Source organism: Cervus elaphus, chromosome 32, assembly GCF_910594005.1.
Source record: "Cervus elaphus chromosome 32, mCerEla1.1, whole genome shotgun sequence".
In the NCBI taxonomy this organism is placed as follows: Eukaryota; Metazoa; Chordata; class Mammalia; order Artiodactyla; family Cervidae; genus Cervus; species Cervus elaphus.
The window spans coordinates 33,531,651-33,587,339 of record NC_057846.1 but is presented as its reverse complement, the minus strand read 5'-3'; the positions used below and the strand labels follow the sequence as shown (position 1 = coordinate 33,587,339).

General features: G+C 41.6%; 2 protein-coding genes across 2 annotated transcripts; one reads left to right on the top strand and one right to left on the bottom strand.

The window, feature by feature from the left end:
• Positions 1-12,159: 12,159 nt before the first annotated feature.
• Positions 12,160-21,986, bottom strand: LEPROTL1 (leptin receptor overlapping transcript like 1). The gene is made up of 4 exons (XM_043893485.1): positions 21,594-21,986; positions 15,878-15,953; positions 13,456-13,642; positions 12,160-12,471 (listed from the first exon to the last, which is right to left on the bottom strand). The coding sequence occupies exons 1-4, from the start codon at positions 21,607-21,609 to the stop codon at positions 12,355-12,357; spliced, it is 396 nt and encodes a 131-aa protein (XP_043749420.1). The 5' UTR covers positions 21,610-21,986; the 3' UTR covers positions 12,160-12,354.
• A 50-nt stretch (positions 21,987-22,036) lies between these two features.
• Positions 22,037-46,167, top strand: SARAF (store-operated calcium entry associated regulatory factor). The gene is made up of 7 exons (XM_043893484.1): positions 22,037-22,182; positions 26,896-27,316; positions 36,723-36,901; positions 40,547-40,964; positions 42,824-42,953; positions 43,975-44,126; positions 45,364-46,167. Exons 2-7 carry the CDS (start codon positions 27,214-27,216, stop codon positions 45,387-45,389), a joined length of 1,008 nt encoding a protein of 335 aa, XP_043749419.1. The 5' UTR covers positions 22,037-22,182; positions 26,896-27,213; the 3' UTR covers positions 45,390-46,167.
• The last annotated feature ends 9,522 nt before the right edge of the window (positions 46,168-55,689 follow it).

Below are 55,689 nucleotides of genomic sequence, written 5' to 3'. Positions count from 1 at the left end.
TGATTGCAGCATTATTTATTACAGAGAAAAATGTTTAGCATGAGGAAAATGGTTAAGCAAATTATGATGGCCTCTTTCAGAGCTATTAAAAATAAATGCTTTTTCTAGAGGTATCCCTGGGGAGTTGGTTACGTGGATGTATGTGTTCCCCAGTTTATGAAAATCCTTCAAGCTATACACCTAATATCCATGCAACACACACACACACACACACACACACACACACACACACAAACCAAAGATACACACCAAAAATAGATCCGTGCAAGTTTCTGTATATATGCTACACTTCAACAATTTTGAGTGCTTTTAATAATTAGAGAAATGTATATGAGAGAATGTTCAGTTTTAAAAGGAGTTGGTTAATGAAGTATTTTAAAGTGCAACTTGGTCTTTCCAAATCTATCTCCCTTTCTCCCAGGGGTCATTTCTGCTCCTCTGATTGGTTAAAACCAGGACATCTGCTTCCTTCTTTCTCTATTTGCATCTACCAGAAAGGGTTTCATTTAGCTTGAGAGTATAAAGAAAAAAAGAAAGAAAGAAAAAAGACATTAAAAAAAGAACAATGCAATTTGAGAGAATTACTCTAAGGAGACATGGACTCTGGAACTGTCTGTCTACAGGGGAGATCCTTGGGATCCCCAGAAGGGCAGAGAAAAGAGACTGTGTCTTCTCTCCCATCCTTGTTTCCTTTGTTAGGACTCAGCTCTTTCAGTACTGGATCTTTGGCAACTTTAGTTTCTCTTTCCTTGAGTTGCTGATTGTCACTCCCAAGACCCAGCTCACAGACTCCCAAATGCCCTTGACACGTGACTGGTAGCACCTGCTCACTCTCCTCTCTTGTTATTAACCTCATGGCTCTGACCTTGCTGCCAGAACTGGATTTGATTTTTTTTTTCCCTCTTGTTTGATCTAGAAGTGGCCCCCAGGCCACCCCTACTTTCTATCTCCTTCTGGCGTGTATGTTGACAAACCATGCTTACCCTTTAAAAATGCAAGGAAATGGCCAGTAGCCTCTGCCCTGTGGGCAGTAGCCCTGGTCAAGTGAATTAGATTCTGTGGGACAAATGTTAGAGTCAGCCCCTAGAGGGCATACACTTCACTGGCCTCCCACCCTCTGTGTGTGTGTTAGTCAATCAGTTGTGTCTGACACTTTGCGACCCCATGGACTGTAGCCAGACAGATTCCTCTGACCATGGGATTCACCAAGCAAGAATACTGGAGTGGGTTGCCATTCCCTTCTCCAGGGGATCTTCTTGACCCAGGGATCAAACCCAGGTTTCTGCATTGGCAGGCGGATTCTTTACTGTCTGAGCTTTACCAGGGAAGCTTTGGCCGCCTACCTTGGTAACCGCCAAATTACTCTGAAGGGCCTGGGAGGAGCCCTGAGAGATCCTCCCCACAGCCCTCCACAGGGGACCTCATCTTGTTTGAAAGCATCATCCTGTGAGATTCTGGTGGTTAAGAAATCCCTAAAAAGGGGATAAGCCATAACTGAAAAGCTCTGAATGCTCGTGTTGACACAGTCAATAAACAGTCTGTAACAATGAGTAGGAGAGGGTTTTATTTGAACCAGATTGAGGACTAGCTCAGGAGGGCAGTCTCCAGTAAGGAAGAAAGTGCTCTGGAGAAGCATGGTTTTCACTATAGTTTTATATCTTGTCAAAACGTAGAGCCTACATCAAACATGACACTTCTTCAAGGTTTCAACAGATGGTTACAGATTAGCACCTACACAGTGAGTCAGCAGGACCCTGGCTCTGTGAAGGCAAGCTTATCTTCAAAGGCGTGGAATGTTGGCATCACAGGAAGGGGAGTTTATAAGGGCAAAACCCACAAGGTTACAGTTAGATGAACTTTTTATTAAGAATTACAATTGGAACTGGCAAAAATTAAGGATACTTGTTGAGTAAGAACTGATTGGGGCCATTTAGGGTTCCATAGTTACAAGGGGGAGGACTCGAGATCACAATGTTGCAGCCGGCAGGTGTTGTTCTGAAGACAGCTGGTGGTGTCCTTGGGTTGAAACAGTTTAAAGAAGGTTCATCTTCTCAGAGAGGCGGAGAGGTGTCCGAGATCAGATCCTCAGTGGCCACCATTTTTATACACCCAAACTGTGATTACTCAATTATAATTTCAATTTGTCAAATTTGTCATCCAAGTTGAAATCTTAATTAAGAAAATATTTAACAAAAATAAGCTACGAACTTTGCCTTCCTAAGAGGACCAAGGAACTATAGATGCCATTATTTGTCTATTGAAATAACACTGCCTTAGTAAATATTCCATGAAAACTTGCGGTCACCTCTCGCCCTATTGTTTTGGATCCACTAGGCTCACGGGGCAGTCCTGTCCCCCTGATGCATGTGTGGCCATGCACCCGTGCTGGCATTCTTTTAATCTGCTGGCAGATGCCATGACCAGAAGGCAGCCAGTGGCTCTAAACGGGCAACCAGGTTGAGTGATCCACCTCAATTGTTCAATGTCTCCAAAGGTGATGATCCCGATCTTGCTTTTTTCTATCCATGTAGTTTTATAAAGCAAATTGTAGGATTCACACATACATGTCCAGCCTGTTGATCCGTCAATCTTTGATTCATCAGTTCTGTGAGAATTATCGAAAAGGAAGCCCAGATGGAAAGTGTTGAGGAGTATGTCCTGGCAAGAATTTGGAGATCTTGAAAGTCGAGTTCTACCTCTGCCCAAAGGATGCAACTCAGCCCAGGTGACTGACATCTTGCAGGCGATGAGCTCTTTTCTTGGTTACCTGAGAGACCCTGGCAGCCAACCTGCCAACTCTGGGTGAAGGGGAGGGGATCAAACAGTGAGGAACAGGTTGATGGTGAAGCAGGTTCAGTGGCTGGGAAAGAACAGATTTGACGATCGTATTCATGGGAGCAAGGTAGAGAGCAGCAGATTATGGGCATGGGCATTGCAATGACCAGTTGCTAGAAAAGAATAAATGGCAATCATGAGTAATTATCCTGAATAAAATGTCAACTATTAGACTAATTCTAATTAGATTCAAGTCACTTCCAACAGATTCTTCTTTACATGTTTTTATAAATTAGCAGACGGTACAGAAAACTTGGTCTCCTCTAATCTCTGGGTTCAGCACTGATGGGTTAAGGGGCAGTGATTATTTTTGATATGACCTTTCTCAACTGTCCCTATTTCCAAAACAATAAAAGTATGCAAAAAATTTGAACACAGGCTTCACCAAAGAACAGACACTTCATTTTTGGCTATTAGGTATCATGCTGTTATTCATAATAACACCAGATCCAGAGTGCTTAAATCAAAAAAGAAATTAAAGTACAGGATAAGAGGTTTAGGGACAGAAGAGATATAAGGGAAGAGTGGTCAGAAGACGGGTGCTGGTCTGTGCTTCTGAATTTTACTTCCCAACTCTTTAGATTGGGCTTCCCTGGTAGCTCAGATGGTAAAGAATCCACCTGCAATGTGGGAGATGGGTTTGATGCCTGGGTTGGGAAGATCCCCTGGAGAAGGGAATGACTATCCACTCCATTCCGGTCTGGAGAATTCCATGGACAGAAAAGCCTGGCAGGCTACAGTCCACAGGGTCACGAAGAGTCGGACACGACTAAGTGAAATTCACCCACGCTCAAGATCAGGCTTGGACGCCCACTCCAGGCTCTGGTCAGTGGGTGGGTGGAGCAGGTGTGCCCCCAGGCATAAATTCTAAGAACCCCCACGTGGGTCTCCATGTTTGGTCTCTTCTATCAAGAGCTGTCAGCTCAGGCTCCCAAGAGAAAATGCCAGAGGAGAGCCAGCTGTGATGGACATGTGTGTGTGAAAGTTGCTCAGTCATATCCAGCTCTTTGCAACCCCATGGACTGTAGCCCGCCAGGCTCCTCTGTCCATGGAATTCTCCAGGCAAGAATACTGGAGTAGGTAGCTGTTCCCTTTGCCAGCGGATCTTTCCAACCCAGGAATCAAACCTGGGTCTCTTGAATTGCAGGCAGATTCTTTACCATCTGAGCCACCAGGGAAGCCCAAGAATACTGGAGTGGGTAGGTTATCCCTTTTCCAGAGTATCTTTCTGACCCAGGAATCAAAATGGGTTCTTCATGCATTGAGGCAGATTCTTTACCAGCTGAGCTACCAGGGAAGCCTGTTATGGACATGTAGTGAGTAAGAAATAAACCTCTGTTGTGTTTCACCCTGAGATTTGGGCAATTGTTTCTTCTTATAGCAAGTTGAACCTACCCTGACTGGTACAGGAGTATTTCCCAACACCTCTGGTCCCAGTTTGATGATCAACTATTAGTTTCCCTAGTGGCCCAGATGGTAAAGAATCTGTCTGCAATGCATGAGACCTGGGTTCAATCCCTGGGTTGGGAAGATCCCCTGGAGAAGGGAATGGCAACCCACTCCAGTATTCTTGCCTGGAGAAATCCATGGACAGAGGAGCCTGGCAGGCTACAGTCCATAGGGTCACAAAGAGTCGGACTCGACTGAGTGACTAACAACCTGACCACATAACATTAATGAATACGCCAATAGGCAAATCAAGGTTTTTCTGATACAGAATGCATGATGTTCTGATGATACCAAATCCTGACATTTTAGTACCTTCATGGATAGAAGTAGCGGAAACTGGTGTTTGACATTATCAATAAATTTTTAATTCATTTTAACAGCACTTGTTCAGGGCAGTGGAAGAAGCAACATTTTGATGAGCTTCTTGGCCACATGAAACAAAATCTTCCTTCTTGGATTAAAAGGATTGAAAGGATCATGTGCTTAATGATGAGTAACCCTATCTTCTCTAGGGGCCAAGTTGCATTTGTGCTGTTTGTGGTGTTTTGGAGGTGGGGTCTGGACCCAGGCAAGGGGACCTTGTCCAAGAATCCCTCCCATCTAGGGGAGGTAAGATGGTGCCAGCAACTTGGGACAGGTCAGCACCAGGGAGGTAGGACTCGGGGCAGCCTCCAAACAAGCCCATGGCCAATAGACTCTAGAAGCCAGAGTCCAGTGCCCAGTAGTATGGTTGGTTTCTTTTTGTGGGGGGTGGGAGTGGGGGAGGGGAGGGTATATAGTAATCCTCTCTTCCTCAGGCCTTCAGTAAAAAATAATGTAAAGTTACAGCTGGGCTTTTGATGTGCTTTGCAGGATCCTATCCATGGTTGTGAAAGTGAAAGTGAGACTCGCTCAGTCATGTGCAGCTCTTTGCAAACCCATGGACTACACAGTCCATGGAACTCTCCAGGCCAGAATACTGGAGTGGGCAGCCGTTCTCTTCTCTGGGGGATCTTCCCAACCCAGGGATAGAACCCAGGTCTCCTGCATTGCAGGTGGATTCTTCACCAGCTGAGCCACAAGAGAAGGGGACAAAAATCCATGGTTGGGGTATAGGATTTAGGGAGAAATTTGCAGATTGTAAAGCAATTAGAAGATGGTAAAAGGTGGCTGCAGAGAAGTGGAAGCCAGCCCAGGGCTAGAGATTGGCTGAGGTACGAGTGACAACCAAAACTAGTTTATGCAACATGGAAGAATTCCTAGGATTTCCAGGAATACTTTGGAAAAAGAAAAACATAAAAGTAAGAATGTTAACTGTCACACAGGTTGGAGGCTTGAATGGCTACTTAATGAGCTCTGTTTAAGATTCTCTAGCCCCTATTAGTCTCTGCCTACTTCCTCTATAATCACAGTCACTTTACATAGTAGAGAACTTCAAGATATTTACCTGTTTGTTGTCACTTCACCTTCCTTTTTTAAGGGAGGATATATTTCTTAGGGCTTCCCTGGTTGCTCAGTGATAAAGAACTCACTTGCCAATGCAGGAGACGTGAGTTCAACCGCTGGATCAGGAAGATCCACTTGGAAAAGAAATGGCAACCAACTCCAGTACTCTTGCCTGGGAAATCTCATGCACAGAGGAACCTGGCAGGCTACAGTCCACGGGGTTGCAAAAGAGTGACTAACCAACAACAATTTCTAAAAATTTATTTTTAAAAATTGAAGTACGGTTGATTTATAGTGTTGTATTAATTAGTTTCAGGTGTACTGCAAACTGGCTTACATATACATACTTTTTCAGACGCTTTTCCCACATAGGTTATTAAAAAATACTGAGTACTGTTCCCCGTGCTATACAGTAGGACCATGTTGTTTATCTTACATATAGTAGTGTATATATGTTATTTCCAGTTTCCTATTCACCTTTCATTTACTTTGTGGTTTTGATGTCTGGTTCTAAACATCTGTGGAATGAATAAATGTTGACCGTGGCCATGTATTGTTCCAGGTGGGAATTTAAGCAAGAGATGGGGTATGCTTCTCCCCTTCTTTCCACCCAAGCAGATGGCAGGTTCTAGGTTCAGTCTCAGGACAGGATGCCACAGGGAGAGAACACATTGTAGAAAAAAGTTTATCAATAATAAGTTTACTGTATTCATCGTATCTTTGAGTCAAATCTATTGTTATAGGAAGAAGAGCCTTGAGGAAAAAGTGTTTTCTCCAGGGTTCAGTCCTGGGGAATTCTAATTGGGTTTGGGTGCAAGAAATGTAAAATGTTCTGTGACTTGACTTCATCCCGATTTTGTATGATACTTGGCAAGATGTTCTGGGCCAATGGATGGCTCCAGTACTTGGAACTGTAAGCATGGTCTTTTTGTTCTGTCGACTCTTCCCCTGGAGGTAAATTCTGTGAACTTGTCTTCTTCTATTGGGCTCCCCTCAACTGTTTGGTTATCCCTGCCTGGAAGCTCCCCTTTGAGACCTCCTGGGTGGAGCGTCTGCGCTCTGGTGTGAGCAGCCTGCCTAAGGGTAGGTGCAGTGTGTTCACTGCCAAAAAAGACGTGTCGCCAAGCAGGGCCTCTTGGTGGCTGGTCTCCTGGACTTGGATGTTCCCATTCTCCCTACTGCAGGATACAGGTTCTCCCCACCCTAGAGGGTGTGAGACGGGCATGGGTGTGTGTCTGGTGTAGGTGGACCGGCTGGCCTGGCTGCTTCTACTGCAGCACCCCATGTAATCCCCTTGTGACTCTCCTCTCTGTACGTTGCCCAAGCCTGTCCTGGCCCCCAGTTCCACCACTTGTGGGGCCTCCCCAGCAGGACTGCCACCTATTAGGGTAGTGTTCACCCACGCACCTGCCACTGGTGTTTCAGGCGGCAGCTTCTCTCTTCAACTCAGTCCTCGATGGTTTCATTTTCTCAGGGATCTCTTAGCTTCACATCCACCATGACTTCCCCTTCTTGCTTTAAAAACATTGGCAATGTATTTCTCTATTCTTTTTTTAAAAAAATGTGTACCACATCTCAGTTCCAAGACAGGAGTGGAGGGGGGGGGGTAGGATCACATGTCCTTATCCCCGGGAAGCACGTGTCACAGCAGCTGGCAGGGTCTATTAGAGTCAAAAGATCTCCTGATCTCCCTGAAGTACTGTGACACAGTATATATAGGGAACAAGGAGGTTAACAGTATTTCCAAGAGGTACTAGGAGGCTGACAGTGAGGTGTCTGCAAATATATAATCTAAAGAGACTGGATTTTTAGTTTGTCTCCTTGTGTGAGAAGAAGGAACTGCTGAGCAGTACAGAGAACTGCAATGAGAAACAGTAATAATGGCTAACGATGAATAAGCACAACCGCTGTGAGCCCTCTGCATGTCATCCTTGAACCCCACAAGTAACTACTTGTAGTTACTTGTACTAGTATTACTCGAAGTAACTACTACGATCACCCTCCGTTTACGGATGTGGATGAGACCCAGAAAGGAGAAAAACCACACTGGTGTGACACATCTAGTGTAATGAAGAGCTTAGAGCCAGGCAGTCTGACTCCAGAGCCCAGTGTAACCCCGAGGACAAGACATGTGCTACCACGTCACCCCTCAAGAAACTGACAAAGCAGTTACAAGGTCAAAGGGTCAATAGTACTGTCTTGTCTGGTAAAGGTTTTAAACAAGGCAAATGATGATATTCCTAGGTTACACATGAATGTAACGAACCAGTGGTTGGGACACGGTGTCCACCTCTGCTGTTTACTTTTCAAACCCTACCTCATTACATCTTCTTCACCCCCAAGCCCCTGACACGCACAACTGACAATTTGGTAGTCACCCTTGACTCTTCGTTCCCCCGCACAAATTCATCAGCGGATCTGCTTGATCATTTAAAATATACCCTAAGGCTCACCACCTCTCACATGGCCGTTGTATCTGGGACCCAGAGATCAGGGTCGGAATCAAGAAGCCCCTGTGGTCACTGCTGCTACTGTGCCTGCCACCTCCTGCACCCCAGGGAACTGAAGAACCACGACCAGGACGCTGCCCTGGAGACCCGCCCCACAACCCTGCCTGCCCCAGCAGACCGGCCAGAGCAGGGTAGGAAACTCCCGCCACCTCAGTTTTGCTTCCCTAATCGTTTCTTCCGGTGAACCCACATACTTCTCCTTTGGCATGCGCAGGATCAGCTTCCTGTGGTCCACTCTTGTGTCTTAGCCCACTAGACTTCTAGCTCCAAGAGGGACCCCGTGCCCTCATCTTTTCATGTTCCCCAATAGTATCTAGAATGCAGTTCTGTAGTACATAGGTTTCACAGGGAACAAAGAACTTTTCCAGGATGGATTTTTTTTTGGGGGGGTGGGGCACACAAATTGTCTTGTTGGATCTTAGTTCCCTGATCAGGGATTGAACTTGAACCCAGGCCCTGCACTGAAAGCGCAGAGTCCTAATCGCTGGACTGCCAGGGAATTCTCAAACCAAGCTTTTCTTAATCATTAGAAGACTAAATCCTTCTTCACTGCCATACTCATAACTTGGTTTTAGAGCTGATTCTTACCTGTTTTGGAACGTGATGAAAATAAGGAAAAATCTATCCAACTTAGTTTAATTCTAAGAAATTGTTCGGCTGTGAACAGTTTTAGAAACAATCTTCAAATGTTCAAAGTATACCTAGCTTTCAGGAAAACATCTGCCCTTTTGAAGTTCATAAGTCTACACAAGTTCATTGACACTTATTCGACACTATAGTTACATAATATTAAACATTAAATTGATTTGACAAGAGAAAAAGACGTTTCTGATATTAAATGCCAAACCATAAATCTAAATTATAAAGTACTGTTGTTTAGTTGCGAAGTAGTGTATGACTCTTTGTGACCCCATGGACTGTAGCCCACCACACTCCTCTGTCCATGGGATTTCCAAGGCAAGAATACTGGAGTGGGGTGCCATTTCCTATTCCAGGGGATCTTGCTGACCGAGGCTTCAAACCCATGTCTCCTGCCTTGCAGGTGGATTCTTTACTGATGAGCCACTGGGGAAGCCCTATAAAGTATTGGGTTGGCCCAAAAGTTCATTTATTTTTTTGGTAACATCTTACGGAAAACCCAGAACGAAACTTTTTGGCCAACCTAATATTAATGCTCTTACAAATACATACGGGAACACTTGTTTGTTCTATAAAATTTTATTCTATTTGATGGTTCCTATGGTTGTAAACTGCGACAGTTTTTCTTTTATAGTATTAGCCATTCTACTGAAATAAAAAAATTCATGAGTTCTCCTTTTAGTATTGCCTCTAAATACACAAAAGAAAACAGAACTATAATTGAAAAAGGAATGTTTTATGGTCTTCATTATTTGATTTCCCCAAAATCATATTAAAGCAGACTCTAAGACCCTGTGATTTGAATTTTTTTAAACACATAATGAGATTATAAGTAGGACAATTTGGGACATGATTCTTTTTAAGATTCATTTTTGATAAAAGAGAACACTACTTTTCTCTGTTCACATTGTACGACACAGATCAATATTTTTTTTTAACATTTACCTGTTTGAAATGTTTGCAAAAAGCAAAATGCTCTAATGATGAATAATAAATTATAATAATACATGAAGTCATAAAAAAGAGTTCTGAAAATTAAGAACAAGTACAACCTTGACATTACATGGTTAGGAGCCTTGTTATGTCAACAAAACCTCTTTTTAAAAGGTTAGGTCAAAGTTCTCCTCCTTCAAATTACTAGTCCTTTGACTATAGCTCAATATCATATGGCTTCACTGTAGCATTTATTACTACAGTTTCACTTTTATTTTGGAAGTGAAACTTCTGCAAGATTAACTACTAATGTCCTCCCTGCTTTATATCACATTCTTAAAATGGATAATGCACTTCAGCAACTGAAGTGTGTTGTACATTTTCATTTCAAAAACACCCACAAACTAAAGCAGATATTTAAAATCTTTATTGTTTCATCATCAAAAGTTCTCTTTCCATAGAAGAATGGCAATGCAGGGTCAGTGCATATTCTATGGAAAATTCAGCCCTCAAGTAATTTTAGCCTAGAAATCAGAGACAGCACTATGTCAAGCTAGTGTGCAAGGTCAAAGACACAATGCTGCCAGGGCGATTATTATACAGAAGAGATCCGCAGCTGCGAGAAAGAGTCTACGGCCAAGTAAATAAGACAGTAGCAGTGCACCGCACTGGCATTCTAGAACAGAAAACAGGGAAGGACCAGAGACTGTACTTTTGGCAAAAAGAAAAACTGAGTAGATCACAGGCACTGAGTCCCCAACTCTACCCCCAGCTGCCTGCTCTGTGAGTAGCTGTCCCTTCGTCCTCAGGCCTACCTCGTGACACCGCAAGCCGCCTTTGGCTTGTGGGTAGACGTGACAGCCACACGTGGGTGTTTCATCCTGCTGTCCATCTCACGGCTCAAAGTAACAACTTGGGTTGGGTAAAGAAGCCTTGAGGCATCTCTAGTAGAAAGCTGAACAAACCCACAATCTATTCCCGTGTTTTGGGAGAAATCAACTTTACAGAATGAGATAGTTGTCGTGATTACTGTTTCATCTGAAGGCGAAACAGATTTTTAAGTAAGTATACTGAAGAAACACACAAACCAATGTCCATAGCAAAACACTGTCAGACCTGGACGATTTTCAAAACTCCTGAAACAAACATTGATCACTGTGGGAGAGGCGAATGACCATGATAACTTGATCATGACTGGTTACTGGGAATCTGGGGGTCAGGTTTGTGTCTGAAGCTGCCACATAGCTGGATTTGGCTGCTTTGCATGAATTCACATATCAAGGCCATTTATAAAAGGAAACAGAGTATATCTGAGGGTGAAAGAAAAAAAATGTTGAGAAGTACACCCGGAAACTCGTCTTTAGTATTTTAAAATCACGTGTGATATAACCTGAGGGAATAAGTACTACCATTCCCATGTTCTAGATCTTGAGTTGTTAATATATGACTGGCAAGACTAAGAAGTCACTCGTTAATCACCTCAAGGCCTTCTGTGTGGGGCAGGGACACTCTGAATGTATGGCAGAGCACTCAGCTCTAATTTAAGGTGTCACTAAACTGTATGGGAAAATTTATTTCACTGAATATATACAGTGTATAAACTAGGCCACAAGGAGGAGGCAGGCAGAGGTACTCCAGTGTGTAGGTGCGAGCATCCACGTTCCCGTGTCAGCCACAGCTCCACGTGTGTCCCTCTACCCATGCAAAACATGAGAGCCTCAAAGATCAAAAATTTCACTTATAAATAGAAACAAAATTTAAAAAAATGGAATTTCAACCTCCTTTCTTCCTGCCATGCAACTCACTCTAACTATAATAAACATAAATAAAAACCATGTCTCAAAAATCTGTTTTTACACTCTTACCTTTAACCATAAGTCCTTCGAGCAACTGAGAATAAAAGCACTCCTTTGCAACAATTCCATGAAACAATTTTCAATTCACAAAACACCTGCTTTCTGGCAAAACCAGCAACTATTATGGAGGGCACGGCATTAATACTTGGCCCCTCTGAGGTATAAATGCAGCTAGATTTGCACTGAGTACATAGTCTATAAGGTATACTAATGGTATGCATGTTTGCATAAAATGGGGAGTGTCATCCTGACTGACTGAAAAATTTATTTTTATAACTATGTGTAATAATGGAGGTTAAACAATTTTAAGGAAAAAAAAATGTATTTAGCCCAGTAATAGCTAGCAGAACTCTAATGCCTAACCAATGTAAATGGTTATTACATTTAAAAAATGTTTAACATTGCATATTGATTAAAAAAAAAACCGAACAGGAAAAACACATAAATATTTTAAATTCAGCAGGACACCACAAAAAGCATACTAGAGATAAGTGTGAAATCAGTCAAGCTCCTCCAAAAGAGAAAATCCGTTTAATCCTTCAGCAAGTCTCTGTGAAAATAGTATGCTTACAATACAGTGAGAAGGGAGCACCCGGGACACCCCGAGAGGCCTGCTCCACCGCTCAGCATCACTGCCCTGTCTCCTGTGTGCGCGGACGGCTGAGAAATGACAAGAAGTCCATGTGACAAGAGTTCAGTGATTCCTTTCACCACTGCTGCCAGCTGAAGTCATCATTGCTTCCAAAGACCAAGAAAAAGCCCAGGATAGTTGCAAAGATGACAGTGTTTCCCGTGAGGACGAGTGCACAAGCTCCCCACTCGATCTACGGATGTAAGACAGAAATGCTCAGTTAACAGACATGAAAGACACAAGGAGACGAAAAGCGATCAAGGCTCCAGTTGTACGCCAACCACGATCCCAAACAAAGACATGTAATAATGACTCTGACCCTACTGAACATGTAATGGCTCTTCCTGTAGACCTGGCTGTTCTTGTAGACCTGTGATTCCTTTAAAGAGACAGAAAGGCATGGAAGACGATCATTTTTGAAAAGCAAGCTTGACTTCTGGGTTATGAAGAGGCAGCATGGAATTCTACGATTTTCTGGTTTTCAGAGAAGTTTGCTTCAAATCTTCCTTAGTGAATCTAAACATTTTACCTAGAGAGCAGATTATATTAGAGCATCAGAGATGCAAATGTACCCGTGTATGGTCTACTAAAGGGGCAGGGGGAGTCACTGCCCTCTCTGTGTGGAAGGGTGGCCAGCCTGTCTTCTTTGCCGTCTCGATCTTCCCAGACACAGAGGAGCGAATCTGACTGGTGAGTCAGGGAGGTCTCTTCTCCTCTTTGGTTCCTTTCCACCTGCAGAGATTTCCTCGGGTCTTCAGTGTTTTAAGCTGTAACAGGGTAGGCCTGCGGTTGTGCAGCATGGGGCAAGTCCATCCATGTCCCCAGTTGTTACCTATCTACGTTCTTGACCGCACCACGTGCTATGTGGGATCCTAGTTCCCTGAACAGGCGCTGGACCTGGGCCCCTGTATCGGGAGCATGGAGTCTTAACCACTGGACCACCAGGGAAGTCCCCAGGTACCCAGTTCTGAGAGTGAAGTACTGACATGCCAACCGCTGCTGCCAATGCATTCCAGTATTTTTGCCAATTAACAACAAAAGTAAGATTCTTCTCTCTGACCGTTTGGTTCCTATGTTCCTCATCTCTTTTTCATGTCATTTAACAGACTTTTTTTTTCTGCGAAAAACTGAACATAGTGTACTGCAAAATCGTGAGTAGGAGAATGCTGTCACTTACCAGATGTGCTCTGGCAAATACGATAGGAAGGCCAAAAGCTGAGACCACAATGCCTGTTGTCAGAAATATGGCGAGTTCCTTACAGGCGTTACTCATAGCATCCGTGTCGTCTACTAGTCTTCTTGCTATGCAGTATGGAATAGGTGAGAGGATATAGAAGAACAGAACGAAGAGGGGCCAGTATTGGCTAGAAAAGGAAAAATAAGTTAATGTAGTTTTTGCTTTGTCATTTTCCTACATACAGAATATACTCTTTTTAAAAAAAAGGACCAAAATATACTGCAAGGTACAAATATGATACAGTTTAAATATAAGCTGAACACCGAAAAAGAGAAACATTTTGAGTCACAGTATTCCTAAAGTCAGCTATGATACAATGATTAAATATTCCTTAAATGAAAAGAAAATGCTTCATGATTTGTAACAGTTGGGAATTAAGGCCCAAAATTAAAAATATTTTATTTTAGGTTATGAATAAAAAGGCATATGAAAAATGGGACTGTTAACACAGTAATTTTTAAAATTCAAGATTCATGCCCTTGACTTCTAAAATCCTGCTTTGGCATGAAGCTGGAACATCCCCAAACCTTCCTTGGGTCACCAGGAACTCCCAAAATGCTGCATACAGAAAATGAACTGAAAGTAATACTGAAGACTTTCAATCAGAATGTCAACTTTATCACAATAAAAATCATCTAGGTATTGTATTGTGCCATGTCCTTTCCTGGTCTGGATAATATAAAACACTTATGTAAGATATTACCACTGGGAGAAGATGTGTGAAGGGTGCCGGGAACTTCTTTGTGCTATTTTTGCAACTTCTTGACAGTCCATCACCATTTCAAAATAAAATGTTAAAATGAAATAGATGGCTTTTAAAACTGCCATAAAATACATATCATAATGCAGATTTGCTTGTACTTAAAGGCTCATGATAAGCAAAGATTTATCTATGCGTTTCTTCTAAAAATATTTTGCTGAATATTTTGAGGACAACAAAAAATTAAAAATGGGCGTAAGTTTAAGGGAAAACACATGCAAAAAATACAAAAGGACAAAAAGTGAAAAATCAAGGTTGCCCAAGTCTTCCCTGTCTTCTCTTTCCCATTCCTACTGGTGTGGGTCCTTTCAGATTTCCACATTGATAAACTTCAGAGATACAAATGAATCACTGCACTTTTAAATTTAACAAGATTGCCTGTTTAACAGATTAGCAACCACAGCTCTTTCTCGTCTCTTATAAGACGACCCAGTATTTCCATCAGTGGTTGTACTAATTTATCATTTTTCTTTTGCTAGACCTTTAGGATGCTTCCAGTTTTCTTGCTGTTGTTGGTATTATAAACAAGGCCATCATGAACATCCATACTCTCCCCTGACTACACATATCTTTGTAAACATCTGCAAGTAGATTTGTATGAGTAATTTCTAAGAAGTGGAAGGATACATTTTGAGAGCTACAGGCAAACTGGTCCCCCAGGAGACCTGCACCTGTTTGAACTTCCACCCAGAGTACATGACAATGCTTATCTGTCGTATCTTTTACCTTTGCCAATTGATTCCATGTGATTAAAAAAAAATTATTTATTTATGGCTGTGCTGGGTCTTCCTTGCGGCGCACAGGCTTTCTCCAGTCGTGACAGCTGGGGACCACTCTCGAGCGCCATGGCTTCTCTTGCTGCAGGGCACAGGCTCAATAGCCGTGGCACGTGGGCTTAGCTGCTCTGCAGCATGTGGGGTCTTCCTGGATCAGGCACTGATCTCCTGCATTGGCAGGAGGATTCTTTATCACTGAGCCACTAGCGAAGTCCTAATTTTGAGTGAGGTTGAGTATCTTTTCATGTTCTTTCTTATTAGCAAACGGCAGTCCTTTTTACATATTTGTTGTTTGTTTTTCTATTGTGCTGTCTATATTTTTCTTACTAATTTATCCTATTGATTTAAAAAATTCTCTCTGTCCTATAGAGTAATTGTTTACGTAACTTTTTTGTCAGTTGGTCTTGACTCTGCTTACAGTTTTTTTTTTTGTTTACAGTTTTTTGTTTGTGTTGAAAAAGACATTTTACATTTTTGTGTCTGTAACTTAATCAATTGGTTCTCCAGATGAAGCAGTAGTGATGAGTTACCATTTCACTATCTGGCCATTAAAAACTTAGCAGTAGTCAAGGAATAACAACCAAAGTCTTTTCTACATGCTGCTGTCCTAAGATACTTTCAAACAAATTTTAAGTGAGGACTTAAAAGTTTATCCTTAGCAAATGACCATTTCTCAGTTTTACTTCTATTGCAGTAAAAAAAAAAAAAAGAAGTGTTTTAACTTTAAAAGCAGAAAAATTTTACACTTAGGGCTTCCCTGGTGGCTCAGTGGGTAAAAGTAGAAAAATTTTACACTTAAACACAAAAAAACAAAAATGTTACATACTTGTATATTGGGAGGGCACATCCAAGCATTAAAAACATCAGTCCAATTGCTCCTCCAAAGGACAAGCTAATCAAAGCTGCAGAGTAAATAAAAAGTCAAACAGAAACAGCAATTAAATCAGCATTTATTTTTATTAACATTACTATTAGCAGTCAGAATATTCCCTGAAATCCCAGAAACAAAAAGCAAGACAAAACACACCAAAAAAGCAAATGTATTAGTGACTCATCTTCAAAAGCTGGAGTTATCTTGTCTCAGAATAAGCTATTTGAGGCATCTTCAAAGCAAAATACAGTGATTCTGATTTTCAAAGCCCTGACAGATGCCCAGCACATTACCACATTCCCAAATTAATGGTCCCATTTCAAAGGAGTCCCATCCCAGCCTGGAAGATCAATGCTCCTCCAGCCTTTAGTATGGTATTTGTTGTAGTTTAGTCACTAAGTCGTGTCCAACTCTTTGTGACCCCATGGACTGTAGCCTGCCAGGCTCCTCTGTCTGTGGGATTCTCCAGCAAGAAAACTGGAGTGGGTTGCCATTCTCTTCTCCAGGGGATCTTCCCCACCCAGGGATTGAACCTGAGTCTCCTGCATTGCAGGCGGATCCTTTACTGCTGAGGCATGGGGGAAGCCCAGTGTGATATGACATTTACTCCACAGATCTCTATAGTTTTCAAAAGCAGTCTGTGGAGAAACTCTGCAGTCAGCTTTATTGGACTTTAGAGGTCTCATCTATGGGAAAACCTCTCCTGATCAGCGCCTGCTTCTTGCATATACGCCCCTGGCGTGTACAGATGAAAGTGTTCAAGGGTACCTATGGTCAATAATCTCAATTAATTTTGCTACAGATCTTTAAATAGCTTGCAAAACTACAGTCAGATTTCTTCCCCTAAGCTGCTACACATCAGAAAATGTTCAGGATCATAGGTACAATCCTTCAGTTGTATTACCATTTTAAGACATTATCACAAGCCATAGATGCATTCTGTAGGCGAAATACAGTTTCTGAGGTCACACACACACAACATACACACCCCCCTATACAAAGCATATATTTTATAGTGTTTTCACATATATCAGTGAGTAGAAACAATGTTCTTGAAAAAGTATACTTAATCAATAGTCTAGAATTAAGCAAAGAAATAAATGATCAATTTGAGCTCCACATAATCTCTATTTCTGCAACTAATAGTGGCTAAGAAAATAACTTTCTTTTTTGGTCCAAGGATGCAGTCTATTAACCTTAACAGAAACATTAAAATTCAAAAGAGCTGTCAAAAGTCTACAAGTTAGCAAGACAAGACCCAACATATACAAACCAAAATTAACACTCAAGGGGTTAAATGCTGCTCAGAAATAGATATACTTCTCTGAATTAAAATGGTCATAATCAACGACACCCACAGACATGGGAGCTGAGCAGATTTAGTTTTCATTCTGATCACTGATGTAGGTCATGTCAACCCTGAACACATTTATGTCCTTAATGCCATTAGATTTTCAGTTGCATGAGGAAAAGAAAAACAAAAATATCTGCACTTTAATTTGTGGCAAAGGAGGAGCTTTAAGTTTCCAAGGGAATGCGACGTCAACAGTGAGGTAAATACCGAGTTTACCATGTTTTGTTCAGTTTAAGACAGGTCCTCAGAAGCTGGTCTTACCTGCTTGTGAGGACATGCATTCACCCCAGGTTGCACCCCTTGGCCTCTGCGTCTGTACTGGCTTTCTTTCCTCCCCTGGAAGTCAGCGGCTCTCTCAACCACAGGCCCTTTGCACATGCTGTCCTTTCTATCTCAGATACTTTTTCATTCACTCATTTCATTCAAGAAATGTCTACAGAGAGTCAAATACCTAACAGGTGCTGGGATGGTGTTAACGAACAAGGCAAGGCTGTGAACAACTAAGGAGCTTGCATTCTTATCCCAGCTCTGGCCTCTTTCTGGCACATGAGCTCCTGCTTTTCCTTTAGATCTCAGCCCAGTTACCTCTTCCTCGGTGAAGTTTTCACAAAGCCCCTGACTAGACCTATTCCCCCTATTATGTTTATTTATCCCTTCACTCTGCAAATATCTACGGAGTGCCTCCTGAGTGCTGCACACTGTTCTTGACACTGGAGATAGGGCAATGAAGAGAAATGAAAACTCTTGCTCTCATGCTTACATTCTGGTGGGAGAATAAAGTGATTTTTTTTTTAAGTAAACAAATGTCAAATGTTATTAAAAAAAAAACAAAAAACTAAGGGCATAGGAGTGCTATTCTAGATATATCGGTCTTGAAGCCGTCTTTGATGAGGAGACATCTGGGCAGAGATCTACGTGAAGTGAAGAAGCAAATCAACCTTGTGGCTATGTGGGGGGACATTTCCGGCTGGGGCACACATGTGGAGGCTCTCTTTGCTCTGGGGTGCCTCCCCTGTGCTCATTTATCATAGCAGCCAGGTTTTTTGTTTGTTCTCAGAAAAAATATAATTTTATGTGTCATTATCAATTAACAATTTCCTTAAACTGAAGTGTAAATAAAATACACGCTTGGTAAACAAAGATTAGTAGAGTAACCGATTTTGAATACATTTAAGCTATCAAGTTACCATGACATTTGGACAACCAGACATGAAAAGGGTTCAGTATAAATGTTTATGCAATGCTATACAGATTTGTTTGTCTTTCCTTCTAAGCTGTTCACACCACAAGAGCAGAGAACAGAGGTTTTCTACTGATTCTCAGGCCTCAGCTCTTAACACTCCATAATAATTATGTGTGGAATGAATGAAAGTAGGCTGAAGGAAAAGAGAAAGGGTGGGGAGATGGAAAAAAGAAGACATGAGAAGAGAGCCCAGTGCAGCTGGGCAGAAAGAGTTGCAAGTGAGAGTCAAGAGGCACTGGGGCCCAGCTCCTACCAGCCACTTACTATCTGACTGTGTAAGTCATCTGAGCATCAGTTCTTTCTTCTATAAAATAAGGGGTGTACTAGATCTAAAATGCAAATAATTCTCTGAACACTAAGATACTTGTTACAAGACATGCTGAAGAAGTAAAAAAACAAACAAAAAAACCCAACTCTGCTTTTTGCAAGGTAATTGCCTAACAGCTCAGTTCGTCACTATAGTAACACCTTATTTATACAAAAGCCACTTATGCAGACTATAGCTTATAAACCTGGAGGAAACAGAGAGACCACAGAAGATGTCACAAAGCCCACAGGTTAAAGCTAACATTCTTTATCCTTTTTTTTTTTCTTTACTCTCTTATTCGGAAGTTGTTTATTTGATTTTTGTGACAACTGTTGTATGTTGGAATGAAACCTTTTTACTTTAAAGAATCACCTACGCTCACTTATACATATATATTTCAATAGGCAATTCATGTACCCAGAACAAAGTTAAGTGAAAAGTAACCTTCCTTTCCTGGAAGCAACTACTGTTATCTGTATCGTGTGAGCACAAAATTTTGTAAGCTTATTTTGCTTTCCATATTGAAAATGATGAGAAACAGGTGGGAGAGCTGCAGACAAGAACTGCCCTCTGATTGGAGGGAAGAAACTGGAAAAAAAAAAATCCAGTTAAATCAGGCATAAAAATCTCAAAAAGCATACCAGATTTGTGATAATCTTGGCCAAGACGTTAGTAACCTTAGAACTTGGTTGCTGTGGTTAACACTGTTCTATGACAGAGAAAAATTACTTACATTCTTATCATCAAAAAAGAGTCTAAATTCTTTTTAGTATGCTCTTAAAAAGTTAATGATGACCTATTAGAAAAAACAAACAAGGAACTGAAAAGAGATAAGATTCAGGTATCAAAAGATTACTTTGTGTGACATCTCACCTCTGGGTCATATTGGATAAGATAAATACCAATGGGGTTAGATAAACTGCTCAAAAAGAGTTCTCCAAAGTGTAAAGTTCCTCCAGTCTTATGAATCAACAACCAGGCTGAGGTATATACAAATCTTGCCATCTATGTATAAACGGATGTCCCAGATGACAGATCAACACGGCAAAATTTTACACTGTAATTAAGTGATGCAACATTCAGAAGGCAGAGCTTAGATGAGTCTGGTTTCTACTCCCAAAGCCTCCAGGTTAGGGGTGGAACAGGCCAATTATCTAAACTCTCAAGACACTGGGTTTTGTTTCTGTGATTACAAAAAGACTCCAGTAGGAGAAGGGACCTAAGCTGGGAGTTACCAGAAAAATCCAATATGTAACAAAGTAATAGACAAATGACTTGAGAAGTCAGTCCAGGATTCAGTTATATCAACCTAATATAAAGACAGGTCAACAGGAAGAAAACATCCTGATAACAATCACAACAATCAGAAAACTGTACTGAAACCAAAAGTGTAAGTACAATTCCGTCTGAGATATTTTCTGCTGATTAATACTCACCCAGCACATAATTACAGAGTTATTTTCCTGGGAGAGAGACTCCTATATTAACTGACAGTACAGAAATGGGGAAGAACTGGGAAACTGGCAACATCTTAAAAAACACATTTCTACCATGACTACCTTTCACACAGGTATTTGAAAAGGTGTGTTATAGTTCAAAAGGAGACTGGAAAGTTATCCCAACTGCTCAACTAACAAAGTTTTCTACCGGAAATGTTTCCAGACATTATAAATAAACAAGAAACAGTAAACAAGTGACTCTGGGGAAGAAGCTCAGCAAAAGCTGTCCTTAAAGGAAAAAAAAAAACAGAAAAAACACTGTTATTGAAGTTCTTCACTTCCTGCCTGCCTGCCCTTCAAACAAAGCCGCAGGTCAGGAAATCAATGTAATTCGTTGTCAAGAATTAAGTTGAAAACGTTGTTGATGGTTATTTGCTTCTAACCTTTCTAACAAAACTACCAAACACCTAGAGAAAAAAAAAATGCAACATTTCTTTTTTTTTAAAGGAAATAGACAAATAAAACGAGAACTTTTTCATTGAGTTTTAATAAAAAAAACTTTAACCTTAAAAAAAAAACCTAACTTAATAAAAACATTGAAATGTGAAAAAGCCTCAAGGTGCAACTGTGGAGGGAGGAGGGAAAAGGAGCCCTTTGGGGTCGCTCACGGGCTTTACCTAGTCAGAGCAACACCACAAATCAAAACGCATCCGTTTTAGGAGCGTGAAGCTCAAGAGTCCGGGTCCTGCCGCGGACGTGATCGCCGACGTCTGGGAAAGAACCATCCCTAAAGCCCTTCTTCCAGCGCACTCCTGGGGGCTCGGTTCGGCTCAGCTTCCGAAAAGATCGCAGTTGTGCCTTTAAATGGGAAATGACACCGATTTTCCATAACTGGCATCTCTCGCGGCCTCCTCAACCCCCTCAAAACCACACCGTGCCGCCTCGCCCTCGGATGCAAACTCCTGCAAAACGCGTGTGTGTGGAGCCGAGCGGCTGCGGGACTCCGAACGCCCGGCGGGGCCACTTCAATTCTTCACACCGGGGGGCGACGGGCGAGAGGTAGGCGGCAGAGCTCAGCACCGGGCGGGGGCTGACGCGGGAGCCGCCAACCCTGCCCAGTCCTTTCCGGGAGGCCGCCGCGCCCACCGCAGCCCGGAGACCGTAGGCGGGGGTCGCGGTCGGGGGGAGCCGGGAGTCAGCCGCCAACGCAGGGAGCCCCGCGGCGCGCGCCCGGTCCCGGGAGACGGCGTGCGGGCCCCGCGTGGGCCCCCCGTCCCCTCTCTTGGGGCGGCGGCCCAGCCCGCCCGGGCTCAGCGCCCCAGGCCCACCTTTGATGCCGGCCATGGTGGTGACGTCGCTCCTGCCTCCGGGACCCGAGGCGGCGGCGGCGGCGGCCTGGAGACCGTAGACGCGCGGCGGCGGCGGCCAGACAACACCCGGAAGTGCGCGACGCAGCACTTCCGCCGGCGGCTCGCGCTCGCGCGGGGGCGACGGGGGCGCGGGGGACGCGGGGGGCGCGCCGGGCTGGGCACCGTGGCTCCAAGCCCCTTCCTCCTCAGCTGCGCTGCTGTGGGATCAGTGCTCTCCGAGGCTTTCCGCCCCTATCCGGGTTCGGGGGCGGTGGAAACACCAGCTTCGTCCCGAAGCCCCGAAAGGGCAATCCCGCAACCTCCCACATCCTTTGAGGAGAAGGAACGCGACTGGAAACCGTCCCCTTGGGACGCGTGGTGTGATGCCTTTGGGGGCATTCTTTAGCTTTCTTCAGAGCGCACCCACTTCTCTCTCCGCTCCATCTGGTAATAAAGGAGCTGGAAGGCCAGTTGGGTGGCCTGCACTTGGCTTCTCACTTTCTGACACGGAACCGGGGTTCTGGTGAGACCCACCTCCCGAAGTAGGAGCGGCGGAACCCAGTAACAGGTGGGATTTAATACAAATACAAACGGGATTTAATACAAATTCGAGCTCTTGGGAGTCTGTGAGAGTCGGTTTTGACTAGGGCTAGGAAAAAAGGAGAAAGCAGAGGTACAAATACATTTAGTTAAGTCGTCCTGCAAATCGATTGAACATTTACCAAGTATGAAGTGATTAAAAACTAGATACAGTTTCTGTCCTCAAGGAACTTGCAGTTTAGTGAGACAAACACGAAAAGGTGTAAAATAACAACAAGGACAATTGCTAGGAAAGTGGATAACTAGTCCAATGAAAGTATGATTTAGATCCGTCAGATAACTATTTCCCTGAGGGACAACAGCAGGATGGACAGGTGCATAAGTAGGAGAGAAAAGGGAAAAGCCATCCTGGGGAGAAGATAGTGTTTGCAGGGGTGGGGAAGGGAAAGAGCACATTTAGGAATCCTTTTGGGGCACAAGCCCTGGTGGCTGAGTAAAGTGCATCTTCCCTAATTTGCTTTTGTGAATACAAAAGGGTTGGGCATTGCAGACATTTGTTCTCCATGACATTAGTGGGCAACTGGGATTATTCTTCAGATTAGAGGGGTCTATATTCTTTTGCATCCGTGGTCATGAGGAAATCCTAAGTGAATATGCTCTGATTTTTTCCATGAGATCCAGTGTTTCCAGCTTAAAAAAAAAAAAAAAGCGCTACCCTAAGGACTATTTTTTTGGACAACAGATGTTGTTTAGAGTCAGTTGAGACCTTAAAAACAGTATTTCCAAATGTATTTCAAAGACCACTTAAAACAGAATTCTTTGGGATGCTTCTTAAAAATGCACATTCCTAAGTTCCACTCCAGACATTCTGGCTCAGAACTTTTGTGGACAGAGCCCAGAAATCTGAAATTTTAACCAGCTTCCCAAAGATTTCCTATGCAAAGCTTGAAAATAATTGTCTGAAGAAGGTGGAATGTCAGGAGTTTTCTTCTCATCAGTTTTCCAAGTGAATCCTAAGCATTAATAGGGCTTCCCTGGTGGCTCAGATGGTAAAGAATCTGCCTGCAATGCCGAGGCCTGGGTTCGATCCCTGGGTGGGAAGATCCCCTGGAGGAGAGAACGGCTACCCTCTCCAGTATTCTTGCCTGGAGAATTACATGGACAGAGGAGCCTGGCATGCTACAGTCCATGGGGTCACAAAGAGTTGGACACGACCGAGTGACTTCCACACTTCATTTCACTTCAGGCATTAATATTACATCCTTTAAATGTCCTTTAAATATTCTTACATAAATTTATAGTTTCAAAAACTTTTCATTCAGATAGTTTCCTATCTTCCAAAATCAACTTGCGAAGATGGGGATGAGAGGAAGAGAGCTATTTTTTATCGAGCAGCTGCTATAAACACTTATCTGTTGCTTTAAACACTGATCTAATTTAATCCTCTCTACACTTTTGTAAGCTTGGAATTCTTAACTCTTACAGATCAAGTCAGAGACATCTCAGAGAAGTTTTAAAAAAATATTTTGTTGTAGAAAAAATTTAATATATAAAAAAGTAATAAAATAATAAGTAATCAGAAGTGTCTAATGAACTCCCATGTACCATCAGCTACCTTCAACAGTTAACACACAATGTTGTTTTATCTATATTCACATTCACTTTCCTTTACCTCCCATAGTATTTTTCCCAACGTTATTTTGGTTATTTTGAAGAAAATTCCAGATATGATTTTAATAGCTCAGTATGTTTTGAAAATGATTCTTAACAAAACTACAGAACATTTATCACACCTAAACAATAATTCTTTAATATTGTTATATATCTAGTCAGTGCTTACATTTCCACTTATGAGCATAAGTGTCTCTTATAGTTTATTTGAATCAAGGTCCAAATTGATTTCATATATTGCTATTGCTATGAATCAGAGATGTTTTTAAAAACTGCCTTTTATCATATAGCTCTCAGCTTGAATGAAAACTCTTCAGAACCTTTCCTGGACATCCTCTTTATTTTAGCATTTCACGTCATATTACCTTGTTTCCTTCTTGAAGGCACTTATTATTTATCTGAACTATATTATTTGTTGGCTGTCTCTCCCACTAGAATGTAAATTAGGTCAGTCCTTTATGTTTTGTTTACTACTGTCTAAAAGTGTATGTGGCCAATGATGGGACCTCAAATAACAGAAATTCTTTTAGGGTAATTAGTGGCCTCTACATTGCAAAATCCAAAGGTCACTTTTTGATCCAGCCTTTCAACAACAGTGGACACTGGTGACCATTCTTTTTCTCAACTACCATACCACTACTCTCCTGTTTGTTTCTTATACCTCACCAGAGATCGCTTTTCAGATTCTTTCCAGGATCTTATGCTAGAAGTTCAAATGTTCGTATTCTCTTAATTTGGTCCTGGGCCTGTGTCTTTGTTGGGCTTCCCTGGTGGCTCACAGAGGAAGTAATCTGCCTGAAATGTAGGGGACCCCGGTTCAATCCCTGGGCTGGGAAGATTCCCCTGGACAAGGGAATGGCACTGCACTGCAGTATTCTTGCCTGGACAATTCCATGGATAGAGGAGCCTGGCAGACTACAGTCCATGGGATGGCAAAGAGTTGTGTGGAGACTAACACACTTTCGCTCTGTCTTTGCTATATCGAAATTCTCTCCCTATGAATTGTATCTCTTCCTATGACATTAAATACTGTTTTCATTTTGGTAATATAAATACAAAGTTCACCTTAGCTTGGAAATTTAGACTTGTCTGTCCAAGTGTCTATTTAACATGTCTATCTGGGTTCCTAACAGTCACCTCAAAGCTACCATGTGGAGAGACAGATGATTCTAAGGGCATGAGCTCGCTGTGTCCCCCTTTTCTGACAAAGCAATAAAGCTGTCCTTTTCTACTTCACCCCCATCCCCCCAAAAAAAGCCTAATATGTGGAGACTAGAATTCTCTGTTATCTTTATTCCAGTCCTGCTTGGTCCTACGCCATGCTACCATTGTTATGCCTCCTCTCGTTCCTTTCTTTCCCAAACCTACTTTCCTTCAGTTGCACTGCCTTTGTTTGCCTCTCCCAACCTCCAAGTTTTGTTTTATTCACTGTATATCCCCAGTGCCTAGAACGCTGCCTTGCAGGTACTGTTAGATACTAGTAGGTGCTAAATATAGAAAGGTACTCATCAAATTAGTGAAGGATGTGCCTCAAAACACAAAGCTAGGGCTTTTGCATCTGCCATTCCCCATATGGTAAAGGCTGTTCCCTGATATTTGCATTTTCTCATCATTCCCGTCTCAAAGCTTCAAAATCACTTCCTCAGCAAGGCTCTCCCTGAAGTTGCCTCCTAGGTCTCTATTGCTGTTGTTAAGTGTCCGACTCTTTTGTGACCCCATGGACTGTAGCCTGCCATGCTCCTCTGTCCATGGGATTTCCCAGGCAAGAATACTGGAGTGGGTTGCCATGTCCTCCTCCAGGGGATCTTCCTGACCTAGGGAGTGAACCTGGGGCTCCTGTATTGGCAGGCAGATTCTTTACTGCTGAGCCACCAGAGAAGCCCCAGTCTCTATTGCATTACTGTTTTATTTTCATCAATGCACTATCACTGTTATCTTTGTTTATTAATTTATTATTTCCTTTTGTCCTGTTTCTTATCAGTGTAAACTCTATGAGAACAGGGACCTTGTCTGTATCCTCTAAGCCTAAAACAGCACCAGATACATATTAGGCACTCAACCTATGTTTGTTGAAGGAATGAATGAATGGAGAGAAACCCAGGCCTCTCAAACCTCAAAGATAACGCCTATGCACATAACTGTTTTCTCTGGCTGGTTCTTTATTTAGGTGGTAGTTTCTCCTCCAAATATCTTGTAAATTGCCACTGCCTCTACGTAGAAGGAAATATGTAAAAGTTCTGAGCTTCGGAAACCAAACTATATTTCCACGCCACCTCTGTCTCAAATCCACTCTGTATTTAGCAAACAGTAATGGGGTCGCACTCACTGTAAAAGACCCTGATTCTGGGAAAGATTGAAGGCAGGAGGAGAAAGGGATGACGGAGGATTGAATGGTTAGATGGCATCACCGACTTGATAGACATGAGGTTGAGCAAGCTCTGGGAGTTGGTGGTGGACAGATAAGCATGGTGTGCTGAAGTCCATGGGGTCGCAAAGAGTTGGACACGACTGAGCCACTGAATGATGTCTTAGAGTCGGACTGTGCGACTAACACTTAATGGAACACAAATCTTGCGCCAGATACCATGCTAGGGGCTGAAGATATAAAGTTGAGTAAGACACAGTAACGTCTGTCGGGAAGGTTATTGAGGTTTTATAAATACATAATTGACTACAGTTAGACTTTGCCTGGGGCTTCCCTAGTAGCTCAGCTGGTAAAAGAATCCGCCTGCCATGCAGGAGACCCGGGTTCCATTCCCAGATAGGGAAGATCTCCTGGAGAAGGGATGAGCTACCCACTCCCGTATTCTTGGGCTTCCCTGGTGGCTCAGACGGTAAAGAATCCGCCTGTAATGCGGGAGACCTGGGTTTGATCCCTGGATTGGGAAGATCCCCTGGAGGAGGGCATGACAACCCACTCCAGTATTCTTGCTTGAAGAATCCCCACGGACAGAGAAACCTCGCAGGCTACAGTCAAAAGAGACTCGAAAAGAGTCGGACACGACTGAGCGATTAAGCATAGCAGAGCACAAAGACTTTGCCTAATAATGGTTTCATTCTTCAACCACAGCACCTTCGCGTTGAACCCTCAGGTGGCCGGCCCTCAGCCCAGCTCACAGCCTGTGCGGCCGCCCTTGGCTCCGCCCCAATGACGGCGCCCCGCCCACGCCCCGCCCACAACGGTGACCACTCTGGTCCCCACACGCGGCGCAGCGGTAGTGACGTCAGAGTGGCGCACGGACCGTCTTGCGGCAGCGGCTCTGCGGCAGACCTTCGTTTGTCGGCGGCCCGAGCCACCGGCGTCAGTGCGTAGCGGCGGGTGGACACCTGCAGCCCCGGCTCTGGCCCGCGAGTGCCCGGCTGCCGCGCGCCATCTTCGCTCAGCGCCATGGCGGCGGCCGGCGGGCTGGCAACGACCGGGCGCTGCGCTCCGTCCAGCCTCCTTTTGCTCCTGCTGGTCGTGGGCACAGCCCGGTGCTGGGACGAGCGCGGTGAGTGCCGCCCACACTCCCCCCTTCCCGCTGCCTTCAGCCAGTGGAGGATCATCTCCGCTCGCCGCCCTTTGAGCCCTTCTGCCGTAGTTTCTCGTTTCCGTCCTCCTGCCTGTCGCGCGTGCGCTTCCCCGACGTCCTCCCGGACGGGTGGACTATGGGGAGTGGGCGGGGCGGGTCGATCCTGGCTTGGTTACCATTTCCTTCTCCCCTCCCTGGACGCCCGGAATTGGCCCACCCTCTCCTTTCTCGGGCGACAGCCCCTGTCCCCCGAGTCTGGGTGGCAAGCTCGACCCTCGCCTGCGCGTCCTGCTTTGTTGTCAAGACTCCCTGACGTCATCGTCGCTGGCATTTGTCTTGGCTGCCTGTTGCTATACCTGGCGGTTGCCACAGCACCCGCAGTGTCTGAGTCACATTTAGCGGACAGGCTGCAGACATTGGAGGTAGATTGTTGTTGTTGTTGTTGTTGTTTAGTCGCCCAGTCGTGTCTGACTCTTTGTGACCCCATGGACTGCAGCACGCCAGGCTTCCCTGTTCTTCCATCTCCCTGAGTTTGCTCAAGCTCATGTCCATTGAGTCGATGTTGCATCCGACCATCTTATCCTCTGTTGCCCCTTCTCCTTCTGCCTTCAGTCTTTCCCAGCATCAGGGTCTTTTTCAATGAGTCGGCTCTTTGCATCAGGTGGCCAGAGTATTGGAGCTTCAGCTTCAGCTTCAGCATCAGTCCTTCCAGTGAATAATCAGGGTTGATTTCTTTTAGGATGGATTGATTTGATATCCTTGCTGTCCAGGGGGCTCTCAAGGTTAGCAGAGACATAGACTGTGCTGTTTATGTGAGCGCAACTCATGCTGCTGCTTCTGACTATTACAGTGAAGTCCATTGCGTTACATCAGCTTTTCTCACTGAATTAAAAAATATATATATTATATTTTGGTGATGGTACATAATAAGTGATTTTTAAGAAAATTATTTTATATCACTGTGTTATTTGAATTTTCTAATGACGTTTTATGGGAACCGTAATATTCCATATAATTAATAATGTATGTGTGTATATATACACACAGTCTTTCCTATTAGTGGTGCATGCTGTTAAATTGGAGTGATGTAAAAAGTGATTTTCAAACAATGAAAACATCATTTTTGCTTTGCGGAGTATTAAAGCATGGGAAGTGTACCAGTATTGCTGTAGTGATTTGCTGATAGGAAATGACTGTGTTTTGAACTTCAGGGACAGATTTATTTTCTTAGCTTCTTATTACTATTTTTAAATGCTAAAAAGAGGAGGTGTTATTGTAAATACTTGACTTTGACTACTCTTTTGATGTTGATGTTTTACTAAAAAGTCAAGTTGGATTTAAATGTCTATACATTTTACATATGTATTTCTAGAAAGTTTTATATAGATAGGAGACTTTGATCAGATTTATAATTTATAAACTGGATTAAAACATTAATTAGTTGAACCTTCAACCTTTCTTAAATAAAGAAGTGAGGTTTACAGATGAGTCAAGGGAATGAAAAACAGGAACCACATTTAAATCAATGGTGAACTGCTTCCTGGTAGCTCTTAGTCTGCCTGCTCTATAAAACTATTGTTCTGGAACAAAAGGCACTGAAATATTTTCAGAGTAAACACAGTCTTAACTACTTGGCCTTAACTTTCTTTTGAGGAACTGTTTATCTTTTGTTTGACTTTGAATGTACTTACTTTGTCCTTAGCTAAAACAAAGCAATAATATGCCCAGAAAAGAAAAATTGTACCAGTTCTAAAGAGAGTACCTAAAATTTTTCAAAATTATTTATTGAGCTACTTTGTATTTGTTATTCTTCTGGGTGTTGGATACATAGCAGTGAACAAACAGTGTTTTGCCCTGAAGGAGTTTACATCTGTTGAGAAATAGACAATAAACAAATCAGGTAAAAAATCGTGTTGTATTGTAAATAGTGGTACTATTTAAATATGTGTACTCAGTTGCTCAGTCGTGTCTGACTCTGCAACCCCATGGACTGTAGACCCCCAGGCTCCTCTGTCTGTGGAATTTTCCAGGCAAGAATACTGGAGTGGGTTGCCACTTCCTTCTCCTGGGATCTTCCTGACCCAAGGCATCGAACTTGCATCACCTGCATTGGCAGGCAAGTTCTTTACCACTAGCACCACTGGGGAAGCCTCAATAGTGGTGTGGACATTGATAAAAATAGGATACGGAGAACAGAGTGTGTAGGTAGAAGCAGGGAGTTTCAAAATATACATTAGTCAGGGAAGAAGTCACATTTAAGGTGATAATTAATGAGAAATCTGAATGGACAGATGTGCTGTGACCTGTATTTTATTTTATCCTACTCTATTCTATCTGGTTGTGTCAGGAGGATCCCCCGGAGAAGGGTTAGGCTACCCACTCCATTCTTCATGGGCTTCCTGGTGTCTCAGAGGATAAAGAATCTTCCTGCAATGTGGAAGACCTAGGTTCCATCCCTGGGTTGGGAAGATCCCCTGGAGGAGGGCATGGCAATCCACTTAAGTATTCTTGCCTGGAGAATCCCCATGAACAGTGGAGCCTGGTGGGCTACAATCCATGGGGTCACAAAGAACAGGACACACAACACACATATGTGCGTGTATATGTGTGAATGTGTATTTATATATATATTTAATATGACCAGTATTTTAGAGGCTCATTCTGTCTGCTCCTTGGAAAACAGACCATAGTGGGTGAGGGTCGGGGGGAAGCTGGGAGGCCAGTGAAGTTTCAAGAGAGGTGATGGTTTGGGCCACGGGAGAAGCCGTAGAGTTGATGAGAATGGTTGGCTTCTCACTTGTTTTGAATGTAGAAATGACAAGATAATTCTGCTGGATTAGACATAGGGGTGGAAGGAAGAGAAAAGACAAAGATGACTAAAAGGTTTTTGGTCTGAGTGGCTAGAAGGATGGAATTACCATTTCCTGAGATGTGGGATTGTGGGAGAATCAGGTTTGGGGTTTTATTCACCTTAAGCTTGAGACCTCCTGTGAGTAAATTTCGATTTGTGAGTCTGGATTTCAGGGAACTCTGTGTGACCCTTGACTGATGTGGAGTAAGGTTGTGAGCATTTTGTTCTTAGACCTTGTCTTAGTTGAAACTTCTGTAACAAAATACCATAGACTGGGTGGTAAGCAGCTTTTATTCCTCAAATTCTGGAGGCTGAGAAGTCCAAGATAAATGTGCCAGCATATTTGGTGTCTGGTGAAGCCCCTCGTCCTGCTCTGCAGATGGCTGTCTTGTTAACATTCTCACATTACAGAGCGGGGGTGGGGAGATGGGAGCTCTGGTCTCTTTCTATTCTTAGAAGGGCACCGATCCCATCATTGGGGCTCAGTACTCATGACCTCATATAAAACTTATTGCCCCTCAAAGGCCCTGTCTCCAAATGCCATCTCTTGGGGATTAGGGCTTCACATACGAATTTTGGGGGACACAAAACGTAGCGGCGTTTAGGATCTCTAGGAGGAAAGATGCTGTGGAGTTTATGGTGATGAAAACCCATAGGGATGTGTGTGCGTGCTAAGTTGCTTCAGTCTTGTCCACTCTGTGCCACCCTATGGACTGCAGCCTGCCAGGCTCCTCTGTTCATGGGGATTTTCCAGGCAGGAATGCTCGAGTGGGTTGCTGTGCCCTCCTCCAGGGGATCCTCCCAACCCGAGGATCGAACCTGCTGGGTCTCTTAAGTCTCCTGCGTTGGCAGGAGAGGTTTGTTTTTTTTTTTTTTTTTTTACCACTAGTGCCACCTGGGAACGCTAATATTTTTTATACTTGATCTCCTATTATGTGTCAAGAACTCTGTTAGATAATTTTAGTAAATCATATCTAAGCTTCACAGCCAGTTTTTTGGTTAATCTTATCTTTCTTTACTGGTAATTTCTATACAGGTAAGTAAAGTGACATGGCCAAAGTCATATTGCAAGCTGGTGGTGGGAATTTAGTTCAGTGTTCTCTGCATTATCTCAACCCTTGTGCAACAAAGTCAAGTTTATTATTCCTATTATTTAGTTTGGTAATACTTTCTGATTTTTTAAACCATTGAACATTTTCATTGTTACAATTTTTTATTTAGTAGGAGGTAGTATGGGTTTAATATACAATAGTTTATTTTAGTGTAGCTCTGGGAAATTTAGATCTTTGGCTCACATGGAATTAAGTTTTTATATAGTCTTAGGTGGATTTTATTCTGGGGCTTCCCTGATGGCTCAAATGGTAAAGAGTCTGCCTGCAATGTAGGAGACCTGGGTTCAGTCCCTGGGTCAGGAAGATCCCCTGGAGAAGGGAATGGCAACCCACTCTGGTATCCTTGCCTGGAGAATTCCATAGACAAAGATCCTGGTGGGCTACAGTGGGATCACAAAGAGTTGGACACGACTGAGTGAAAATTTCTGTCTCTCTTTCTGTAGGTGGGTTCTATTCTAATTGTATAGTCAGTTATGACAAAACATTTATTAAAGAAGGCATCCTTTTTCTACTGAATTAAAAAGCCCACTTTATCTTGTATTGAATTTCCACGTATATCTGGATTTATTTCTAGACTTTCTTTTGTTTCACGATTCACTAGTCTGTTTCTGTTACTGTTCATACCATTTTGCTTATTTTAATTTTATAGTAAGCTTTATCACTTGGTAAAGCAATGCCTTCTTTTTTTTTAATTGATGTATTGACTGACAATGTTTGTTTTTAGGTGTCAACATATGTTTGGTATTTTTTTTAAGATTGTTTTCCATTTAAAGTTGTTACAAAATAATGGCTCTATTTCCTTGTACTGTATAGTCTATCCTTTTAGCTTATTTAAGCAATGTATTCTTTTTCAGAAAATTTTTTGACTATTTATAGACATTAATTTTCCCAAAAGCCTTTAACATAATTTCTTTCTAGTTCCAAGGAAGCCCAGTTGGGTTCTTGGTTGCAAGTGCCTTAAATTTATTTAGGTTTTATTTATATATATATTTTTCTTATATAGATCACATATTGACCTTAAGTTTGTTTCTAGATATTTTATGGATGTATATAGCAATTATACACACATATATAGTATATATATGTAATTTGTCATATAAAAATATAGTAATTTGTCAGTAATTTGAGATAGGCTTTAAATTTTCATCTGTAATTAGACATTACAGTTATAAGAAGAGCTTTGGTCTTTTGGAAACCTGACAAAATATCCAACCGTCTTGTCAAATTCTCCTAATATAACAGAGTTGTCTTTTGGAAAGTTCTCTTGGATTTTGTAGGTTCAACAGCTCTAAATAAAATGTTATTTCTTTTACTCTCTGTACAAAACATGACAGACAGTGTTTGATGATTATCAAAAGCTGTTCTCTTCTTTCTTCTCCTTGTCTTTCTCCATATACATACTGGAAAAGTCAAATACTTATTTTACTTGAATCTCTTGACACTAAGTGATCTTGTCAATCTACTGGAGGAATTCTGGGGAAAGTATCTTTAAGTTTTGATGGAAAATTATTAATCTTATTTCTCTTTTCTTTCAACCCTCTCTTTTTTAAAATGATGAAATATTTTAATATCAATTACAGGCCATAAGTAAATCCTTCAGTATAAACCTTTTTAAAATGAACTTTTCCCTATATAGTAAAAATAACATTACATCTAAGGAAATTAAGCCTAATTTCTTAATACCAGTTGATTACTTATTTCATATTTAGATACCACAGTTGTCCCTAAAATGTCTTAACTAGTTTGTTCAAACCTGGGCCCTGTCTAGGACCATGCATTGCGTGTGATTGAATTATCCCTTAAGTCTTTTGAAAATATAGAAGGGTCTCTTTTTTTCATGCCTCTGCTTTGCTGAAGGGATTGGGCCAGTTGTCCTTCAGAATATCCTACCCTCTAGATTCTGTTTTCTCATGGCATTGATTTAGCTAGTAAACTGAATGCTAGGTTCAAGGGATTGATTAGATTCGTATTAAATACTTTGGGAGGTTACATCACTGGAGATGGTGTAATACGCTCTGTTCTACCTTCGGCAGTGCTAAGTTTGACAAGTGGATTACAGTGGCTCTGTTTCTCCTTTGTGAAGTTACATTTCCCCCCTCTTGTGACTAGAAAGCACTCCTATAGTGTTACTTGGCACCATACCGATATCCATTTGCTTAATGATTTTAAAACTAATTAGTCCGAATCTGAATCTGTTCTTTAGTGGGTTGTAAAATGATGATTTTCCTATTACTTTCCTCTGCTTTTATTGACTGATATTCTTCAGTAAAGTTGAGATTATCTACTGTTTCAGATTATAGTTCTGGCTAGAGAGTCAGGATAAACATTTAATTTAAAATCCTTAATTACTCATTTTCAAAGGAGGTGATTGATTGGTAGCCACTTTAAGTATAGACAAATGAGTTTTTGGCTTTCTCTCTGAGTGTTATTATGGATTCTTGGGTTTTCATAGATTGAACATGATTTGCGAAGTACAGTCTCTGTCTTACTGGTCCGTCTTGCTTTTGGTGTCTTAAGATCTTTCTAATCCCAGGATCATAAACATATTCTGTTGGGCTTTCTTCCAGTATTTTTAATTGGTTGTATGTTTTATGGTGAGTGTTTAACCATCAGGGATTAATTTTTATACATTGTGCACAGGATGATCAATTTTCCTAATCCTGTGGTAGTGTTTTTATTACTATAGGTTTAATTGGGGCTTCCCTGATAATTCAATTGGTAAAGAATCTGCCTGCAATGCAGGAGACCCAGGTTCGATCTCTGGGTGGGGACGATCCCCTGGAGAAGGGAATGGCAGCCCACTCCAGTATTCTGGCGTGGAGAATCCCATGGACAGAGGAGCCTGGTGGGCTATAGTCCATGGGGTCACAAAGAGTCGGACACAACTTGGTGACTAAACCACCACATAAGTTTAATTACATATATATTTTGTTAGCTATGGTCCAGTTTTCCTTTCTTTTGATACTGGTTTTTGGCTGTCTTTTTACTATTGTTTTATATGTTATTATTTTATATTATTTTTAGTTTTGTTAAGAGAATATGGCCAATAATTCTCAGCTTAGTCTAATTAATTAAGCTATTTTTGGTAAATATAAATAGGATATGTATTTGCTGATGTCAGAGAATATCTATGATTAGGTGGAAAATCATGTGAAGACTCATGTGCACTGTATGATTCAATTTTATAAAAATAAACAAGAATCAAAACAGCCTCTGCATATGTATCTGTTTGTGTGAGCAAGAAGCTACTTACCAGGCTGCTAGTTTTGGTTATCATAGAAGTACCAAGTTGGAGGAAGAGTGGATCTCTTATTTTAAAGGGAAAACGAGTTACTTTTAGACTTTAAAAAACTATAAAATACATATGTATATTTCACAACTATACACGACTTGGGGAAACTATCTAGGGATGTAGCTTCGTCTCAAGGTTCCACGGGCTGCTATTCAAGAGTACTTTCCGTGGACTGCTATTCAAGAACTGCCATTTCCCGTTCCTTTTAAGGATTCCATTGTGTGTGTCGGGTTGGTTCTCAGTTTTCCCACCTGCTCGTTTGGCATTTGACTTATACTTAGGACTAACGGCTAGTCCGGGGCTTCCCTGGTAGCTCAGCTGGTAAAGAATCTACCTGCAATGCAGGAGACTCCAGTTTGATTCCTGGGTTGAGAAGATCCGCTGGAGAAGGGATAGATGACCCACTCCAGAATTCTTGGGCTTCCCTGGTGGCTCAGCTGGTAGAGAATCCGCCTGCGATGCGGGAGACCTGGGTTCGATTCCAGGGTTGGGAAGATCCCCTGAAGAAGGGAAAGGCTACCCACTCCAGTATTCATGCCTGGAGAATTCCATGGGCTATATATAGTCATGGGGTGGCAAAGAGTTGGACACGACTGAGTGACTTTCACTAGTCCGTCTGCTTTCACCTTCTAGAATTCTGTTGCCATTTCCTTTCCTGTTTTGCCTCACCTTGTTTATTCACATCATCAAGACAGTTCGTTTATTGTACTTTCAGTGGAATTTGAGAGGCAGCACATTCTGCCAATTTGACAGGTTGATATAGGGAATTGCGTGCTAACAAAATGGTAGAAAGTGATGCCTGCTTCATCTGTAGCAGTGATCAATAGGTACTTCCATCAAGCCTCCTGGCATCCACAAAGCTAATTATGGGGTAGTGGACAGTGTCAAAAAAACCCTGAGCCCCATAGCTGCCTGCTAGCCCGAGCGTGGTCTGAGTTGAGGCTCTGCCCTCTGGGTCTTGCTTGAGTCCCCCCAGTTGCCAGAACTGAGATCACTTTCGGGAACTGTAGCTTTAAGAGGTTTTAGGAGTCTTTTAGCTTTGCAAGAAGTACCACCAGTTTGAGGGAAAAATGGATGTTGAGTGAACCAATCCACAGTATCTTCCATCATAATCCAAAGATGATAAGTAGGAAGATTTTTCATTGTCTAGTAACACTTCAGAACTAATTCATGTACATCAGTGCTGGACTTAATTTCCTTGTTTTGATGTCTTCTTTTTAAACTGCTTTGTCAGTGTGGTTTTTAACTTGTAAGATAATGTAACTGTTTCTAACTTTTTAAAATTTTGAAATATTTAAAATATTTAAGCACACAGAAGTATACAGTGAAAATCCCATATCCTCACCACCCAGTTTTATTGAATCTTCACATTTTACTGTATTTGCAGCAAGTCTCTTCCCACCTGCAAAGTAATAGAACATTAGAGAGCTAAAGTCTCTTATCTCCCTCTCTCCTCAGAGATACTCTATTTAGTCAGTCCTGTGTGGTTCTCATACATTATTATATACATGTATCAACTTTAACAGTAAGGAGTGCTGTGTGGCCAGTTTTCAAGGTTCATGTAAAGCTGTCCTGCTAAACATTCTACAGCATGCATTTTGCTTGAGATGTTTTTACTGTTTCTATTGTGATACACGAATTCTAGTTCACTCATTTTAACTGCCGTAGATTTTGGGACTAGGCCAAAATTGTATTAAACCATTTACCTCTTGACAGACATTCAAGTCATTAAATATGCTCCAGGAGCATTTGTGTATATTTTTTGCTTTTTAAATTAACCATCGATGTTGTCATACAGTAGTACAGCATTTCAGGGTAATGTACTTTTGCCTCTGATTTGCAAAAATTAAGTAGAACTTACAGTATAGAAGCCGTTTAGGGGGGCATCCATCCTAAAATGAAGGGAGGCCTCAGAGGTGTGACTTTCTGAATTTTGTGCGAAAGACCTGAAGGTTGTTGTGATGGCTTTGGGATTTGGGAAACTCCTTCGTCTACTCTTCCGTGGTCATCCTCAAAAGGCAGGACTCTGACTTTTGAAAGTATTTCCTACCACAAGGGTTTGACTAGAACGATTCTTTTTTATAGGACAAAATAGTTACCGTCTGTTTATCTGTGTTCTTACTGTTTCAGACAGAATATTGTTGCGGGACATAAAAGCTCTCACCCTCTACTATGACCGCTATACCACTTCCCGGAGGTTGGATCCCATCCCGCAGCTGAAATGCGTGGGAGGTACAGCTGGATGTGACTCTTACACCCCTAAAGTCATACAGTGTCAGAACAGAGGCTGGGATGGTTACGATGTACAGGTAATATTGTTATGTCGATGCCAGTCTAAATTGAATTTTTTTCAGAAAACTGTTTATTGAGACGTTGTTCAGTATTTTGGGCAAGCACATGTAGAAAATCTAAGGTTATGCTCAACTATATAAATATAAATCAGTCATCCATTCTCTGGAAAAAAGCTTCTCCGAAAGGAAAGGATTGCTTTTAAAGCCTGGAGATATTCATTGTAATTTTTATGTTATAACTTTTTTCTAAGACATTAGTAAGTTCTTAAAACTTTTCATATACTTGGGGGGTGGGGGGAAGATTTCTTCTGGTTGTTATTTTTCTGTCATTAACCTACCCTTAGAAAATAACGATGATTATTAAGGCATTGTAGATTGTAAGTAGTGGGGTTACATGTGTCGCTATTATGCTTCAAATGTTTATTTTAAAGTTGTTTTTGAACTGAGGATGGTTCTGAATGAAAACATTTCATTGGCCTCTGTTTATTGTCTTTAAGTCTCAGGTATTTTGTTCTTAGGCTCGACCATCTCCTTGAAGTTCCAAAATTTACTATCCTTTAGAAATGGAATAGATTTTATTAACTGAATTCAGTTTAAATCAGTACTATTAGATTTCTACTTTGTATCATACCTGCTTTCAAAAAGGACCTAAGGTGGTTGGTCATCTTGCAAGAAACTTGTGTTGACAATTTACTGTTCCATCAGAGTGATAGTCTTATTTGGTATAATCTTTAACCAAGTTTATGCAATTCAGGGAGAAAGTTCTTATTTGCTTGGTGATACTTGTTTCACAATACATTTTCATAGTCTTGCTAACTGAACCATGGGATCTTCAGGTTAAAGCTGAAATTACTTTTGTATTACTTTTCAGTCTTGATGGAAAAAAGATACTATCAGCAAAATCATTCACTCAACGTATATTAAATAGTATAGTACAAAAATGAGCGATGGAGTCACAGCGCCCGAGAACCTCTCTTCCTGGTAGAAAAGATGAGCCAAGCACTCACGTTACATCTAGGTGCCAACAAAGCATTGTAAAGTTATGTGTTGTTGGGGGGATTGGGAAAGACTTCAAGAGGAAAACTGTGATGTGCTGTGTTAGTAAGGAATGATAAGATTTTTAGAGCTGAAGAGATAGAGAAGGGAGTGAATGGCAGAGCAAAGAAATCTAGATGCCATCATACATTGATTTATGTTTAGTAGCGGGAGAGAGCCTCGTTTAACTCTGAGAGTTTTTTTTTTTTTTTTAACTCTGAGAGTTTAAATATAATAATTAAAAGCCACTTCTAGTATATACTATTAAGGAAGTGACAGTTAACATGAAATACCAATAGAGATTGAGTTTGTCTTATTTACCTAAATCACTTCTAGTATATACTATTAAGGAAATGACAGTTAACATGAAATACCAATAGAGATTGAGTTTGTCTTATTTACCTAAATCACTTCTAGTATATACTATTAAGGAAATGACAGTTAACATGAAATACCAATAGAGATTGAGTTTGTCTTATTTACCTAAATCAACAAGCTTTTAAATCTTCCTTCAAATGAAATTATTTAAAAAATGGAGTAGTGGTAGCAACTGCACAATAGAAAAATTACATATTATATTATCCAAATTAAAAACTTTTAGTCTTCCAGAAAGTGAAAAGGATGTACACAAAAGGAGAAAGCTTTTGCAGTCATACATCTGATTAGGAACTTGTGTCCAGAGTATGTGAAGAGCTGTTACAACTCAGAAGATAGATAACCAGATTTAAAAGTGGATAAGGCATTTAACTAGACATTTCTCTAAAGAAGATATACAGATGGTCAATAAACATGTGGAAAAAAAATGTTCCACATCATTAGCTCTCAAGGAAATAGAAGTTAAAACCTCAGTAAAATACCAGTTCATACCCAACAGGATGCCTGCCATCAAAAAGACGCAATAACAAATGTCAGTGAGGATGTGAGAAGCTCATACACTGCTGTTGGGAATGTGAACTGGAATAGCCACTTAGAAAAACTGGCAGTTTCTCAAAAGTTTAAAACATGTATGCCCCAGTCATTCCACTCGTAGGTGTTCACCCAAGAGAACCGGAAACGTGTGTCCACACGTTTGTGTCCACATACTAAATGTTTGCAGCAGCGTTTTTCACAGAAAAGCCAAGAAGCAGGAGCAGCCCAGCGTCCCTCGGTGATGAACGAATAAACAAAATGGGGTGTTTCCATACGAGGGAAGATTTCTGAGCCACAAAAAGGAATGAAGTGCTGATTCATGCTACATGTGTGAACCTTAAAAACATTCTGCCAATGAAAGAAGCTAGTCACATAGGACCACATACTGTATATTTCCATTTATGTGATATGTTCAGAATAGGGGAATCCTTGCAGACAGATTGGTGGTTGCCTAAAGTTGGGAGACTGGCAGGGAAATGGAGTGACTGCTCGTGGAGATGAGGTTTCTCTTGGGGGTGATGAGAACATTCCAGAATCGGTTGTGGTGATGGCTGCACAGCTCTGGGAACAGACCACAGACCAATGAGACGGGTGAATGTCTAGTATGTGAATTGTATATGAATAAAGCTGTTACAGTGTACCTGAAGTCTGAGAGAGGAAGATATTGTCCAAAAAAGAGAAAAGCAACAGAACCAAGCAGATCTATTTTAGCTTCTGTTTTTAAAAAAGTTGTTAGAGAAGCATTCAGCTGAAAATAGTTAGAAAATTCAAACTACGCCTGGACTTTTTTTTTAAGCTGGAAAATTTGAGGCTAACATAGATTCTTTTTGTGTTTTTCTAAGTATCTTTAGAAAAAGCTTTAAGCACATTGCTTCTTGGATTGGACCTTGGGAATGGTAGTTCATGGTTTTTGTAGAATTTGTATGGAAAGTTTTTCTCAGAAGATTATATACTATCTCTAATGCTGTATGGAGCTACCAGGTACTCATATATGATGCTGATTTTTGAACCTTAAATGTTTTTAAAAAACCTCTATTTTTAAAGAAAGTTGCTTCAACAACAGTGATTAAAAAGTTGACATTTTAAAAAATTTGCTTAAAATTTGTAAATTAGGGAAGGCTTAATATGTACAAAAGAATTCTTCACATTTATATGTAAGAAATAAGGAATAGTAATAAATGAGCACTCCTGTACCCACCACCTAGCTTTAGTAGAACGTGAACATCACCAATATCTCTGAAGCTCCTAGTTTGCCCTCCCCCAGCACAGAAACACTCATTCTGAATTTTGCTTATCATTCCCTTGCTTCATTTTATTGTTTGGGCTTCCCTGATAGCTCAGTTGGTAAAGAATCTGCCTGCAATGCAGGAGACCCTGGTTTGATTCCTGGGTCGGGAAGATCTGCTGGAGAAGGAATAGGCTACCCACTCCAGTATTCTTGGGCTTCCCTTGTGACTCAACTGGTCAAGAATCCGCCTGCAATGCAGGAGACCTGGGTTTGATCCCTGGGTTGGGGCGATCCCCTGAAGAAGGGAAAGGCTGCCCACTCCAGTATTCTCTCCTGGAGAAGTCCAGGGGGTCCATGGAGAAGTCCATGGGGTCTCAAAGAGTCGGACACGACTGAGAGGCTTTCACTCACTCATACAGCCGAAATAATGTATATTGAGTGAAAAAAAAATCTTATGATTCTAATAACCTATTTCTACTTTTTTGTCACAGTGGGAATGTAAGACCGATTTAGATGTCGCATACAAATTTGGAAAAACCGTGGTGAGCTGCGAAGGCTATGAATCCTCTGAAGACCAGTATGTACTTAGAGGTTCCTGTGGCTTGGAGTATCAGTTAGATTACACGGAACTTGGCCTGAAGAAATTGAGAGAGTCTGGAAAAGAGCATGGCTTTAACTCATTCTCTAACTATTATAATAAGTTGTACTCCCCAGAGTCTTGTAACCTCAGTGGAGTGGTTACCATCGTGGTGCTGCTTGCTATTGCCTTTGGAGTTTATAAATTCTTCCTCAGTGATGGTCATGAGTCACCTCCACCATATTCTGAGTATCCTCCATATTCCGATCGTTATCAGAGATTCACCAACTCAGCCGGGCCTCCTCCTGCAGGCTTTAAGTCTGAGTTCACAGGTATGTTTTCCTAGGCAATGGCAGTGAGTAAGTCAGAAGTCAGAAACCTGTGCGGGTTTCTGAAGTAGAAAAATGCTCACATTGGGAAACCAAAGCAGATTTGTCTTCTTATTTTTTACTTTTGACTTTTTTTACTGCTTTGGTTTTCTCTTTTAAGTCAATTGTGATTACTATTTTAAGGATGTGTGATTAAATTATAAATTACCTAGTCAGACTTGTTTAGATTTGGTAATAACCTTGAACTCTGTTTCATACCATACACAAAATTTTATTCATTAAATATTACAGAGTTCAACATAAAAGGTACAACAATTAGGTTTCCAGAAGGAAACATAGGAAAATATTTGTCACAATAGGCAAAAATGTCTTTGAGTACAAAAAATACCAGCCAAAAAGAAAAGATGGGTAAGTTAGATTAAATTAAGAATGTCTAGTCATCTAAAAACAACTTTAAGAGAGTGAAAAGGCAGGCCACAGACTGGGAGAAGGTATCTGTAAAACGTATTTCCAACAGAGGACGTTTGTCTACAATAAAGAACTCCCATATAGAGAAAAGACAGACAACTGAATTTTTTTAGTGGACAGAGGATTTGAACACTTTTTTTTTTTTAATAGTAAAAGAAGATATCCAGATGTCCAGTAAAAATTTGAAAAGGTGCTTAGCATCATTCATCTTCCGGAAAATGCAGATTAAAACCCGAGCTCTTAATTAACTACCATTTAATCATAATGGCTGACATTAAAAGCGCAGACTACCAAATAATGGCAAGGATGTAGTTAACTGGAACTTGCTGGAAGAGGTTAAAATGATAAAACACTATGGAAAACTGTCAGTATCTATTGAAACTAGACACACGTCACCCAGTGACCCAGCAGTTTCATTCCGAGATGCACACCTAAGGGAAATGCACACGTGTGCACAGAAAGATGTGCACAGGCATGCTCGGGGCAGTTTATTCATAGCAGCCAAAAACTGGAAATAGAATGTCTGTATACATTAGGATGAGACAAATTTTTTTTGTTTTCCCTCACACATTAGAATACTATAGAAAAATTTAGAAAAAACGAAAACAAAACTGATACATGCAGTGGTGAAGTTCGACTCTCATGGACATAATATATAGCAGACACAGAAGAATGTCTCTGTATGATTCTGTTTATAAAAAGTTCAAGACAGGGTAAAACCAAAGTGTAGTGGGAGAAGTCAGAGTCGGCTTCTCTTTGGCGTGGGAGTTGTCATGAGGGACTCTGGGTGCTGGAAAGGTTTTACTGATGTGGGGGGTGGTTACACGCATGGGTAGAACATGCAAATGTATTACACACGGGATTATCTGTAAGAGCTGTACACGTAGGATTCGTGCCTTCTTTTATGTATATCACACAGCAGTTTAAGAAAACCTTCCTCTGAACAGATGGTATTTTTTGGGTCTCTTTAAAGACCTGACTTCCCAACTAACAAATACCCTCCACTTGGATCCTCCGCTTGACACTCAGGTGCGGCTCTCACCTGGCGCCTCTGGAGATGCTCAGGAGGTAGAAGGGAAGTAACTGACACGTGTGGTCGTCTTCCAGTAGCTGATCTGGAGCAGGGTGGATGTGACCTTTCAGGAAGAAAGCTCCTTCCACTATCCTGAAACACATCCCTCGTCCTCCATGTGTGTGGGAAAGGGAGGCACTCCTTAGTTATAAGAATGATTTTTGAGTACATTTTTTGAATATAACTTGTTTATAAGTTGAGACCAAAGTATTATTATTAAATCATACACATGAAGCAATTGAAATGTCATATTTTACCTTTAGTTTTGTAGGCGATGATTTGTTTAAGAGAGGATACATAAGAAAATCATTTTTATTTCCAGGACCACATGGTGCAACTGCTGGTTTTGGCAGTGCTTTCACCGGACAGCAAGGGCACGAACGTTCAGGACCCGGGTTCTGGACTGGCTTGGGAACCGGAGGGATATTAGGATATTTGTTTGGCAGCAACAGGTAGGCTTTGCATTCATCTTAGCTCCTCTTCAATTCAGCCTTTCTTTAGCGGCTTCTTTGTCTTGTAAATTTGACTAGATTTGTTAAGGAAGTAAATTCTGGTGACAGGACCCTGTTAAATCAGATTCTCTGGGGGTGGGGAAGGAATGCTGTCTGTGCTTCAACCAGTGTTAAATGTCTTGTTTCCTTTCATCATGCTTACAGATATGAGATAGGAGAGAGATGTTGACGTCTGAGAAGGCAGGAAAGAACACGGCATTTGGGGCACAGTTGGTATTCTTGTTAGTTGGAGAATTACAGAAGCAAGGGTTGAAACAGCTTGGGGCCCATTTTTTTAAATGTCTTCAGTGTTAACTGTAGTTTAAGTTTATATTGTATTTGAGTGTGAATTCAGAAAGGAGCCTTTGTTCATGGCATTTTCATCCTTCATAGCAATGACCATAACAAGGGCAGAAATATAAAACAATATTTATTTCATGTTAATCCTCATATGATGGGCTTCCCTGGTGGCTCAGTGGTAAGGAGTCCACCTTCCAGTGCAGGAGACGTGGGTTTGATGCTGGGTTGGGAAGATCCCCTGGAGGAGGGCATGGCAACCCACTCCAGTATTCCTGCCTGGAGAATCCCACGGACAGAGGGGCCTGGCGGACTACAGTCCATGGGGTCGCAAAGTGAAAAAGTGAGAAGTGAAAGTTGCTCAGTCGTGTCCAACTCTTTGCGACCCCATGGACTGTATAGTACATGGAATTTTCCAGGCCAGAATACTGGAGTAGCCTATCCCTTCTCCAGGGGATCTTCCCGACACAGGAATCAAACTGGACTCTGCTGCATTGCAGGCAGATTCTTTACCAAAGAGTTGAACACAACTTATCGACTAAATAACAACAACAAATCCTCATGTACCAGAAACACTATGGAAAAAAATACTCGATAAAAATTGTTTCCTGATAGTTTAGGAACAGGAAGGGATTTAAAAATCATAGTCACAAGGAAAATGCCTGCCCCGCTCTTTTCCTTCTAGAGCAGCAACCCCCTTTTCAGACTCGTGGTACCCGTCCTATCCTCCGTCATACACCAGCACGTGGAATAGCCGGGCTTACTCACCACTTCGGGGAGGCCCCGGAAGCTATTCAGCATGTTCAAGCTCAGAGCCAAAAACCAGAACAGCATCAGGTGAGAGCAAAAATCAGTAAGTTCATGTTCAGTAGAGTACAGAAGTAATTTGGACCTTACGATGATTATACATTTAGCAGTTATGGTTTAGGTGGTATACCTGCCAGAAATATTAATTGCATAATTAATTGCGATAAAAGTACAATTCAGATTCATTCTTTGCTTCCACTTCTCTTCTTTAAAACTCAAACAGGAATTTGGTTTAGAGATTCCCTTCTACTGCTAGTCAGGGTTTTAAGTTAAACCTTCCTGAACATTGGTATCCATCTATATTTAATTCTGTTAAATCTCTAGGGGTCCTTTAAGCTCTAAAGTGGGAATTTTCTAGGTAGAAGGCTGAACATTTCAGTTCAGTAAAGCTCAATAAAAATGTATTGAGCCATTCTTCCATTTACATTATTGTCAAAAATATGTTTATTGCAGTTGCTAAGAGGAAATTTTGTAAAGAAGCAGAAATGAGATATATATAAAAAAATTACTTGGGGTTAAGCATCCAGCTAATTAGCAGAATGGGGGTAGTGGATGATGAAGCAGTAATAGATTGCTGGGTTGGATTTTTCTTCTCTTCGCAGAGAGTAGAAGTTACAGAACAGTGAATAATTCTTGAAATTAGGAGAGTAGAAAACTCATTCTCCATGGAAACAAGAATTGTAAGAAACCATATATATCAATTAGAAAAGAAATTTTTCTTCTTAAATGAAGAAAATCATAAACATTAGCAAATAACTTACAGGAAAGTCTGAAAAAGAATGAGGACAGATGGAAACACTTGTGGTCTTGTAACGTGTTAGTCTGTGTGTGAGTGCTCGCATGCGTGTTGACTAGGTAACATTTACCATCAAAAGTCCATAACCGTCCCCCAGGTTACTTCTGTTTACCACTGGAGTCATGAGAGGCAGCAGTGCCTGACCTAGGCATCAGTGGCCTTTCTGCTGTTTGGCTTAGACTTTGAGAATTGCCTGTACTATGTCAGGCTGCCCCCAGAGAACACATCTTTGGTTTCTTGCTTAAAAGTTATTCACAGCAACTGTGATGCTGATGGGAGGACTGGAAGGGCTGTTGGGGGGCCGGGGCAGATGCTCTGTGTCATGCACAGCCCTGGGCCACAAGCTGCTTCTCTTCTTCCCTCGTATCTCTTACTCATTTGCTGACAGTAAATGTGTATTACTGTTGTCATTTTATAAGCAGTTCTAGTGCATTTCAGAAAACTAATATGAAATTTTCCTTCTCCTTCTAGGATATGGTGGAACCAGAAGACGATGAGAAAGTTAAAAGTTGGGGTCAAACACTGGATGCAAAAGTTCTGATGTTTCATCACTTTCTCTTATAAAACGTGCTCCCTACTAACAGCTGGGGAAAGGGAATATGCAAAAGTTCTGTGGTGTTTTGTCCTGTGTGGCTTTCTGTATTCTGTTATTTGAGGCTAAGAGTTGACATATGACAGAATGCTTATGTAGACAACTGTATGTTTGTGTAACACGCAGATGTGTATTGTATTTGAAAGTGATGACTCCTGTGGAATGCTAAGAATGTATTGTGTTATTTCTAAAACCTGTGATGCTGTAAGAATAAGAATGAAGGCTTTATACCAGTAGACACTGAATCAGAAATTTGCAGTTTTAGGTGGTTTTAGTTGTTGATTCATTATATCATAGAAATGATAATAAGCTATTTGGTATGTATCATTGAGTGTTTGCTGTTCTCCAAACATTTAAACCAAGCTTTGGACTGCTAATTATACTTACATGTATGTTTTGATCACTTCTGAGCTCAGGAGCTTTGAATCTGTCAGTGGTGGGTGGGGTTCTGGTAAATGAGAATTACCTTTTTTTAGGAAAAGGTAGAAAATAAGTATCTAGAAGGTTGTCATGAATGACTGTGCTGACAAAAATGCTTGAAACCTCCATGTTCATTTTTTAAAGAAGGAAAGTTCAAGTGCTTCAAAGTTTTCTAATAGCAGAAGCATGCAGTTTTCTGTGGAATCTCAAATGTTGTGTAGCAGTGTTTCAATCTTACATTAAAATGACGGAAAAAATAAAAACAGGGTTTTGTTCTTTCTATCAGCCTCGACACAAGTTGGTGTTACTTTTTTCCCCAAAGGAAAAGGGATTCATGCAGAAGTCCTCTATCCCTAAACAGTAGTTTCCTGTGGTAGTCTTGCTTTAGCTACCCGTCACACACAAAACCTCAGTTCAGGAATTCCCAGTTATACTCATTAAACATCATTATTTTGCTGTGGAAGACAGGAACAGATTTGTGTTGTTATTATCACTACATATGCTACTAAGTAAAAAAAATTTTTTTTTCTTTTATTGAGATAACAGTTGATATACAGTATAGTGACTCACAATTTTTAAAGGTTAAACTCCCCTTATTTTTTGTTGTTCAGTTGCTCAGTCATGTCCGACTCTTTGTGACCCCATGGACGGCAGCACGCCAGGCTTCCCTGTCCATCACCAACTCCCAGAGCTTGCTCAAACTCATGCCCATCGAGTCGGCGATGCCATCCAACCATCTCATCCTCTGTCGTCCCCTTCTCCTCCTGCCTTCAATCTTGCCCAGCATTGGGGTCTTTTCTAATGAGTCGCCTCTTTGCATCAGGTGGCCTACTACTAATTTTTGTATCTACAGTAGTCATTGTACCTTAACCAGTGGATTTCAGGATTCTTGCTTTTTTAAACTTCCTCCAGGCTTCTTGCTTCCTTGAAAATTTTGGATTGGATAACTTCGGAAAGCAATGCCAGGTTGTATTTTTTCTGACATAGAATGGCTCATGGTATCTCCTAATCAAAAACTAAGAAGTCACCTGTCATGGCACAGAGAATCTAAAACTTCAAAATGTATATTGGCAGCATTGGTTGCCACTGCCTAGCTTTTCCTAAAGTCTTTTTTTCTTTTCATCACTAGAGGGCAGTAATGCTCCACTATACAAAGTTAGTGGGCAGTGACTGAATATTTTGTGGGCTGTAAACCTGCTGTAGACCTATTAAGGAGATAAGCTTCTCCCGGCCTGCTACCAGAATATAAGGCTTGCTTATATTACAGTTTTTTCACACAAGATGTTTCTGACCTATTAGAACCCGAGACACTGGTCTCCCGTTTTCAGTCACATAGGACTTAATTCTTTTCTATACAAGAAAGTACATCCACATTCGGATGACGTCTCATCTTTCTCACTGTTGCCACTCAGGCTCAAGTCACCATCATCTGTCACTCAGTTAAGTCTACGCTGATGGCTCACATCCCTTAGGATGGACCGGTAACAAACAGTTCCCAAGTCCGACTAGCTTAAATCAAACAAGTAGGGGTTTCTGCTCATCACAGTTTCTCAGGGATTCTGGTTGATTGGAGCCTCCTCCTGGCATGTTCTGCTGTGGCTGTCACAAGGGATGGGTGTGCGGAGAATCACACACTATTCTTAAATGGCCAGATATCCTCAAATTAATGAACACCTGTTCAAGAACATCAGAAACATCTATTGACTAAGGTTTTTGAGTTCCAATAGGACAAGCTTTTTAAAAATAAGACACCTCATTTGGCTTCACTTAAAAATATATGAAAGAAAAGTGAAAGTATCAGTCACTCAGTTGTGTCCCTACTCTGCGACCCCATGGACTATAGTTAATCAGGCTCCTCTGTCCATGGAATTCTCCAGGCAACAATACTGGAGTGGGTAGCCATTCCCATCTCCAGAGGATCTTCCCAATCCAGGGATGGAACTCGAGTCTCCCTCATTAGCAGATTCTTTACCTGAGCCCTGGTCTGAGTCACTAGGGAAGCCCAAAAATATAAGCATCATCTAAAGTATGAATTCCAACCTCCATTTAAAGAAACTGAAGTATAATTGATTTATAATATTGTGTTAGTTTCAGGTATACAACAAACTGATTCAGGTATGTATATATATGTGTGTTTATTTTCCATTGTAGGTTATTACAAGGTATTGAGTATAGTCCCCGGTGTTTTACAGTAAATCCTTGTTGCTATGTGATTTCCATTTTATAAAGTTTTTATCAGTATCTTGAAACAACTGTCCTGTGTATTCTTCCCTATCTACTAGCTTTGTCTGTCTGACAGTCCTCTACCCTGCACTGACCCAGCTCACTGTACGGCCGCGGGGAAAAGGTCCAGTCATGGGACCTTCTCTCCTGTCTGTGGTGCCTTCCGTTCTGGGTCCCTCACTTCTTTCTGCCGCGGCCACTCCTCTTTCTTTTCATTCTGTGAAAGGGTGAGCCTTGGGGGAGTTTAATGAGACTGTGTCGGTAGGACAGCACAAGATGTAGTGAGAGGAAGAGGAAAGATGACGGGACAACTCTTCTGGCCGCACCTCCCCCTTCCCCACTGCCAACCGCCACTGTCAACCGCTGGACCCAGCACAGGGGAGTGGCATCCTTTTCAATCCTTCAGCCTTTTCTCAGAGTCCCTAATGTGCCCCGCTCGGGTGACGACTGACTCTGAACCGCAGCTGGGGGAGACGGGGAGCCGGCAGGAAGCCCCAGAGGCTGCATCACCAGCGCTCACAAGCCACGCCCCAGGCCAGGAATCTGACTGGTCCTCTGGTCCCATCGGGTTAGAAGGTCAGATATCCAAAGGCAAAGCCTCATTTTTTTCAAACCTTGGGTCGGGGTTTTGTTCTCTCTGATCAAAGGAAGAGAAGAGTGAACTTACAGCTGGCAAATCAACACATTATGATGCTGCTCATGAACCATAGCTAATCTTAGCTATTAAACAACATCTGGGTTCCTCTTCTTGAAAGTGTCTCAAATGTGACTTTTCTTTCTCAGATATGGTGTAGGGGAAACAGGACTGAGAATCTCTGCCTTGGTTTATACTATATCCATCTTCCTTAGTTCGATTTCCTCCCCACCCCAGGCGCTAGGCTGTTTTCTTGCAAGTGATGTCACGGAAATTTTGTGAAAAACTGTGGAACATCTGGATGCCTTGTTCTCTCTCCTGTGTCAGGCATCGGCAGAGATCAAAGCAGCAAATTCAGCCTCTGTGGTCAGTTTTAGATTTTCTCATGAATAGTTATTCATTTTAAAATGTATTACAGAATATATCAAGTATGAGAAAAGTATGGAGAAAAGTTTATCAAGTATCCTTGTATCTACCATCCAAATGACAAAATTTTGTCATATCTATTTCAGACCTCTCAATCTATCCATCTAATAGATACTATAATCTATTGTATATATATTCAATCTATATGTATATGATAACTATATACATAACTAGTATTAATATATAGGATATTATAGTATTGGTTTCACTTGCTGTGCCAAAGCTTTTAAGTTTGACAAGGTCCAATTATTTATTTTTGTTTTTTGTTTCCCTTACCTGAGGAGACAGATCCAAAAAAATATTGTTAAGACTGATGTCAAAGAGAATACAACCTATATTTTCTTCTAGTTTTATAGTTTCAGGTGTTACATTTAGGACTTTATATTGAGTTTCTTTTGTACATGGCATGAGAAAATATTCTAATTTCATTCTTCTACATGTAGTCCAGTTTTCCCAATATTATTTATGGAAGAAACTATCTTTTCCTCATTGTATATTCTTGCCTCCCTTGTAGATAAATTGACCATATATGCATGGGTTTATTTCTGGGCTCTCTATTTTATTCCTATGATTATTTATTTTTATGCTCAAAAAACTCAATCCCCTTCAAAAACCCTTCCAAGGTCTCATGCATTATGTGTTGAACTGTATGAAATTGCCATGATTGTAGGTCAAAAATCATCAAAAATTGGTAATTTCGTAAGGTTCCATCTAATACTTGCTTCAGAGTATAAGTTCTATTTTGAAATGATGAGAGGAAGAAACAGCAGAAGGATGAAATTTTGATAATAGAATACAGATGAGGGCTCCCTCTCTGGGGACAGACAGAAAAGTCCCCAGGTGTTGAATTTGTTCCCCCTTAATCCTTCAATTGCTAGGCATTTCTTCAATTTTATTGTAATTTAGTTACTTGATTTTAACTTGGCCTAGTTTAAAGTTTTATCAGAAAGTTGCAGGAAGATTATATATCGCAGTGTGTTGGATTGGCTTACGTATTCAAAATTTCAAAAATCCCGTTTTGGAAGTGAGCATTAGGAACAGGAGCTGGCCAGCTTGCTAGTTAGTTGGCCGGGACCTCATTAGTGAGCTGGTAAGGTGGCCTGCCGGGTGATGGGACAAAGGATGGAGACGGAATTTACATACTTCTCCATCTGATCTTGTTAACACCGGAGAGCTGATTAATAATTGTGGAGAGAATAAAGGTCCTGCCAGGTGGCCCACGGGGAGCAGTACCTAATTAGAACCAACATCCCTGGCCAAACAGAGAGCTAGTGCCGTAGGGCTGATGAATAACCTTCTGACAGCAGGCGCTGGAGTCTAGCCGAGCTCCTGTCACTTGCTCTGTAATTTGACTGTGTGATTCACAGACACAAGAGAAGTGGCTCCGCGGAGGTAAACCCTCCCACACTCCAGCCCCTCACATGCTCTCAGAGTCCTTTTGAATTCCCTCCTCTTTCAGAGACTGGCAATTAGGTAACCTCTCTGACTCAGTTTTTATGATTAAGGTAAATTAGAAAATTGTTTGTGTGCTCATTCACTCAGTTGTGTCCGACTCTGTGACCTCATGGATTGTAGCCCGCCAGGCTCCTCTGTCCATGGAATTTTCCAGGCAAGAATACCGGAGTGGGTTGCCATTTCCTCCTCCAGGGGATCTTCCTGACCCAGGGATCAAACCTGCGTCTCTTGCGTTTCCTGCATTGGCAGGTGGATTCTTTACCACTGTGCTACCTGGGAAACCCAATTAGTGACAAATCTGCCATGGGAGAGACTGAGTTAGTATATTCAGTCGCACTCAATATGATCTCCTCGGGACTTCCCGTAGTTAAGAGACCAGTAACCAGTTAACACACCTCACCGCCACTGCAGGGGGATGGATTCGATCCCTGGTCAGGGAACTAAGATCCCTCATGTTGTGCAGCACGGCCAAAAAAATAGAAAAAATAAAACTGCCTCAAGACTTGGGCCCATCTAGCTTCGTGGCTGGCAGGATTTAGTATCTGTTTCTTCTCTCAAATGGAATGGGGACTGAATGTTGATTCAAATGACAGGGTGGGTATTACCACATCTCCCAGAAGACAATGGCTCATACCTTTCTCTTAAATTCTTCTTTTAAAAAATTACATAAGTCATCAGCGATAACTTCCATGATAAAAACAAAAGAAAAAACCAGAGTCGGTTGCCCCATGATCACTCAGACATGGCCTGATGAACACCTTGGGTGGACAGTCTGACCCTGAGTGGAGAGAAGTTTCAGTCCGGAGTACGCATGGAGAAAAATGAGTTTCACTAAGGGAAAGGCACTTCTCTATGTAATAGAAAGAACAAGATAGTAGTTGTGAATAGAGGCTTGGTGGCTGAAATACGAGGGATGAGGCACGGGGGCTCTGTAGTCCTCGGGAACGAGCACCAGCGGACAATGGAGAGAAGGAGGAAGTCAGAGTTTCAGTGGAGGGGAGAGGTAAGAAATCATAAAACGGGAGAGGGGCTTAGCACAGGAAGTTCGGAAGACTTGCTCCATCATTGAGTGTAAGTTTGGGCTCGGTCACTATGAATTTGACCTGGTAGCATCCTGCCTAGCTGGGGGTTTTCTCCAGCAATAACTAGGGCTTCGGGTTGAGGCCCAGAGGTGGTGGGTGGTCTCAGATCCATGCATAGTTAGGGTTTTGATTTGGAAGGAGAAGATTAAGGAACTGAAGGTGTTTGCAAATGCAGTGTTAGACTCTGGAACTGCAGCTAAATGAGGAGGGACATGACTGATAAAATGTTAGGAAGTGTCGGTGTGTTGGTGACATTGATGAGGTCAAAGAACTCTGGTCTTGGGAAGGGAGGAACTTGAGAAAATGATGTGAAGGCAAAGGTAATGGTAGGAGATTAGGCTTTTGAATTAGTGCCTTTAACTCATCCCCTCCCTCCCTTCCTTCATTCCTTCCTCAGGTCCTTCCTTTTACTGAGAAGCTCAGTGGAAGAGGAAGTATAGTTCTTCAGAGTGATTGGAAAGGCTCAATGAGGTGAGATTTGAGCTGGCCTTGGAAAGATTTGTGGGTATTCCCTGATAGATCAGTTAGTAAAGAATCCGCCTGCAATGCAGGAGACGCCGGCTCGATGGGAAGATCCCCTGGAGAAGAGACAGGCTACCCACTCCAGTATTCTGGCCTGGAGAATTCTATGGACTGTATAGTCCATGGGGTCGCAAAGAATCGGACATGACTGAGCGACTTTCACTTTCACTTTCTGGAAAGACTTGTATGAGCAAAGAAGCTGCAAGTTATGTGGAGCTGTAATTTTGGTGAATGCATCTAAGTGAAAATTCACATTTGCTTTCCTTTGCAATAAATAGCTTTCCTCAGTCATTGCTGATTTATAGGAACATAACTAGTTTGTTATGTCAGACAAGCTCTCAAAGGGGTGTGTGTGTGTGTGTGTGTGTGTGTGTGTGTGTGTCTGTGTGTGTGTGTGTGTGTGTGTGTGTGTGTGTGTACAGGATCCTGACATTTTAATTCAATGACTTCCGTTTGTCATTTTATCAGGTACTTTGCCTTTAGGGGACTGAGTCATTCTAGGCAAATCTAAAAAAGAATGTGTGATAAATTACAAAAGTCCTACTGGTAAAGTTTCAAGACAAGAAAGTTCCTGTGGGCTGATCAGCACATTCTTCCCAGTCTATTTGTCTGTCTTTCTCTCTGTCTCTGTACAGGTATCATTATCTGTGCATTTAGTTATGTTTTGCACTATTAGTTACGTTTTACTGAGGGCTTACAATGTTCTAGTCCCATTACTTTCATTAGCTCATTTAATCCTCATGACAACTCTATGAGGCAGGCATTATCATCATCCCCATTTTTTACACAGGAAACTGAGACTTAGAGAGGTTAAGTGTTTTGCTTTCATTCACCTACCTGGTAGAGCTGAGTGTCAAATACAGCCTAGACTATAGACTATCCAGAGCCTGAGTAACCTAATTCTATGGTAGGCGCGTGCACGTACATGTGTGTGCTACGGGTTGTGCATGCGTGCTAAGTCACTTCAGCAGTGTCCGACTCTGCGATCCTACGGACTGTAGCCGTAGCCCGCCAGGCTCCTCTGTCCACGGGACTCTCCAGGCAAAAAGACTGGAACTCACGTCTCTTGTCTCCCGCATAGGTAGGTGGGTTCTTTACCACTAGCGCCACTTGAGTTGTGTGTGTGCACATACACACACACATTTTAAAAATTGAGATAAAATTCACATACATACATTCACCGTTTTAAGCATTTTAATGTGTATTATTCAGTGGCTTTTAGTACATTCACAAGGCTTTTTGACCATCACCACTGTCCAACTCTGACCACTTCATCCTTGCAAAAACAAACTCTATGCTCATTAGAGTCACTTCCTGTCTTCCCTTCCCACCAGCTTTCTGCAACCATTCATTGTCCTTCTGTTTCTGTGAATTTCTCTGTTCTAGACGTTTCGTATGGACTTCCCTGGTGGCTCAGATGGTAAAGAATCCGCCTGCAGTGTGGGAGACCTGGGTTTGATCCTGTGTTGGGAAGATCCCCTGGAGGAGGGCATGGCAACCCACTCCAGGATTTTTGCCTGGAGAATCCCATGGACAGAGGAGCCTGGTGGGCTACAGTCCATGGGGTCGCAAAGAGTCGGGCACAACTGAGCGACTAAGCGCTCGCAGACGTTTCATAAAGATGGAATCACACAATAAGTGGTCTTTTGTGCTTGGCTTCTTTCAGTTGTTTTAAGGCTTATCATGTAGCACGATCTGCACTTCATGCCTTTTAATGGCAGAATAATATTCCGTTGTATGGATATGCCACATTTTGCTTATCCATTCATTAGTTAATGATATTCGATTTGCTTCTGCCTTTTGGTGGAAAATTTTGGCCATTATAATAACTGCTCTAAAGAACGCTGCTCTAAACACTGTACAGTTTTTATTTCAACTCTCTTACATACTGTCTGGGCTTTCCTGGTGGCTCAGATGTTAGGTAATACCTAGGAGTAGATATGCTGGTTGTATGGTGACTTAACTTTTTGAAGAGCCACCAAACTGTTTTCCATAGTGGCTGCAGCATTTTACATTTCTACCTACAATGTATGAGGGTTCCAGTTTTTTAAAATTACAGCCGTCCTACTGGGTGTGAAGTGTCATCTCAGTGTGGTTTTGAGTCGAATTTACTTAACGACTGATGATACTGAATTTTTTACTTCATTATTGTAGTCAGGCTTTTGTTAAAAAGATGTACAACTTGAGAGTTGTGAGTTTAGTTTTATTTGGGGCAAAATGAAGACTGCAGCCCGGAAGGCAGAATCTCAGATAGCTCTGAGAGACTGCTCCAAAGCGGCAGTGGGGGAAAGTCAATATATAAGGTTTTGGTGAAGGGGGAGTTCAATACTCATTTTACAAAAGGTTTTCATGTTAGTCATGAGAATCTGATGTCACCATGAAGGGATTTAGTGCTTCTCTAGATATGAGGGGATACAAGGATTGAGATCATAAAGTCTGTTCCTAAAAACATCCAACTATCTAAAGAGCTGTCCCACCAGATTCCCTGGATCACCGAGTGCCTCACTCCACCCTGAAGTCCCTCAGGGGTTGTTGAAGGTCAATGGCTACCGCAGCATAGGGTTCAATCTCTGTAGAGGCAGATGGCAAACGACTTTGTTGTTCAGTCGTTGGCAATGCTCTTGGTATGCCAATTTGTAGTTGACGCTTTCATGGGTGATTCATGCAAGAAAGACTTCAACATTGACGTTTTTTGAAAAAGCTTGGCAGAGATTTCTAGTGCTAAGTGATCTCCAGTTTTCTAACCCCTTCTGGACAAGTGGAAGGAATACTCTTTTCTCTTTCATGTGACTAGTTGTGGCCAATGAGATGTGAATAAAAGCAATACTTGTCACTTCTGGTCCACACCATTTATCCATTTGTATGAGACACTCCATTAGCTAATATTTAGAAGCAGACTTGCTGGGTTGTGTTGTCACATACAACTTCAACTATATTATATAATGTCTACTTTTGCTCTTTGTACCAGTTGCAATAATTTACATTTTGCCCAAGGTGATAAGAAAGGGCCATTTCTCCACATCATCACCCAAGTTCTGAAAAATTTTAAGTATTTTGCCAAAATTTTCTGGTGGTCTAGCAATTAGGACTCTGAGTTTTCACTGTTGTGGGACTGGGTTTAATATCTGATTGAGGCACTAAAATCCTACAAATCATGTGGCAAATTGGCCAAAAAAAAAAAAAAAAGCAATCTATTGTGTATAAAGTAGTCTATTTTTGTTATAAATTTGCATTTCCATGATGACTAGTGAAACTGACAATCCTTTCACATATTTACTGGCCATTGTTTCATTTACTGTTTGTTCTTTTCTGTAGGGATCTTGCTTCATTTATCACTGCTCTAAGAATTCTCTCTATATTTTGATAACTGTCCATATGCAGAATTCTTCTTACACAAGGATGATGTCAGAAAACAAAATCATGTCAGGCTCTCTTGTAACGAG

Excerpts from the sequence above, each read along its gene's own strand:
- LEPROTL1 (XM_043893485.1), bottom strand. Across the intron at positions 13,643-15,877 it reads TGTGCCCTCCCAATATACAA|CCAATACTGGCCCCTCTTCG; the intron begins GTATGTAACATT and ends TTCCTTTTCTAG. Across the intron at positions 12,472-13,455 it reads TATTTGCCAGAGCACATCTG|ATCGAGTGGGGAGCTTGTGC; the intron begins GTAAGTGACAGC and ends TTACATCCGTAG.
- SARAF (XM_043893484.1), top strand. The coding sequence starts at position 27,214 with ATGGCGGCGGCCGGCGGGCTGGCAACGACCGGGCGCTGCGCTCCGTCC. Across the intron at positions 27,317-36,722 it reads CCGGTGCTGGGACGAGCGCG|ACAGAATATTGTTGCGGGAC; the intron begins GTGAGTGCCGCC and ends TTACTGTTTCAG. Across the intron at positions 40,965-42,823 it reads CTTTAAGTCTGAGTTCACAG|GACCACATGGTGCAACTGCT; the intron begins GTATGTTTTCCT and ends TTTTATTTCCAG.